A 72089-nucleotide genomic window follows, 5' to 3' on the forward strand; every position below is an offset into this window, starting at 1 on the left:
TAACAATATCAAAAAAATTCATAGGGGTAACTTTGATTCAAAATTAAACTGGATACCACACATAATAACATAAAAACCAGAATTTGTAAAATAGCGAGTTACCTTAGGAATTTGGATGATAAAAACAAGAAGATTCAACAGTAAACATATTAAAACTTTACAGAACATACATAACACCAGTCATAGAATATGTTTGTATAACGTGGATAAATGTATCAAAAACACACATCAACAAACTACAGCAAATACAACATTGTATTTTAACGAAAGCATACACAGTCCCACGATCAACAAACTCGGTGTTGCTACACAACTATTCAAACATGCCAATTCTTTTAAACAGACTCTTGGATAACTCGCTTCAATATTATAAGACAAATATTAATACAAATGAACTGGTGAGCAAACTAGAGAGTTACATAATACATGATGGACCTAGCCCTAAGTACCTCTCCCCTCCGAACGCCATATATAAAAAAGTTAAAAGTCCAAACAGTGCTAGGCTAACTGAGTCATAGATACAAACGTAGCTCTATTTTAAAAGTTTTGCATGTAAAATTTGGATTATGCATTTGTGTGTATTAGATTGCTTAGTGGAACTGTATTGTGAACACAGACTAATAGTGCGATTATAAATAAGAGAAGATGCTGCCTCAAATCATGAATCACCAACATGGGCTTGAATATTTGGGACAACACATGGATAGTATATGCGCGCGTAGGTTCTTATTTTCGGACATGCGTGAGCATGTGCATAAATTGATAGATGCGCGAGCTGGTACTTATTTTGGAACATGTTTGCGCAGGTGTTTATTTTGGTACTGCACGAGGATGTGCTTATTTTTGTACATGCGCGCTCATGTGTTGTTGAGAAGAAACGAGTGTGGAGACAGATCGGTACCAGTAGTGGCAAATCCCCTGATTTACTGAGTATGAACGAGCCTCTCAACATATCTCTACATGTAGTGCTAAGTTTGATGTTTTGTTCAGTTGGAAAGATGCTGCAGTGGAAAGTGAAACATTTTGTTCAATAGGGACAAACGTGGAGAAATATCACTAACATTCTTAAGATAAATTTGGTGAAAAGAAACGAGTCTGGAGACAAGTAACTATCTTCTATGGTAAGTTATCTATTTTGTCCAGTAGTAACAAGTATCGAAACAGATCATTACATGTAATGAACAGTAAACTAATTTGTTCTGAATGAAGTATTCTAACAAATCACTACCTTCAGTGGTAAGCCAACTGGACAGGGGTCAGTATTTGAAGCAGTAACTTAAATATTTTTTTCAGTATGAATGAGAATGAAAACGATTACTGCTTGCTGTGGTATATGAAATATTTTGTTCATACAAGAAGAATTTCGAGACAGATCATTATTTTCAGTTGTAAGTCAACTATCTTGTTCAGTAGCAAAACTGGAGAGAAATCACTTCCTGCTATGGTAATTGAACTGTTTTGTTATGTTGGAACAATATTTAAGACAGATCATTATTTGCACTGGTAAGTGAAATATTTTTTTTTTTTCAGTTGTAAGGAAACCAGAGAAAGATCAATACTTGCAATGGTAAGTAAAATATTTTCTTCGAGATAAAGTTCAATAATTTTGTGCAGAAGAAATGAGTCTCGAGACACATCATTAGCTTCATTGATAAATTAACTATTTTGTTCAGTGAGAACGACAGTGGAGATAGATTACTATCTGCAGCAGTAAGTCAGCTATTTTATTCAAAAGGAACACATCTGAAGTCAATTTACTATCTGCAGAGGTAAATCAACAATGTTGTTCAGAAGTAACAAGTCTGTTGAAAGATCACTATTTCCAGTGGAAAATCTTCTGTTTTGTTCAGTAGGAATAAACCTAGAGACAGATCACAACTTGCAATGGTAAGTAAACTTTGTCATTCATTGCCAAAGATACTGCAGACAGATCACTTATTCAATGGGAAATGAAATATTTTCTTCTTTAGGAAGGAATGCAGAGAGAGATCACTACCCGTTGTGATAAGTTAACAATTTTGTTTACTAAGATTGAACCTAGATACTGATCATTACTTTAAGTGGCAAGTCAATTATTTTGTTCAGTAGCAACGAGTCACATTAATTCCAGTGGAAAGTCAGTCATTTTGTGCATTACCAAGAATGCTGGAAATAGATTATTACTTACAGTAGAGTATCAATAGTTTTGTTGAGAAGAAACGAGCCTAGAGACAGATGTCTATCTAGAGCGGTAAGTAAACTATTTGTGAAGAAGCAACGAGGTTGGAGATAGATCATTACTTGAAGTGGAAATTCAACTACTTTGTTCAAAAGTAACAGTGGTGGAGATAGATAACTTCCTGCAGCAATAGGTCAGTTATTTTGGTTTAGAAGTAACGAGTCTAAAGAAAGATCATTACCTGCAGTGTTAGGTCAACTAGTTTTTTTTTCAGAAGGAACAAGCCTGGAGATAAATCCCTACCTGCAGTACTAAGTCAACTATTTTGTTCAGAAGTAATGGAACTGGAAAAAGATAAATAACAAGTCTGGAGGTAGATCATCACTTCAAGTGGAAATACAACTATTATGTTTAGAAAGAACACTTTTGAGAATGATCAGTAGTTCCAATGGAAAATAAACTATTTTGTTCAGAAGAAATAAGTCTGGAGAGAAATCACTACCTCCTACAGTAAATCAACTGATTTGCTAAGATAGAATAATTTTAAAGACAGGTTACTATTTGCAATGGCAAATACATAATTTCTTCAGCAGAAACAAATCCAAAGAAAGCTCAGTACTGGAAATGGTAAGCCAACTATTTATATCATTGAAACAAGACTGGAGACAGATCACTACCTTCAGTGGAAAATCAAGTATGTGGTTGAGTGTGTGTGATGTATTTTTCGTATAGCAAAGCTATCTGCTGAGCCCACCGAGGGGAATCGAACCCCTGATTTTAGTGTTGTAAATCCATAGACTTATTGCTGTACTAGCGAGGCGAGCATATGGTTGAGAATGAGAAGCCTTGAAATAAATCACTACCTGCAGTGTCAAATGAACAATTTTCTAGAGACAAATCACTACTTGCATTAGTAAGTGAACTATTTTGTTGTGTAAAAAAAGTCATTAGACTGTTTACTACAAGAAGTGGTAGGTGAACGTTTTTGTTCTCTATGAATCTTAGAGTGAAAAAGATAATGACCTGTTGTGGTATATGAAATATTTTGTTCAGAATGGAAGAGTCCAGGGAGAAATCAATATTTTAAGAGGTAAGCCAACTATTTTGTTCAGTAGCAACAACTCTGGAGAGATCACTTCCTGCTAAACTAAGTCAGCTGTTTTGCTTAGTTGGAATAATTCTAGGGACTGATTGCTATTTCTCGTGGTATATGAAATGTTTTCTTCAGTGAAATGAATCTAAAGAAAGCTCAGTACTTGCAGTAGTAAGAGAAATAGTTTGTTGAGCAGCAACATATCTGAGATATTTCACTATCTACAGTTGTAAATCAACTGTTCTGTTCAAAAGTAATGAAACTGGAGAAGAATAAATAACTAGTCTGGATATAGATCACCATTTTGAGTGGAAATTTAACTATTTTATTCAGAAGGGAGGAATCTTGAGAGAGATCATTAGTTACAATGGTTAATTAACCATTTTGTTCAGTATCATTTTCAGTGGGTATAATCATAACCTGCAGCAATAAGTCAACTACTTTGTTCAAAAGGAACACATAATTTTGTGTTTTTTGAAATTCCCCCAAAATATTTTTTCAGGTTCTTCATTTTCTTTGTACTTGTATATTATAGCTTTCATAATTTAAAGAACTTAACATAAGCATGAAAATTCACGACCAAATAGAACAAATTTTCACTCTTTCATACACATGTTATTATTACCATCGCTAGATGACGTGAGTTTTGAATTTTTGTGCAAAGCTAAATGAGTGCTATCTGTGTTAGTCGTCCCTAATTTAGCAATGTCAGACTAGAGAGAAGGCAGCTATCCATCTCCACCCACTGCTAACTCTTGGGCTACTCTTTTACCAACGAATAGTGGGATTGTCTGTCACCGTATAACTTCCCCCACTGCTGTAAGGGTGAATATGTTTAGTAGGATCCTCAGATTACGAGTTGAGTGTCTTAATTACCTGGCTGTGCCAGACCTAGATGGCATGTAATTAATAAAAAGAAAGTTTTTCTTGTCAGAGTTTACTTTGCACACTATAAATATATAGGTTTGACACCACAGAATTTTCCTATTACAAGTATGTGTGTCTTGAAAAGATATAATTTACCTAAGTATTATTTTAGAAAAAAGGTATAAAAAGAAATAGTTTTTCAATAATTAAACTGAAGACCGTTGACAAAACACAAATATTTTGTTTACAAAGCTTAATAAACAACTTCATAACAATTTTTTTTTTGTACATCTATTATCAAAATTTAAAAGTATGAAAAACTCTCAAAAGCTCTCAAGATAGTTAGCTTTCAAGACCGATGATGGCAGTAAATGCTATCGTTCTTTTTGTTATTTAAGTAAATAGAAGAAGGTAGTGCTTCTCTGATTTCTTAAATAATTTTTCATACAATAGGTAGAAATAAAATATATATTTTCTCTCAACTGTATGGAATCTAAATAACAGGAACTATGCATATTATTTGCAATGATATTTAAATATTATTTAAAATACTTTATAAATAACTTTTCAGACCTCATTTTAACACCATTATTTTGTATTTATTTTAAATAGACTTAAATACTAACTTAACATGTATATGATAAAGTGTAATATTAAGATCTTATAACTCCCTGGTATTATTTGGCATTTATTTCAAACAGACTTAAGCTGGCATGGCTAGGTGGGTTAAGGCCTTTGACTCATAATGTGAGGGTGAAACCCACTATTCGTTGGTAAGAGTAGTGCAAGAGTTGGCAGTGGGTGGTGATGACTAGCTGCCTTCCTCCTAATCTTATACTGCTAAATTAAAGACAGCTAGCGCAGATAACCCTTCGAGTAGCTTTGCGCAAAATTCAAAAACAAACAAATGATCAAACAGACTTGTATATTCAATATACTTTTTAAAAAATACAACTACTTATCCCTGATCCTGACTTATACATTTTTCGTTATAATATGTGAACAAAATTATAATTTTTTTGTAATAACCTGTTAATAAAGCAAGTTTCATTCATAATTAGTTTTAAGTTGCAATGTACAGTAATTTAGTTTGCAATGTCATATGTTTGTGAAGAAGTTAAATTTAAAGCTGTATTACATTCCAAGGAATTAGTAAACCAACTAATTATCTGTGAAGATAATTGTCTTGATTTAAAAATTTGTATTTTATTTAGCATGGATTTGTAACTTGTATTAAAAGCTTATACCTTTTGTGAAATTTCATATTCAACAGTTTGTAGCCCAATTTCTAGCATTGTCTTCATAAGCCATATCTCTCAAACTTTTCAGCACTAGCATTAGAAGTTTGTGCCTTCATATTTTTTACTGAAGTGTAATTAGAAGTTAACAACAGTAACAGAACTGTTTCTGCTTATATTTGGTACACATGATGTACTTGATACTTATCTAATGAAAGTAAAGTTAAATAAAAGTTTAATCACAGCTCCATCAGTATACCTAAAAGTAATTGAGTACAAACTTTGAGAACTACTGTAGGTAATAACTCATGCATCATTTTTAAATTCACTTGTGCATATATTTTCCTCATGACTTCATTATGTACCTATTCTGTTCTTCCTAACTTTTTTCTTGTTCTTTTTAATTTTGGTATGGTGAAATTTATCTATATATTGAATCATTAACAGAAAACTTTCTAGGCACAAAAAAAAACACTTCAAGAAACAAATACAACAATTCTGTAGACCTTTTTTTCAGAGATGCAGTTGGACACTAGTTTTTTTACATAAAACATCTTTTCATTTTTAACACTAATTTGTTATCCCATTTTTTCATATCACTATGGCTGATTTTATCTAGAATCAAATTAAACTTATGAACAGAGACTGTATGAGCAATATTAAGACATATTTATGTTTAAAAAATGATAGCTTTCTAAAGAGTTAGGACAATTGCAATAATTATTTTTATTATTAAGTTCTTTATTATTTGATTTAAACTGTAGTGACAGATATTTTTATATACATGTTAAACATTTCTTTTTCACCATAAGTGAAATTGAAAGAAAAATTGTTACATGCAGGCCTAATGCATTCTTTAATTGGCCATATCCTCTATTATAATGAGCAGTTTTGCTAGTTACACAAAATATGTATTTTATTGGTTGATTCAAAAGGTTCTTAAAGCCATTGTATACAGTATAGAATTTGCTACCATATAATATTCATACATAGCTTTATTTTAAATATTAACAGTTTTCTCCTTTCTTTTCTCTTCTACATTTTCCATTTGTATATTGATAACAACATCTAAGTAAAATGCAAAACAAATGAAGTTTGGTATGAATAAAACAGATAAAGCAGTGTTTCTAAACTGAAAATAATGTTAAAGATAAATTTATGGTAATCTTGTCATTGTATTTTTTATCTTAATAATAAGGGTTCATTTCTTTGATAATTTTATCAGTTTTATTACCTTTTAACATTAAGGAATAACTTCTTTTACATTTTATTTTGATATTCTGTGTTTATTCTCTTGTTAGTTTTACTTTTGGACACTTCATGACCATAAACTCCAGGATAATTTAGATGATCAAACAAAGTTAACAACACAAATTAAGTGGATGATGAATAAGAGAGAAAGAGATAATTTTCTGGATTAAACTTAATATTCAGGTGTTAAATTTTATCATTTATAAATATAATATAGTAAATATAACAATTATTTTTTATTATGTATTAAGAGGTTAATTCTTCATAACTTTACTGTAATATCCTAAATTTCTTACCGTAACTTTTGGACACAGTATGGCAGCATATTCTACCTAAAATTTAATAACAAATAAAAAATATGTAATAAATACAAAGTAAATGAAGTTCAAAATGAATACAGTAGGAAAAAAAATTTATGAAAATCATAAAAAATTAAATTGTCTTATGCTTATCCAAATTTGTTTCACTTCTTCTTTGCTTTTACACTTTGAATTATAATTAGGATAAGAGAATGGTAGAAAACCTTGAATATCATGTTAAGTTTTTCATTTTATGAATATCTTTTGATAGTTTACTTATTTATTAATTTCAACTAAAAAAGTACATAGTAAAAGATAATCAATTGTAATAATGACTTAGTAAATCAAAATATTACTTTTTAAATTCACTTTCATAAAGAAGATTGATATGATTAAATATGAAAGTCACATAAAAACTAAAGTATGATAACTGGCAATGAAAAAACATTTAATGTCATTATTACAGCATTGGTTATGGTCAGAAATGATGATCTTACTTTGACTCTGCTAAAGAAATTACAACATTTAAACATTAAAGAAATTAAAATATTATTTAAAAGTAAATCACAGATTCCAATCTCAAACTCTTCAAAAATGGCAGTCTTTATTATTGTCAATGGAAGCTTATTCCATTAGTTAAATTACCATTAAAATTAATGTTTTATCAGGGCCTAGCCTGTCTTTTCTAAACCTTAGACTTGTGACCTGTTGTAGAATTACATTTAGAATATATCACAATGGAATTAGAGGACTTTGATTAATCACTCAGATAATCGTATATGCTTCAATAAAATCACTCCTTACTCTTCTCACAATAAAACATATTTTAACCTATTTCTATAAAATCATCTGCGTAACCTTTCTCTGAACTGTTTTCAACAGGTCAGTGTAATTTTAAATAAGGCCACCAATCTGTACAAAGCATTCCAAGTGTGACTTCAAATCACACACACACGCGCGCGCACGCACACACACACACACACACACACACACACACACACACACACACACTGGTTAGAGTTTTATCCTGTCTCCTGATTTTCAGTCTAAAAGTTATTCACAATTAAGCTATTTGATTATTTTCCCACTTAAGTTAAATCTTATTTTGCTTCAAGTTATGGTTAAAAAATGTTTATTCCACATGAGCAATTATTATACATTTTTCTTAATTCCCTGGAGCACTTTACTAAAAGTAAAAATACCATCTACTATCCTTGATAATTGGATTCATTTTACCTTTAATAAAAAAAGAGAAGACAGTGTTAGATGCCTGCCAACATTCATGTCAAGTCATCCAGATCCATTGTCATCTCTTCTCCAGTTCCTCTAGTGTCATGTAAAAGTCAAGAAAACATGTTACTTGTTTATTTGTGCACAAGAAGGTAGAACAAATTTCATCATAGTTAGATATTTGTAAACATACATCTTTTTACAAATGGAACCAAAATATTGAAGTTAATTTAATGCCAACCAAATATGTCGGAAAGCAGCTGTTGTTAGATAGTGTACCAATCAGCAAAATCTACCTGTCGTGGCTTCTCATACTGTCAGTACATAAGTATAATAATCAGTGACAAACATTATAATATCTATTACAACACTTTAATTAGAGAATTTCTGTTCTATAAATTCATTCCTGTTGTAGTTTATCACTTTTAAGTAACTGGTTTGTTTCAATGTAATAGTAGTTCTGATTAGTTACACAATCAACATTCTTTTCTTTCTTGCAGCTGACTCTTGGCAACGTGGAAGTTGTTTTGCAACACGTTTTGTTTTACTTGATATAAATCTGATTATCTTTTATCTTCTACATTTAACAAACAATCTGTTATCACATATGAACATGTTTTTATGGTCTCATAAGCCTATCTCATCCATTATGCTCTGCTCTCCAGTTCCTCAGGTATTCTGTAAAAATCATGACAGCAACCTGTCAGTTGTCTGTTACCTTACAAAAAGGTATAGCAAATTTTATCACAGTGAGTTGTTTTTAAACACAAACGTCTTTCTACATGTGGAAACAAAATATTGAGGTTAATTTAATTCCAACAAATATGTAAGAAAGCAACTGTTGTTAGCTGGTGTGTGAATCAGCAAAATGTACCAATTAGTGACTTCTTTTGTACTGTCAGTGCATAAGTATGGTAATAAATGACAAATGTTATAATATATATTACAACACCTTAATTAGAGAATTTTTGTTTCCTAACATTCTTTTCATGTGGTTTTGCTTTCTTAAGTGTGATGAATTTATCATCACATATCTACTTAATATTGATGTTTAAGTTAAATTTATATTTAGAAATGCACATAATTTGTACTGTTAAATCAGTATTGCAAAATTCCTGCATATTCACCAACACCGTAGAAAGTTTTTGAACTTAAAATAAACAACATGTGTGTGAATGTCAACATTGGTGTATCATCTGTGTTGATGCATAAGCTAAACTTGAGAATCCCCTCACAGCTATAATTATATACAAGGAATACAATGTGCCATGAGACAGTATATATTGTGGGTTTGTTAAAGTTGGTATGCTGAAAACCCTGAAAGCTATAACCAATTGTTATAACAATTAATGCTTATTAACTTCAGATAACTGACTAGGAACATTTACAGATTTGGAAAATTACAACCCATTTGACTTCAGTGGATTCGTGTTGGACAATTGTATTTTTACAAAATCATTATATAACTTCCGAGGTGGATAATTTGATGTGTGGTTGATGAAGAAAAAAGAACAGAATTAAGTGAATTGTTTCTATGTCAACTCAAAATTAATTCACTTGTCATGAATCCTCAGTGAGATATCAGGGAAGTTCCAGTCTAGATAGAAAACTCAATATTGTTTGTAAGTTCCTAATACACTTGTACATAGATCGTTATATGTAATATCCATTATTGTAAATTGTATCATTGTTTGTATCTTCAAATGTATTTGATTTAAAAAGAAACACTGTATCATTCTTGGAAAGTATCATAGATTTGATACACATTGATATTTATTTATCTTCTAACTTATCATTTTACTCAGTTTCAGGCTATTGAAAGTTGTAACATGTAATAGAAGTTTATTTCAATGTAACAGTAGTTCTGATTAGCTAGATGATTAACATAATTTATTTTCCAAGGTTGACTCTTGGCAATATGGAAGTTGTTTTGCAAAATACAGGTTTTTGTTTTATTTTACATGACATAAATCTGATTATATTTTATCCCCAACAATTAACAAACAAACCATCATCACACATAGACCTGTTTTTAAACTATGATCTCATGGGTATATCTTGTAATCAACATCAATACCCTTTCATTTGGAGCTTACTGGTTATTTGTAAGAAATTATGGATTTGAACTTTACAGATAAAAACTCGTTCCATACAGAGAATACTGAAGTGAAACTTTCAGCCTGAAATTATCTTATCAGTAGAGCTGGGTAATTACATTGTTTAATCAAAAGTATAATGTCATTAATCAACAAATCAGACTTAGTGTTTCCATTCATTACTGTTTTTAGTTGTTTCTAGTATTTTAAATATTGTCATTATGATTTCCCATCATGTTAAATTAATTAAGGTTGTATGGATTCATGTATGTGTATCACAACTCGTAATGGTAATTAACTAATCAAAATTACTGTTTTCCTTTTTTTTTTCGGTTATTGAAACATAAGTACTTAGTGTGTAAAAATTAATTGGTTAGCAACTTGAATATAGAGATCAGAAATGGTTACAAATTGCAAAAAACCCAATTTGGAAGGTATGAGAAAAGAATTGACAGTTGTGCATTTAGCATCTGAGTTATTTGGAAACACTGATTATAAGTGGAAAATGTTTAAGTGTTAAAGATAAATATATTCCTTATAGAAAGACAAAAAAGTGGCTGCAGGCAAAAAAACAAAGTTGTGTCAAAAAAGGTATAAGGGATAAAATTCAAGAAAAATATAACAAATTTAAGAAATTTAAATTGGATGTTATATAAGAAAATTATAAGATGATAAAACACAATTTTATCATAACAAGGCTTCATTGGGCTAATTGCTGTGTCTTCTGAGGGGAATTAAACTATTGGTTTTAGCAATATAGATCCAAGGACTTACAGCTGTTCCAGTAGGGAAAAAATTGTAAAAGATGAAGATAATTGATCAAACAGAAGAGGAAGATATCAAAGAGTGGTTCATTTTATTTGAAATTTCACTTAACACTCCTACAAAAAGACGTTTCTAGTCCTGATTTCTCCAAGCCTGTTCCCCTGGCTGTGGTTTCGCTAGATAGTAGATAGGGACAGTGGGAATCTCGTTAATCCATTCATTAATGGATTTAAATGGCAATCATTTAAATACAAAATTATTAGCCTAATATTAATAACCTTTCAAGTTGCTCTGGGGCCTATTAGGCCCCACTTTTCGTAGGAGTGTTAAAGCTACAAGAGGTCTAGTTGCACTAGTTGTCATATCCACCCACTGCCAACTCTTGGGCTACTCTTTTGTCATTGAATTGTGAGTTTGACTTTCACATTATAATGCCTTCACTGCTGCAAGGATAAGTATATTTGGTTGAACAGAGATTAAAACCAGTGACCTTAAGATTGCAAATCAAGCTCCCTGATCAACTGGCCAAAGCAGGCCCAAGTATAAAAGAGGATGTATGAAAGAAAATGGGTTAGCTGAATATGCAAAAATTAACAATGAGGATTTATTTCAATACATTAAGGGTAAACAAATGTAGGGATAGAAGTAGGACCTATTAGGAGATATCTGCCACACTCTAGTGGTGCAGTGATATGTATGCAGATTTACAACTCTGCAATTTTGGTTTTGATACCACTGGTTAGCAGAGCACAGATAGCCCACTGTGTTGCTTTGTGCTTAACTTTAAAAAAACATAGTTGCATTATTGAATTATGCTTTGTAGAAAGTCTGGTAACAGATATTATGTTCCATCATATGACAAAGTTTATAATTTTATTTCATGTAACAAAAATTGGTTGATGATGATATTGTCATTGCAGTCTTTTATGCAATGCATTATTTTAGATTATGGCCATGAATTTTGCTCCATCTGTAACATTTGAAATGTCAAAAGCAAAAGTTCCTAATATTTTAATGTAAATACATTAGTTTTGATTAAAAACATTGATAAAAAATTTTCAACAATTAACTGGCAAGTTCTGATGTCAATTTTTATTCCCAAGAAACCATTATCAAAAAAGTTGTTCTGTCCACAGTGCACCTTTGAATAACTTTTTTTTTCCAGCTAGCTTTGGTATTGGTTTTGTAATTGGTACATTTCATCCAGTTATATTACTGCATCATAATGTTTTCTGGAATTATTGTGTTACTGAATGTCCATTCCAAATCAACAGTATAATTATTCTTTTCGATTTTCTCTTCATAACACTAAAGTAGATACTTATACCTCTTGATTGGGTCTGTGGTAATAATTTTAAATTAAATATTTGATAAATTCATACTGGAAAAAATACAGGATAACATTTGGTGTTGACAGAGAAAATAAACATGGCATAAACATGTTGCTTATTTTTTATCAAGTACTTTTACTAACCTCTAAAAGTCATTTTCTCATAATAAGTGTTTCTGTATCAAATGCCAACTTGAGTTAATTTCATCTTCATCATCAACATGGTGCAAATGTTTTAAATTTTCTTGGTTCATGGTCAAATTCCTTTATTCTTTTGCTTCTGGAAAGAGCATGAGATTTTACTATTCAGAAACTAACATTTTGACTATTTAATTTATATATTTTAATAAATGTTTATCAGTAATAACTACTGTGCTAAGTAATGTAGTAGAATAAATATTATACAATGGAAGATAGCAGAATGTAACTTGTAAAAATCATATTGAATAAATTCTGTTTTTCAAGCTGATATTTTCCTTGTATTTATCTAGTGTTCTACTTTCAAAACAAGGATGTCATTATTAAAAATTCATAAATGGGTAAATGTAAAAATTCAATTACATTCCATTAGAGCCACAAACTAGTTTAAAACTTCCCATAATAATATTTGCTTGAGAAGTCAGAAAATTTATCCTTATGCTTGATTAAATCTTTAGTCTACACAATATCCATACTATTTTTATTGTTTATTTTTTATTTTAATAAAGTAAAATAAGACTGTTATGTAGCCACAAATTTCTTACTTTTCCTTAATATTTTAAATGTGATGATAAAAAGTGTTAATAGCCAAACTTACAACACCAACAAGAAATATTGTTATTATCAATTGTCTGTAGACACATTTACACATTCCACATGGTTACTTAACATAAACCTCAATTATAACAAATTTGTTAAATTGTAATAAACACATAGCATCAGGCCACCTGCTGGGCCTTCCCATCTCTTTTGAGATCCACAAGTATGGGAGCCATAGAGAAGATCTAGATAATGAAGTTTATCCATCTTTCTCTTCTTGATGTAACATGAGCTGTAAGTTTAATGCTCTTTGTAGCAGCAATAGTACAGCCCAGTAAAATGTGAACAGCCCATTTATGTGACAGCCTTTAAATAGTGTACTTATACATTTTTGTATAGGTGTATTATTTATTATAGGTGTTATAAGTTTCACTATTCAACTTACCTATTTTAAAAATATTTTTATCACCACTTTTAAAATATTAGGTAAAATTAAGAAATTTGTGGCTAAATAACTGACTTTTTTTTTTCTTTCTCAAAACAATAATGTTCAGAATTGGGAAGGTGTGTGTTGTATAAACAATGTTTAATCAAGCATAGGAATAAAAGTTTCTGGTTTCTCAAACAAACATTACTATGGAATGTGTTTTAATCAAGTTCGTGGCTCCAATGGAAAGTAATTGAATTTTTACTTTTACCTGTTTATGAATATTTAATAATGACTTTCCTCTTTTGAAAGCAGAACACCAGACTGATGAAAGGAAAATATCAGTTTGAAAAACATGTATTATTTCACATGATTTGTGCAAGTTATACCTAGCTCTGTATTTCATATGATGAAATTTGTTTTACTGCATCATACTTTGATGAGTCTTTTTATAGGCATAGCAAATTTATTACTTGCTCAGCCATAATTTGCATAAACTATATATTTGACTACTGTATTGAAATATCAAAATGCAAAAAACATGTTTGATAGTTTTTGTGATATAATAATTGTTCTGTTATAAACATTGGCACAGCATTTATGACTTACAAAGAAACATTTATAAAATTTAAACTACATAGAACAAAAGGTGCATTGTGGACAGAACAAATTTTTTATAATAGTTTTTGGGATAATAATTGATATATAATAGTTTTTGGGAATAACAATTGACATAAGGCCTTGTAATTGAATTGCTGAAAAGTGTTTTTACGGGGTGTCCTTGTCTAAAGATAATGTATTTATATCAAAATACTGAGAATGTTCACCTTAGACATTTTAAATGTCACAGATGGAGCACATTTTGTTGCCATAATATAGAAGATAAAAAAAAAAGTTCTTACATGGAAAATTTGTAACTTCATGGTCAATTTTTGCTATATTCAAGAAAATTTCAAACTTTGTTTGTTATAAATCATCTTTTATCAAACTGTCCATAAAGAAGAATTTAATAATTTGGCCATATCATAATAATCAGATATAAGTCTTTCTTTAATGAATATGTTTATCTTGAATACTTAAACATTTTCCACATTTGATCAGTGTCTTCAAACAACTCAGATGCTCAGCTCAGAACTGATAGTTTTTGTCCCATCCTTTCCAAATTAGATTTTTTGCAATTTGTAACCAAAATATCATTTCTAATATTCATATATAAGTTGATAATAAATTAGTCATTACACTTTTAAGTGATTATGCAGCAAATATGTCTAAATAATTAAAAGATGGTAAGATAATTTCTGGCTGAAAGTTTTACTTGAGTATTCTTTGCATTAAACTAGTTTTTGGCTACAACGTTCATATCAGTATTTACTTACAAACAACCAGTAGACTCCAAATGAAAGGTCAGTGATGTTGACTGCAAGATAGACTTGAGTAATCATAAATTAAAAAGACGTCCACATGTGATAATGGTTTGTTTATTAAATGTTGAAGATAAAATATAACCAGGTTTATGTCACGTAAAGTAAAACAAAAGGTATATTGCAAAACTACTTTTATGATACTAAGAGTCAACCACAGGAAACAAAATAATGTTGATTACTTAAGTATTTGAAAGGAATACAACATGTTTCATTTCAATGTTGTTGGGTAAAGAAATAAATGAAAGTAAATGACAATCATTTTTTAAAATAAAACTATTTTCATTGTTGACTTTTGACATGTATATTTGTAATATGCCTTTTGAGTACTTTGGGCATCCTTATATGTAGAGTCTAGAAACTGATATTGAATATTGTCATGAAAAATTAAATTCAGTTCATTCAGGCATACACTTCTTTTTAAAAATGTTATAACCATACTTTTTTTTTTCCAGTGTTTTAGTTATATGTAGTCATATGGCAAGTTATAAACAACACTATTGTAAACCAAAAGGTGTCCACCTGTATATACATTTCCCCATGATAAATTGAAGTACTCCAAAAATATTGCTGTTTTGCAAAAATTAAAACTGAACAGTAATAAATAGGGCAAATAACTGCAGAGGAATTAAGCAGTGATTGTTATATAAAAATTCCACAGTGTTCCTTAATAACAAGTCAGAAATAGGGTGTTTAAAATGGAATAACATTGAAACAAATTAAAATCCAATGAACAAACATTAAAATGAACATAGCAAAGAGAAAGGTCAAGTAGAAGCTTATAACAAATTGACTATTTATTTCATTCCTTTTCTTGTAATTATGCTTATGTTGGTAAAACAAAACAATCCCTTTCAGTTAAAGGAACAAGAACAGGAGCATATCCAGGATGAGAGGGTGGAGTGTTTATTTGTGGTTAAGCACAAATCTCTCCAACAGATTATTCATTTTATGTTCACCACAGGCATTAAAACTAAAATTTTAGTGTTATAAGCCTTCATACTTACTGCTGAGCCACTGGAGTTAAGAAGAGGTCAAATGATCAAGCCAATATTCTGAAAGTTCTTAAAGGTCCTCTGTCTCTCTCTCTCTCTCTCTTTTTTTTTTTTTTTTTTATAAACACATGATTTTATTAAGTTTTGATTACTTGCATTTAACATATTTCAATCTAGGCTTAAGCTAGATTATTTGTGTAGAAGAGAAAGTCCACATTTTGGTTTAAATATTCCATGTACACTACATACACAAGGATACATTCTATTGTGCTAGCCAAACTCTTGGAGAAGGCTGCTGCCATTCAAATGTGTTTGAAAAATTGGCCTTAGCATTACATGTTTTCACACAAAATTAAATTTGAACAAAATTGAAAATCCAAAGAAATATTTAAAAATATACAAAAAAAACAAAAAAAAGTGAGATCATTGAAATTGGTTTGCAATGGACCTTTATTTTAGTTTTTTTCTTCTTCTTCTAATCAGCTTTTAATTTTATATTTCATAACTGTTAGAGAATGTTGACCCTATTGGACCAACTTGAACTTGAAGGTAAAAGACACCAGAAACATTTTATTACCTCTGTTGAAAATGAACATCTTGGTTGTGAAAAGGAATTGTTTTGTTATGTTTTGTGAATTAATTAGTCATATTTGCATTATTAATCTCATGGGTTATTACTGACTGATACAATGTCAATGTAATTGCATTAGTTTTTGACTTTTAATTACTGCACAAAGTTACACAGCATGCATTCTTTTCCAATTGTAGATATCAAAACATGTTTTTTTATTTTCATTTTATGAGCCATCAACATACCACTGAATTATCAGGGGCTTGTCATTACTTGAACAGTAAACATTTCTGTAGTAAATCAAAGTAACAACTTTGTTCTGAAAGTGGTAAGTTTTGTTTGTTTTAAACTGAGAGTACTTTAAACAATTCACAGATTGAAAGCAGGTTTGAAAGATTCAGGATTGGATATAAATAGTCTTCATACCATCTTCCTCGGCACTCCAGTGAGAAGAAATAGTTTCACCATGGTTACAGGAAGTGAACTATATCCAAAAGTCCTTTTGCTGTCATCAGTGGCTTGACAGTGTTGCTGTTGTTGAAAGTGCAACAGACATGCTTGCAGCAGTTAACTTTTACATATCTGTAACTGAATCTAGGAGAAACAGGTAAGTTGGCCTGTTGAGATAAACTGCTTGATGCTAAGCTTGCTTGTTTGATTTCTGTTGCCAAGCCTTTAGAACACTTAATTATATATTAAACAGAGTTATACTTTTAATTTTAGCACAAGATACAGAGAAGCTTATAATAACAATCTTAAGGAGATTTTATACACAAAACAGTTTAAAAGATGCAAACAAACACTGATTAATTTGCTTGGTGCAGAGATAGAAAAGAATTGCAATAATTTTGAAGCAAGGAAAATTGACACTGGTTTTGTTGGAGAAACATTGGTGAGGGTACTTCATTCTACCAGTACAGTGTATAGTATTAGTGACCATGCAGCTCCAGAATTTTTGGCCACAGTGCAAACAGTTTCTGCTATCAGTGGTCAAACACTTGTTAGGTAAAGCTCTTTTAAACACTGGTTCATAACTTGTTTTGCCTTGATCTTAACTTATAAGGTTTAAAGTAGAATTGTGTGCAACAAAATTTAAGTTTATACTACAATCCTTTAAAGGAGCCAACAGAGTGACTATTGAAGATGGTGATGAAATCACGCAGTACCTAAAATCCTATTTTGTCTTGCCACTAGGAATGGCACATTACTAAAACGACTTCATACTGATCAACCAGAATACCTAGATCTGTTTCTTCCGTAACACAATTAAGAGTAATCCTGTCACAATTGTAATTATAATTCGAGTTGTGATATCTTGCAGGAATTACTGTACATTTGTTAAAATTAAAAGTCATTTGCCATTTAATTTCTCAACTCATCAAATTCTCCAAATACTTTTATAAGGCAGTAGTACTCTACTCACATCCAGCAACATGGAAAACTGAAGTATCATCAGTTAATTTAATTAATCTGTTAACTTCCTTCGTCTTTGTCATTTATAAAATCCAAAAGAGTAAGTGCCATAATCTTAAGCCTTTATGTATCCCACTCATTACATTATTCCAATTTGACTGAACTCCATTTGTAACAACCCTCTGCTTTCTTCCATCTAGCCAGTTTTCTTTCCAAAGAACCAACCTATCCTGCAGAGATACCTTTTTAACAAACCATTTGTGAACTTTTTGTTTTTAACAACATACATAAAAAGTTTTCTTCATTACATCTTGTTACATTTAGTAAAAACAAAGCAACCTGTCATTTCAATCAGTAGGTCTTGTTACATTTACGAGATGTGGTAGTTTTAATTTTACAGAAATTTCATGTATGTGTAATACAGAAGTCTGCATAAATGTAACTACTGTTTTATAAGTAAGCAAATGGAAATGAATTCATTTATAATGAGTTTTATTTCACCATAAAAAGTAAAACAGTTTTACCATTATTTAAACAAAAAATTTTATGCATCCTTTTTTTATTGGCTTTTTATTGCAACATTTATAAGTGAAGATTACTTCCCTTACCCTGGTCTCTCACTTTGGATGGATCACTCCAAATGATGAAAACACTAATGCACCAGAGAGGTTATGGTCATAAGCTGTACCTGCAAAACTGCAAATAGAAATATATAAGATCTGGTTCAGGGACTTCCATTGTACAAAGTGATTAAACTGCAGTGGTGATTTATGAAACTTGTTTCAGAAAGGGTGAAAATTTTACCTTATATTTTAAAATTGTTGCAAGAACATTTGGAAATTTTTCACTTGTTATTTTCTTCTCTTTGAAGCTCAGTTGTTTCCCTTGTAAGTTAGTTGCAAGATATTGACTAGGTAATGAATATAAGAGCTCCATTTACATTTTTCAATTTTTTTCTTTGCATAACTGTCAAGCATCTTACTGTCCATACTTTCCATACTTCTGTGGCTTCACCAATATTGTATTCATCATTCTGAACCTTATTTAATGTAACAGCAATGTGCTTTGATATTTTGAACATATCTTTAATGTAGCATTGTATAATGTTGTTGTCTATTTCTTGCCATATCTCATAATACAATTAATAAAGCTAATGAGCTCAAATATGGTTTCAAGTAATCTGCTACTGTAATTCAGTGGACATCTGTGACATTGCAAATATAGAACTACCACCTTCTTTATATGCAGCAGTAGCTGTGTGGTTATTTATAAATTATTTCATTATTTCAGTGTATGTTCTTTAATATTCTGTATTTATAGATCTTTAGCCAGGAGATTTAGTGTATTAATTGAACAATTATAGCTAATTTATAAATTGTCTTTATTTCTCAGTAGTCTTTATTTTATGTACCAAAACTATAAATGAGTAGTTTTAAATTAATTTCATTACTACAGTAAAACTTTACAACTGTACAGTATTTGCTCGTAGGTAACTAATTCAATTACATATACTAGCTATGTAACGTTTTTGTTTGTAAACTATGTAGTGCTGTATGGAAACAAGTGTAGATGTTAAAATAGGTATATTTATTTATATAAAAATAGTACTATATCAACTGTATTTTGGTCATAAACAGTGAGAAGAATATACTATTTTGATAAGATATCTTACCTTTACTCACAGAATAGCTTTTCTTGACTAGTATTGCTCTCTATCAGCACAAATGTTTAACATATGCCATTATCCTTTAATATCCTGCTTCTGCATATTCATATTCAAATAATCATGGAGCAGCTTTTCACTAATGGAAGCTTGACAGAACTCCTATTGTAACCAACACTTTTTCAACATGTGCACCAAATCACTTCTTAGTTGGAAGTAGTACTGCACATACATGCTATTTTTTGCTCATAGATTTGTCTATATTTTCAGTTATACTAGCGACTTCATTTTTCTTTACTCTTTGTTCAAGTTTTGCATTTTGGTATTTTACCAGTTTTACAAAAATGTGTGACTTTTCAGGGATAATTTTTGTTTTTATATTATGGATTTCACTCTGTGGCAAGTGGAGTCTGACCTGTATGCTTTATTTTTGGAAAGCACTCTCCATCCTGTGACAATACTGGTTGTCAGTTACATTGTAGTCTTTCCTACTGCAGACCTGATTTAGAATTCCAGATGCCTCCAAGTTTTTGTTGATATACCCTATCAATGTGGTAGCTCTGCTTTTCAATATAGAATTTTAAGGCTGCTTGTTACACTGTTTCCAGTTACTTGGCTCTCTTGAGTTTCCAATGCTCATTTTTTCAAGCTTTATTATAGTGGAGTATGAGAGCTCTTACCAGTTCCTAAGTGTTGTATCATGGAGGCCTGTCCTCCTGCGATGAATCACACCATTTATTTGAGAGGAGAGGGTTGGCATTATGCATGTTTTGATGGCATGTGGAACTTCCTAGTACTGACCTGATGTACAATTGCACCTGCTTTTTAGTGTTGCACTGTGCTATATTTTTTCCTATATATCTATTTTTTTTCTGTATCTTGATGTCTTTCCTACTTTGGAACTGATGATCAATCCCAGATGCCACCAAGTTTTAATTGAAGCATTCCACCATGTCATGTATATATCAAACATCTATAATTACAGTTTGCCTCTCAGACTGAGATGTTTCTCCTAACTATTGCTGGATCTATGGTTGGAAATGGTACAGCTAAGTAAGTTCTCGTGTGCTGGCTTGTCTTTTTCCTCTTACTGTAGAGTGAATGATGAATGCCAGTAGCCAACAGGTTTTGGATTGGAGATGCACCTCACCTTTGTGGTTCCTTTTCCTACCATTGGCTGGATGTCAGTTCCTGGCAGATCTTGTTGTTTGTAGCTGGATACTGCATATTTTCTCACTTGTTTACAACCAGTTATCTTCCTTGTACTGCAGACCAAAAGTGCTATGCTTGTTTCTATCAGGTTTATGCCATCTTGCCTGAGCTTTCCACCTTCATGCAATCTGCTGGGTGCCAGTTTTAAATATACCTGGTGTTGGTTGGGTTGGATATCATGCAAGTGATGATGGATTTTCATGTGGAAGCTCAACTTCTTTACCAATTCCCATTTCAAGGAGGAAAGGTAGGCATTCCTCTACCTACTTCAAATCTGATGTAACATTCCAGATACTGTCTGGTGTTGCTTGAGATTGAACTACCACTATGGTTTGTTGCATCCTAGCCACTCAACACCCAGGAATTCCATTCATTGATTATACATGTTCTGGGATTCCTTCATGTTTCAAACTTTTAAGTTCACAGTAGTGTCACTAAAGAGTGAAGAGTATACCTGAATCAGGTGTGGTGTGATTTCCCACTGAGGTGCATTGTTTTTGCTTTTCATTTCATGCCTTCTGGTCTTTTTGAGCACTTTTTTTAGGGGCATCCTGTTTCTGTATTAGACTTTCACCAGTTCAGTGTGGGATTTTAGCTATTTTGTGGCAGGAGGTGAGATATCATATGGGAAGCTAGGATTTCCTACCCTGCCTCCTCACTTCCAGTGATATATGGTGTAGGTCTTCTGATCGATCTTGAAGTGATTAATGAGAGCAGATTCAGAGAGCTGCTGCATGATCATGTGCATTAAGTATGCATAAGCAGGAGATACAGGGCTAGTGATATGTCTTGAAAATTTGAGCCAGTAGAGAGCAGTACTAGTCAGGGAAAGCCAGTTTGTGTAAGGAATACATATTCAGTGTAGGAAAATACTAACATAAATTTTCACTTTAACAAGATAAAATACATTATGAAAATAACTGAAGAGATGAATATCCATAATCCTGTTAGCTTGGTTCTATAAAAAATTAATCACAACAAACATTTATACATCTTTATTTGTATAGTTGATAAAATTGTCTTTTCATAAAATGTGCTTCCAGTATATTAAAATCTTGATTTTGCTTGGCTTTATTTATATGTATATTGTAATCTCTTTTACACAGCATGGTCTTATGATCTTTCTGAAGACCATGTTGTGAGTGATACTTTTCACATAAACCATTGAGGTTGATCATAAATGATGCTGATCATGTCACTACAGCTTAATAGACTAATATAGAGAAATTCAATCTTTTAAGAATTTAATATTAGCTCTTGTGCAAATATTATTTTGTGTATTGATATATGTACTCTTATGTATTTTGTATTTAAATTATTAAAATTTATTGCCTTTACAACTAATCTGGAGCTTATTTTTATTTGATGTGTACTTTTGTGAGAAACTATCTAGTACATATTTTTCACTCAATTACTTCAGCAGTAATGTTATCATGCATTGTGTTTTGATGACTAGAAACGTAGCAGTTCAAATATATATAACAAGTCATAAGAAAAATAGAGAATTTTTTCATTTTGTTTATCTTGACATTACTCAAATTTTTTTATAAGTATGTCAAAAGATCCAGTAGTATGTAGTAAACAACCATAATTAGCTGCATATATATTATAGAAGTGTAGTTTCTTTATAGACTTGCAGAATATGCTAAACTTTATAACTAGGAAGATTGTTTATCATCGAGACTTTTCAAATTTTACTTATAGTTTATTTTAATCAAGTTCTGAAGTTTCAAAGGTTAGTTTATAGGGTAGGTTGAATTATTTTCTCCACAACTAACTTTCATAGATATTGTTAGGGTGCAAACAGACTGCATAACATTTAAATTACAGTTATAGAAGGGTTGAAGTTGTATATTAAACATTTACACTGTACATGGTTGTTGTTGGTGATGTTCTATATTTAATTATATTGACTGAATACATACTTCAGTTCATTACATTTTCATTCAGATTGTTGCAGCATGAAGTGCAATGTTATGTACTTACAGTATTTCTATATTACCATTAACTTGTTTATGCTAGTTATAAGACAAAAATTACATCCCTCTTATGCTGATCAAATCAGAAACTTGTTAAAGATGCAATGTGTTTATGCAGTTTTAACAGTTCTTACAGCTGCCAACTTTATGCTGGAACATTTGGTATAGAAGGACTTCATGATATGCACTGGAGACTGCTGCTGCCCTCACTTAGATACAGGTCGAAGATTGTTAGCCTGAGGATTGAAAAGGAACATGTAAGTGATCTGGGAATGAGGGATTTTGTAACAATTATCAGGGAATATGCAAATTTATTGTTTATATTTTATGTTAAAAGAAGGTGGCTTTGAGTTGTAATAGCAATATAAAAATATAAATACTTATAAATAAGGACTTGAAACTAATTTTATTGTTATTAATTTTTATAATTTTTGTTTTCTAAGAGTTACATTAAGAAAAGTTGCAATCTCTGATCTGTGTTAATGTGAACTTACCTCAGAGTTTTAAGTTTGGCTGGAAAACTCTATAGTAAAATAACTGATATTGGATGATACAATAGAATATTGAACATTATGCTAGAAGTTATTAGAAATTTCAAGACACTGAAAATCACTACATTAATTGTTAAGTAATTTATACAATGTTAATATTTCTCTTTTATTATTTTGCATACTTAGTGTTTATTATTTTAGAAATATGCTGTAGAAAATTTCAGTTAAATAAAATGTCTTGTAAAATGACTGCAAAGTTTATTATAGGTATGTTTGTTATGCCACATATGTAATAGGCTTAAGAAGTTAAAAAATTAAATTAGATATTTAGAATTGTAATACAGTTCATAAAAACAGATTAACAGTTATGATAGCATTATCAGTTGACCAAGGTTACAAAATGAAATTGAACTAGGAAATCTCTCAAGATGGATTCTTCTATGTGGTTTGGAGACTTCTAGTGAAGGTTATTTATTTTTAGTTTACCTCCTTTGGGATCTGAACATCAGCTCGTGCGTGTGCAGAGTATGGAGACCTGTGAAGAGGGGAAAGAATCCTGATTGATGAATAGTATCTGGAGCACTGCAACACACCACTTTGGCCTTGAATTCTTTTAGATGTGTGGCCCTTCTAGGGTCAGTTGCCTAGTTCTTTTGATCCAGAGTCAACTGAGTACCAGAGTTGGGGATTCTGAGCAGATGTTGTAGACATTGTCTGATGCTAATGTTTGGGTACAGTGCTCATGAATCCCTGGCATTGTTATAGTGTCCTTGTTGGTATTGTAATATGTCCCTTCATGAGACCCCAGGGTTGATAGTGTCAGAGGGCACAAAATATTTTTCCTTTCCTTATTTGGTGACTACTTACAGAAACCTTTGTTCTACAGTCACCATCAAAGTCAATTCCTGTACCTATGTTTCTAAGTTTACATTCCTATAATGTCAAATCCTTAAGGTAAATGTCACATGTTTTTGTCCAGAAGAGATTAGAGGGATTTGCTGTCCCTCTCAAGTCAGACAAGAAGTTAAGTTCTGGAGACCTATTTGACAATATTCCTGTCATTTTGAGAGAGACTGGGTGTGGTCAGTGTCATCCAACCTGAGTGCAACTATGTAAAATGGCCCAAAACTGGTCCTGCTGTTTTTAATCTTCCAGCTATTAATGATTAGGTGGAGACAACAGCTAATTGTATCATTTTAGCAGCTGCTTGTTATACACTCAGAACCTCAACTTGTTTTCCATGGTGGTTTCCTGCCTGCTAGCAGACATGAAAGACTCTGAAACAGGCCTGGAATATCTTTTGTGGGTATTCCACTCTTTCTAATTGTATTTAGTGGGTCCATGCTCATGCTTTGCAGGTCCAAAGTCAAAGCCAAAAGGAATCTTGGACTGAGGGCTGTATCTCGAGTGTCATGCTTTTCAATGTGAAAATCAGTGCTATTACAATCAGTTGTGGCTGTTATTAGATGACGGTGCTGTCAGTTTGTCCCTCTGAGTCTAATTACTATCCTGACCTGTGACTTTTCTTTGTGCCATTTGAAGAAGGTGGATACTCTTTATTAGAAGTAACACACTTTCTTTGCTGAGCATTTTTTGAAGCATTTTTCTACTCCTGTTTGTACAGATGGTTTGAACTGTAGTTACTCTGTGTGCTCTCTTATACTTTGTTGTGGTCTCGTGGTTGTGCATAAAATTTAGTTTTTTTTCTCCTTATTTTCTAGCATATGTACTTTGAATTTTGCTAAGGAATGCTTTAAACTTGATATTAATGGTTCTATTTTTCATTCAACATTTGTTTTTAATAATTAAAACATAAACAGAAATGTTTAATGAACATGTATAAGACTACTATGTCCAATTTGGATAATTGTACTGAATTTGTCTGAAAGAGGAATACACCTTAAAACTTTATTGAAAGAAAACTGAAAGTCATTTCTTGACCACTGATCATTCATTGCCTTAAACCTTATTACTATTTGTATATTTATTTCTTTTTATTTCTCTGTTTATTTTGGAAGTTGTACAGTTTACTTAATTGGATGCTTAGTATACACATGTGTTAACATGTATATTTTCTCAAATTTTTCTTGAACAAAGATCAATAGTTGTTTCATTGTGGTTCATTATGTGGTAGATGATGCTTTATTGCATTAACTACCTGATTTACAGATAAAATAAAATCAGTGTGTCAATGATTTATTTCTGAATTACTATGTGTTTTATTAGTTGTCAGCAATTTATAAAGGCTTTTATTTTTTCCACCAATCTACAGTTCCATTTTAAATAACAGTGACACTAAATAATTACACTTTATTATACTACAAACTGTTAAATTACTGTCATACATTAGATAGGTCAGTAGGTTCAGTGTTTAGTAACTCAAATGGTATAAAGGTATCACATGTATTGAATTTAATAGTTATAATGACATCAGTTGCTGGAACAGCTGGTTGTAAAAGACAGGAGTTATTTTCTGTTAATATTGTTATTCAGTATTTGTATTTCTTGTAAAAAACAACAAACAAAAAAACATGACCTGAATTACCAAAAAGGTATATCAAAATTTAGTCAGACTATTAACTGTAAAGAATAGGTGATATTCTGTTCTACTTAAGAGAACACTTCATTAGTTTTAGGAATTCTTTATCTGAAATAAGCTTGTGAAGTATGCTTAAATTTGTATGTAGTACATATTTAAAATATATATTCATCAGAGGTTAGTAAAGTTTGGTCTTATTAAAGAAAGTAAATATTATATATTTATTTTATGTATGTGTTTTTGTAAGCTTTCTATCCATCAAACTGCAAACAAGAATGGAAATTTTATGAAGCTAAATTACAATTTTGAATCTTTTTCTTTTTGATAATGTCTAATATGAACTGTTTCTTTCTTTCTGTAATGTGAGCAGATTTGATGCTACCTATTTGACTTCAAAAGGTATGAAACCAAACCTGATATAGATCCCTTACAAGGTTTAACAGAGGCTGAGGAAATAGTAGAAGAACGATGTGAGGAAAAAAGATGTATGTAGAACTGTAGAAAGATGTTTAGGATGATGAAATGTGTGAAGGTAGGTTGTGTTGATGTGTGCTTCAGGATCACGTTCTGCGAGAGCAGTGAAATAGGACCAGTCTGCCTGATTTAGCTTCCACCAGGGCATGCGGGTAGGGTGGCATCGACCACAGCCAGTCTCTCTTAAAAGTATAGGAAAATGATCACTGCCTAGTGGATTATTGTCAACCCTCCATGAAAAATGGGAGAATAATGAAGGGGAGCAAACTGAGAGATCAATAGCGATAAAGGACTGATTAGGTGCATGAAAATAAGTGGAAGAACCAGTATTGAAAAGAGAAAATTGTGATCAGAGAGCATACGCTCTACAGAGTGACCCTCCCATCAATAACAGCACTTCCCCAGAGAGCATGATGTCCATTAAAATCCTCCAGGAGTAGAAAGGGAGATGGCAACTGTTCAACGAGAGCATCAAGGTCTGATTGATCATATGTTTCTCCAGGGGACAGGTAGAGAGAACAAACAGTGATGGTATGACCCAAGGAAACACGGATGGCTATGTCCTCCAAGGGTGTGTTGAGTGACAAAGACATGGTGGGCACATGCTGATCAACCAACAGTGCCACCCCTCCATGTACTCATCCATCACACAGCCTGTTATTTCTGTACAGAGAAACTGCCGAATGGTGACTGTATCAGCAAGTTTTAGAAATGTTTCTTGTAAGGAAAGACATACAGGATGGTAGGAAGCAATCAGTGTTTTGATATCATCCAGATTAGAACGTAAATTTCGACAGTTCCATTGTATCAAGGTGGCCATTTTAAAGACGGGTAGGTGAATTGGGTGGAGAACCCTTCGGTTTACGACCACGTCTTTTTTCCTTACTGTCCTTAGTTGGAGGAGGTCTATCAACCTCCATGGATCCTGCCCTGGGGCAATTGGGCAGGTCTTTGTTATTGGAAGGGGATTCCAGTGATTGAGGACGCAAATGAATGATTGTTTTACCTCTTGGGGTGGGAGAAAAAGATGTATCAGAAGAAATGCCTGTATTTGAAACTGAAGGATGTGGATCTTGAGGTTTGTTGGAATGTATGGGAGAAACAGAGGTGGGTGTGGAAGTCGATTCATCAACCTTTTTAACCATGGAGGTCAAAAGGCTTTTCATTTGTTTTGAAAACGATTCTCTTGGAGGCACAGAGAGATCTGTCTGCACTCCCACTGTAGTTGTGGAATGAAGTGCAGCAGCATATGTCCGAGATGGAGTGGTGGGCAGCAATTTCCGAGCCTCAGGAAAACTAATGTTATGAGTCGTTTTCAAACGCTGCACCTCTTTTTCCTTCAACCATTTTGGGCAAGAACGAAAGTAGGAAGGGTGAGAACCATTGCAGTTGATGCAGTGTGGGTCCATGTCACATTCATAGGCATCATGATCCTTGCCACCACAACAAGCACATGTCAGGGAACCACGACATGATGTCTTTGAGTGGCCGAACCTCTGACACTGGAAACATCTGAGAGAGTTTGGAATGTATAGCCGTACCCTGCAAATTAGATAACCTGCCTTGATGATGGCAGGTGCATGTGATGATGTAAATGTCAAAACGAGGGTATTTGTTGGCAGTGTAACTCCATCTTTGCGAGTGGAAATGCGCCTCACTGCAGAAACTCCTTGAGTGGAGAGACCAGTGAGAATTTCTGACTCGGGGACGTTCTTCAAATCCCTCTCAATAATAACTCCTCGTGATGAATTCAAGGTAGAATGAGGGGTAACCTCAATAGGTATATCCCCAATTGCTGTTGAATTCAAGAGGAGTTCACTGTGGTGGGTTGTGGATGTTTCAACTAATATGTCTCCAGATCAAAGCTTCTTTACTGACTTTGGAGAGCCAGCAAGACCCTCTAGTCCCTTCTGAATAAAAAAGAGGGACAATTGCCTTAAAGGTTTTTCTGAAAGAGAATGTAATATAAGAAAATGAGGTACGTGTGTCACAGATGTTGAAGATTGCTGCTCAGAGTCTTCAAGACGTGGTCGCTTACCTATTGACTCTTTTTTCACTATTTTATTTAACTTTTTTGAAGGAAGATCCATAGGAAAAAAAGAAAAATTTCGGTACCCACTGACCCCACCCACCATGGAGCCCTACGAGGGGATGCACTACAATGTCATGCAAGGACAATGCAGCAACGCCAGGGTTTCGTGAGCACTATACCCAAACACCAGCATCAGGCACAATGACCACAACACCTGTTGAGAACTTCCAACACTGGTACTTGGTTGACTCTAGCCCAAGTGGACCAGCCGATTGACCCAAGAGGGGCTACCCAAAGGTCGCCTGTCTACAGGAATTCAAGGCCAATATAGTGTGTTAGGGTTGGACCCCTTAACCACCAGGATCCTCTCCTCCCCTTCATGGGTGTCGCCACGCACGGCAAACACGTGAGTGGATGTTTAGATCCCAGAGAAGGTAACTAGACAGAACAGAACCTTCCTGGGAGGTCCCCTCACCACGTATAGGAATCCACACCGAGGTGTCCTGGAAGATAGAAGTTGGAAAATAAATGTCAGGGGAACCTTGTATATGTAAAAAACGGCTCGTTTGGGTTGAGAAAATATTTTACGTGGAGGAGCGAACAACGTTTCGACCTTCTTCGGTCATCCTTTGTGAACCTGATGATGCCGTTTTTACATATATTTCTCTACAAGTGAGTTTTCTCAACATCACTGATTATCATTTCATCAGGGGAACCTTCTCCTTTATTCCAGAGGTTGGTGTCCCCCAAGGAGGGGTAATTAGTCCTATTCTGTTCATCAATATGCCCTTAAAACACCCAAACTTGGAGTATGCATCACAATTCGCAGACAATGTTGTGGTCTGGAAAAGTGCTCCCACCTCATCCGTAACAGCGACAAATCTACAACTGTTGTTAGATAATATAGAAGAATACTGTCAGAAATATTGTATTAAACCAAACTTACCAAAAATCAATTAGTAACATTCACAAACAAAACATAAAAGAGATTCTTCCAAATTTTACACGAGCAAAACACTTCTCCAGACCACAACAAACCTGTTAGATTTAACCTTCAATACAAAACTAACATGGGTGAAACATGCAAATAATATATTTAAAAAAAATTGGAAACGCACAAATTATGCAAATAGTCTAACTGGCAGAAACCAAGGAACCTCACCAGACAACATAATAAAAATCTACAAAACATATATACGACCTACTATCGAATATGCATTTCCAGTATGGTTAAACATAAGACTGAAACACATAAATAAAATACAATCAATACAAAACTTAATAATTACTGCAGCATACAAAGTCTTTTGTAGTACATTGTGAAAATTCATGCACAAATATACAAACCACAGCCAACAGACTCTTGCATAGTTCTCTAAATTACTTTTTAAAAAATTGACAAAAAAAACGATCTACTGTGTGAACTTGATCACTGCTAGAAAATGATGAAAGTAGACCAAAGTATTAAAATTAAAAATACATTTTATAATATAAAAATTGTCAAATTTCCTTTGTGTAACCTGCAAAACCTCCTAATTGAACACCACTCGTTTTTAAACATTCCAAACCAAAATTGTGAAACAATCACAGCTATATGTATAATACACTTTTTGTTCTGCTACTACAATAAGGAAATGTGAGATTGTGTTATTACACATTTAGTTAATAAACTATAAAAATTCAGAATGGCTATTTCAGTCACATGTAATCTAAAATGATACACGAATGGTTTACGATTTTTTTTTTTTTTTTCAAATTCAAGTGCTTCACTCACATCCTGCTTCCTTCCAACAAACACTTAATTTAAGAACTTTATGTACATATATGCTTTTTATGTTTGATTTCCTTTATTATTCCATGGATATAGTTATATGTACACACACACACACTGTTGTTCAGCTTTTTTAACGCGCCTTGCAAGTTTGTAAGTCTTTAATCATTTATGAGTTAACGTTCGTTGTTTTTCAGGTGTAAATATAAATCAGCTTTTCTACTTTTAAAATTATTATTTTTCACTGCCTTTTTTTTCTTCAATATCTATGCATATGTACATAATACACATGGTTAAATTCTTGTATTTTAAAATAAGTTCCTTTTTTTGTTAAATGTTTTATGTATTTACAATATTAGTATTGTTGTCTAAGTTGAATCACTGAGTTTAATTCCATTATACAATATATATTGCTGTATTATTAACTTTAGGTTTAAGTTTTAATTTGTTGATTGCTTCTATTTTACTCTTGGTAAATGCACAATCAACAGTGCGGTGTTATTTCATATATTGATGTTTACAGTCATTTTCACGTTTCTTTTCAAATTTGTTGTTTCTATTGCGATTTCAACACGTTACATTTAATCGAAACTTCTTGTATTAGAAGGAATTTCCACTTTTATAGCATTGTAAATATTTGTTTTTCCTTGTATGTCACTTAATGCAAGTTTTAACGTCTTTTATTGTATTTAGGTTGAACAAGGATTTTTATTTTCTATTACAATTATTTTTAGTTTCAGGAGAACATCATATGCGAGTCTTGTTTCATGGGCTGCATTGTAACATGTTAATTGGGGATAAATGTAAATTAAAGTTGTCTTGAAAACAAGCCTAAAATAAGGGGACAAGAGTGTTGAAGTATGCAAATATTATATACCTAACTTTCCTGTAATTTACATTTCACTACCTTATATTTAAAAACATTCTAAATTGTAGCACGTTGAGTCACATGATAAACTAAGCTTAAAGCATCACTTCTTGTAGAGTTTCTATTTAAGGAACTCATCTACTGTTTCATGGAATAATTGCATTGCATTTTATTTTACCTTGTGCACAGAGAACCACCAAGCAAACATAACACTAAGCACAGACATCTCTGCATTCTTGTTTCCATTTTCTGCTTGGTAGGCTACACACAGATTGTTTTGTAATAGTCAAAACGTGTTATGAAAGTTTCCTGTAGCTTTGTAATGCTCTCAAAGTTGTTGATTCTGTCAGTCTTATTTTTCTTTTATTTACACATTTTATTTAAGCACCGCTTCCATTAATCACAGATGGCCAATGCTTTTAATTTTGCTTTATAATGCAATTGTTTGTAGTTATGCACAAAACTGCACAATCTTTGTGCTTTTGCCACCATGGGTATTACAGCTCAGTTTTGAGCTTTGTAAATCTGAAGACATACCACTATGCCACTTCACAAAGTAATAATAGTTACAAATATTTGCTTTTCATCATTTCTTGTGTGTATGTTTTTCCAACTGTAAATTAATTTTGAAAAATAGCTACACACGTCTTTCAGAAAACTAAATCCAGCACCAATAGTTTTGCACAGATCAGAGTCTGTATGTTATAATTAAATTTCAGATTATCACAGTTGCTTCCACTGCATTTGTGGTGCATTGTTTATAACTGTACTTAATATTAACAAGAAAAGCATATGCTCTGTGAATTTGTACCAAATTTATTTAACAAGGAGCTATTTTTACATATGTAGTACATACAAAACAAGTAAGATTATTATACAGAAATATACAACTGTTCATTTAAACGTAACTTCATAAATTAAAGACTTGGAAAATTCATGATTTAACAAATAATCAATTCTCCCTTTATTCTATTCAAATCAGTTTCCAAATCTTTTGAATAATATAGTTAAAAAAACCTGAATTTCCTGTTATTATTCAAGAACTGAAATAAAGATGAAGTTATAATACATATATAAACATTAAAAACGAAATCCTTTGATTTTATTATCATTTTCATCCTAACACAAAAATGACATTTAGTTAGAATAATATAGATTTCTCTATTAAATAACATTTCAATCCAGTGATATATGAAGACATTGCAAAGTTGGGGAACTTGGGTAGACATGCATATTTTATAATGAGAGACTGAAAGTATAAAGAGTTGCTAAAACCAGCTCAATCTATGGAGTCCTGGGATTAAAAGCAAAACACAGTCAACCTTGAGTCATCACCAATATCTTGTTAAAAAAAATTAAAATGATTATAACTACAACTTTCTTTCAAAACTGCATATTCAACAACAACCAAAAAAACAAGGTTCTTCAACATTGGATTACAAACCTATATCGGTGAAAAGGTTGGTTTTTTTTGTAATATACAAATACATTGGTTAGCTTGTATAGACCAAGTCAGTAACTGTGGTGCAACATAATTACAAACAAAAAATGTAAGGTGGTTTACTAAGGACATCATGTATCATCTACAGCAAACATCTCAGAGCTAAAGACCAGTATAACAAATGTCAGAGCTGCTGATATTGAGATGTTGCAGCAAACATTGACTGAAATTAAACATCAGTTAAACCTGCTGAGAGCCACTAATGGTGCACATGTAGAAGTTTATCAACATGTCAATAAAATCTGATGAGTTGTGCTGCAAGAAAGAAAACTACATGATTGTATTTCCTTAAGTAGTTAATTATTAAATTTTAAAATAGGAATGATAATTTTTGAATACTTTGAATTTTAGTTGTAAGCTTCAGCCATTTCTTGTGGACTTACGATAACAAGCATTTCAAAGTAACAAACACTACTGTTGAAATATGAACATAACATTTAAAGATTCTTCCATTTTTGCATACAAAATGAAAAGGAGTCAAAGCAGAATGAAAACACTCAATAAATCCCAGAAAATACACATACTGCTCAACTTGTTATAACTGTTGGGATTGATATATTTGACAACAGAAAAACATGACAATGCAAATAAAGTTCACAAAAAATTTGCAAACAATATGTATGTTAAATATAGTAAATTAGCAATTTCTAATAAAGAGAAAACTAACTGAAAATATTAGAAAAGTAAATAGAATGATACTAGATAACAGTACTACAGGTCTAGGATGAGAAGTTAATTTTTTATTAGTGGAAGCTCCTTGAAAAAAGGCATACAAACGGGGTGATGAGTTAATAGTGTGAAACTGTCCTCATTTTCTTGTAAGCAAGTTTTTAATTGGAAGTAAAAAAATGATATATAAAATATTTTTACAGACTCATCTTGTGTTATCCCTATTACTAACAGTAAACCTTCTTGAATTTACAATTGAAGGCAAAAAGAGCTTTGAGAACATGGCTGTATCATACTAAAAATATCCCTGGAAAAATGTTAATTTACTTTATTCAGTGAACTTCCTTCAAAGATAATAACAGCTAGTGTAAAATCCTGCTATTTGCCAATCAGCTATTTAAGGAGGAAGATATACATACAAACGTGATCACCAAGGAAGGGAATGACTAGGATTGTAAAATTTGTACAAGGATTATAACATAGGATGGGAAATCAAAAGATGGAATCTCTAACACAAAAATGTAAAAATTTCTTAACTAAAGATAAATAGCAATGTATAAATAAACTTCTGTTTAATCCCTCTTTCATCATAATGAATAATATTATGAAATGATTCAAGCAAATAATTCAAAATATTCAAATATCCTGTATCATTTTAGCTTATGTGAATGTTCCAATTTTTTCAAAATTTAACTTTTATTTTAGTATTTAAATGATAAGTAAGTAAGTAATCTCTGGAAAAGCTCCAACAGAAAAACATTTCTGAACCTCTGGGAAGGGTTTTATTAGCATGAAAAAGATAATCTTTTAAGCAAGAAGGAACATACATATAAATATAGATGTCAGGTTCATGACACTCTCTTGATACATACAGAAATGTTACAAATTGCATAAATAACAGTTAAAAAAAAACAACAACCCAATACTACAAAAATACCAAACTAACAACTGTTATCCTAATAAAAAGAGTGCCACCATCATGCAAGTGCTGTTCAGAAAAGCAGTACAAAATAAAAAAAAATGTAAACAATAAGATGCTTTAATAGATGGATGTAATCTACCATTGGGATTTGAAAGTTTGTTCTGAGTGAATGTTAATTCCCACTCTGAAGTTGATATTTCATTTTCATTTCTTTGGATGGAAACTTTACTAAACATTAGTTGAAAAACACACTTTAAAACATACGTTATTGTCTCTTGGAAAATGTTAAAAATTAAATTAATTTTCTTTTTCCTTCACAATAACTGTATTTAATAACACATGATTGCATGAACAAAAGAAAGAGGAACACTAAAAAATTTATCAGACAAGGATACATTGCTACAGCTGTACCAAACTATCCTTAAAACATCTCAAACTGAATGTTATGAAATAAAATAAAATATAATGCCACAATAATAATGTATGTTGAATAAAGTTGCAATGTTTACTTCCATAAAAAAAATTTTACGTCATTATAAGCAGAAGTATTAAATGAGAGGAACATCTTAATAGTGTGTCATAAAAATTGTCTTCTTATTTCAGTTGTTAAAACTAACAGTAACAAAGGCTGTAGATTATATTCATCACGTTTTTATGACCTACAAATGAAATGATGTCTGACAAAAGTACTTGAGGGAGAAGTATATGTATCTAGAGTTGCATAGTAAATGTTACTACAAAGAACTGTGACTATACAGCAATATCTGTAAGTCAAACACAGCCTATAATAAAAAGAATCTACAAAAAATATTTTGGAAACTGTGTACTAGTCATTCTGTTAACAACTGTATTATTATTTCTTAACTTAAAAAACAACAACCAACATCTTATTGAAGAATGCTTGTTTGTTATTGGATAAAACAATATAGTTTCATATAATATAGTACTGGTAAATACAAACAAATTACTGTTTAAAACATTGAAAATAAACATCAGCTAACAAAACAACACTAAGTATACAATTAACTTTTAATGTATTCTATCCATTCATCCATCCAATATTTTCAGAAACCAAAACAAATAATAAATATACTGTGTACATAAACATATAAAAATAGCTCTATATACAACTCAAGCAAAAAAATGGTATTATTAAATAGGATCAATTTACCAAAAATTTATAAACTGATTTTATGGAAATTGTTTGGTTTGCACACAAAAGGCACTTGAAAACTATCTCCCAAAAACTCAGCAACAAAGGTATGGACAGATAGTTACAATAAACTATTTTGTGGGAAAAAAAATGTACAACATACAATATGCAGATAAATATCTTTCTTAGTTACTAAACAAAAAACATTCCACAATACTTGATTTCTTCAAACTGAAAAAATCATCTAACACAACCAGAAAAATAAGTATGTTATACAGTTTCTTTGCAGCAGTTATAAGTTTATAATGATTAATAAAATATTTTCCAAACACACATAAAAAAAAAATAGTTCTGACTTGTTTCATTTGAAATCTACTTATAAATATTATGTTTTAAAGTTAGTTTCTCTGATAAATTTTTATTTACATAAAAGCAAAAGCATGACAGTATTATCAAATTTTATAACCTTTTAACAAGTGTTAAAGTCCCAATTCAGTTAAATTGTAAAACTAAACATAAAGAAGCACTTCATAGTTCAAAATGTCAAAGCAATATACACATATTTACACTAATTATTCATGTCCACAGTAACATACTATTCTGAAAAAAAAAATTGCCTGTGGTCAAAACAAAGTAATACAAAAGGCTGGGACAAGAAACAACTAAATGTTGAACATTCAAGAGTAAGCAGTTTGAATCATGATGCAACCACTGAAGTTCAACCTGACAAAATGGATTGTAAACAACTATGGGTTTTTGTGAAAACATTTAAGAAACACAGGGGCCGATACCTTACAGAAATTTCCACCCTTCATGATGGTTATTAGCTTACAAATATTTTGAACCCTTAAGACAACTGATGGTCACAGAAAATTTTAACCCTTATCACTAATCTTTGTAACTGTTGAAGGCCTGTGCAAGGGAACTTGCATTATCATTAACAAATTGTTTTATATTAGTTAAAAGGCCACTCTGACTTTTTTCACAACAAAAAAAAAAGTTTTTACTCACTATCTAAACATGGCTATCTTTTGTTAGAATTTTATATTGTTCTGTACCCTTTTCATGTTTCTGAATCTCTTGAGTATCTGATATGATACATGATAGGTATTCCATGAATTAAAAAAAACAACATGATGTAGTACTATATTTGTACTAACATAAAATAATATGTAAATCACGAGTACTAAGCCTTCTGTTTACAATCAGTAACAGGAGTAATGTTACAAAAATTCTTCTTCATTAACAAATGTTTACTAGTAGTTCTAGTGCTGTAAACATCTACACGTTTGGGACCTTCAAAATTGGTATTTCTATTTCATGTAACAAACAAATTAAACAAACAGAAGCAGAAACAGTATTGTGTTAGAGAGAAAAAAAAGAACCCCTTAATGTTTAATTACATCTCTCCCATGAGCAATCAAATTTATAAATGAAAAAGCATGAATGATATTAAAAGAAAAAGCAACACTTAATGACTGTAATTATGAAAAAAATTGGATCTTAACATATTTTTCATGAAGTATGTATTATTCACACAAACAAAGTAAATTATATTATCTTATTATTAACTGCAATGGACTATTCCACTAAAACCTCTTTGCAAAGGAAAAGTATTTAACTACACCATCTACCAGATAGTGGGGTTTATTTAATGTGAAGTACAAAAACTGTTGAAAATTATACCCCATAATAACCTGATGACGTGCCATTCATTATGAGCCTAAGATGTACAGTACAACATAGCTAATAATTATGTTATCTAATTAGTCAATTACAATTCAACCAGTAGCTTACTTATATGACAAGTAAAAGGCACAATTTTAAATGTTTCATAAAAGTTAAGCACAACTAACTTTTTTCAGTGTCAAATTATTAGAGAAACATGTCAAATATAATTCCCATTTTTAAGATACTTCAAAAGTTCTTTTCCCATTTGTAGAGTATCCTACCAAACATTTCTTAAAAGCATGAGATGTGTGAGATTTATTTCAAAATAAACTGAACACTGGCTTTCAGATATGCAGCATGTAAATATGTTTAATATTGAGTAAAAACCAGCTGCCAGCTCTAAGTGTCTGATGTAAGTAGAGGATGAAAAGTCTGTTTATACAATGACAAACAAATTATACTACTGTGTAATATTACTACAGACATATTTGTTTTGTATATGTTACAAACAAACTGAATTATTCTATAGTAGTAACATCATATGCTCTTCTGCATTAGTTTGGTAAACAACTTTGTCAAATTATTTAGCACCACAAAACAGTCACCTTAGAGCAACATCAAGGTACAGCACAGTGACAATCATTTAGCCACTTTTTCATGGTTGTAGTACTGTTTGTTTGCTTTTAGCATCTCCCACTATATTAGAGTATACCATATTAGCAGGGTAACAATCACATTACCATTTTTTTTTCATTGTCATAGTACTGTGTTTTTCTAGTGTCTGCCATTAAGTTGCAGCAGTTGTGGTATAGTAACAATCATTTAGCCATTTTTAGATTATTATAACACAATGTATTATTAGCACCTTCATTATGTTACAGCATACCAGTCAACTATACCTAAATTATTGTACATAATACTAACTGTTCTCTCCTGTATTGTATGCTTACCATTTTACTTCACCACATACCAGGTTGGCAATTTTACTTTGTATCCACATGAAGATGTTTATTCCAGTAATAACTGGGACCACACTTGAAAAACTGTATTAAGTACCATTCTAAAAATCTCATAAAGGCCCTTGGTGTTTGTTTTGAAAACACATCTTTACAGATATTGTTTATACAGATGACTCTCTTAACACAACTATATCAGTGTGTTGAATCATAAAGAAGACAATTTAGATCTATCATAGCTGCTATTTATTAGACTACAAGGTTTCTTTATATTCTAATATCTGTATGTAACTTTACAATTAGTTGTTAAGTTATATTCAGAAAACACAAGGAATTCAGTTGTGTCACAACAACAGTTTATTAGATGATTCAAGTTCATTTTCTGCTATCTATATATTACCTTGAGACCAAATAGTTATGAGCTAGCTATTAAATCAAATGGAAAATTAGAACAGAACTATTACATGTACCACAATAGCAACATGTTAATTTACTCAGTGATTTCTTTAAATGTCTATATTCATACTATAATGAAGTTTTTATCCCTAAATTTCTAAATCAGTTAGAAACCTTATGAATTTTATTACTTTTATATTATAAAATATTTCAGTATTTGTCTTATATTGTAATATTTTACTTGTAATTTCAATCAAGGTATAATTATTAATAGACTAATACACTAAAATCTGCCAGACAACACTGAGCCGTGTTTAATGTCTTTTTTTATTATTTGTGTTATGATCACAATTTAATTATAATATCAAACTTTCCTCAGAATCACACTATTTACCTATTCTATAACACAATAAATGGGCTAAACAAAAAGTGATTTAAAACTGAGAAATAAAGCAACATATGGGTCAAATATTTTAATAATTTAGTGTTAAAAACGTTTTTGTCTCAAACAAAATTTTAAAACTATATAGCCAAACAATCAAAAACTGGTCAATACATTTTGTTAAAAATAAGAAATAGAAAGTGCACTTCTTGGCCTAATTTCCCTTTATGGCAGACATTAATATGGTAAGCTCTGCTGCTAGAACTATCCATTTTTAACAAAACTGTGGTAAAGAATGATAAGAATCTTTATATTTTATTAATGTTAACTGAAAGCCTGGTTCAGTCACTTCTCAGAATAATTGATATCACTGTTCTTGACATTGAAGAGTCACATTTTACTAATTCTTTAAACACACAAAAAACTGCATGGATACTTTCCATCAAGCCAGTAATTATAGGAAACCAAAATATGTAACAAAGGGAAGAAATAAGTACAATTATACTAATCACTGTTTGATGTTAACTGTCTGAGCAGTTTTAGGGCAGTTTCTACCAACTTCTTGTCTCGTTGATTTGTTTTTAATGCTGAAAATATATCTTTCTTCTTGTCTGCTTCTCTCACCCTTAAGGGAGTAAAGAACATTAATTCACACTAAAAGTATGGATAGGTCAAATTAATAATATTTTAAAAAATTAGTAAATTATATTATTAAAATTGTACAAATCCTTTTCATTCACAAGCCTGAACAAGACCTATCTAAAAAAAATTAAGACCCTTTAAAAAATGTTGCATTATTTGAAACTTGTATTTTTTAGCAATAATTTTATTTCTAAAACAACTTGAAAGGTACTTATACACTTTTCATAAATAAATAAACATTGCAATTGGTTCAAAGGCATGCATTATAAAATATAAAGTGTAAACACACCATTGTAAAGTAAAAAAACAAAAAAAATTATCTTTATAACACAAATTCATCAATCAATCAATTCTTTTATAAGTCTGCACATACACAAATTTGCCCTAAACAATATTTTACGTAACACTGCATAACAAATCATTTGCTACTAGAGAAAACTCAAGTGATTCTTGATAATTAAATAGTTTTGGTTTCAGATATGTAGTCAGAATTTGTCCATCACCTCTAGATTTTAACATACTGTAGTATCTCACTACTTTATCAACAATATGTGTAATACCATACAATCAGCTCAGTTCAATAGGTTTATACTGTGAAATTAAGTTTACATAGAAAGTTTAATGGACAAAAGGAATAAATTTTTGATAACTTCAAACAGCAACTGTATTGTATTGGTGTAAAACTCCATATATATTGTTCATATATGCTACTTGTTCTTGATAAAATTATAATGACTTGCACCAATTTTTCTTCATTCCCATATTCACCTTTTCTGCCCAGGAACATTTGAGGAGTCCCTCAACTGAGCTTAAAATGGGCAGAGTGATACACCTCTCTCTCAACTGCTTCTCACTCACTCACTCAGTTGGTTACTTTGTCTGGCTCTGCCCACACTCAAAACAAAGTCCATCTTCCTCACATCATACCTGTGATATAATCAAATAAAATCAAAATTTTGTTTTTAAAATATTTTAAACTAGTTCTGTAAACATAATTCTTTTATACTTTTTAGAAAATTATTTGATGTACTGGCTGCTTTCACTTCAAGTAAAGTCCAAAAACCACCTAAACAGTTTATGCTACATTTGTGTTGTACAGTTTCCAAATCTGGCTTCACACAGTGGCTAAATAAAAGAAGAGCAATTGTGTCATTGACAATTTCAATGATACAGTGTGAGCCCAAAGATCATCTAACTAACTGTTATTTTTGCATTAATATTTCTGGATATTCAGACAAAACTAAACAATACACTAAATATCCAGAGATTGCATCTGTGATGAAACCAGTATCTCATGGGGATGATTTTCTTGTGTCACATCCAGCAGCAAAGTGGGAAATAGAAGTTATACTGCAAAAAAAGACAATGAATCATCTTTACTTCTTTCATTTAGTAATTTTACCCCTGTGGCATCTCAGCATAAACTGCCTCATCTGATCACACAAGATGAGCTAAATGATCAGATTCATAAAAGGCCTATTGGTATCAGTTAACATATCAGAATAAATAGAGACAAAGAATTTAAGGAAAATTAAAAATAAACTGTAAATGAAAAGATAAAGATGTTAAATTACGAATATGTGAAAAAAGATGTAAAAGGTATTACACATTTTTGTTAATTTTAAAAACATTTCCCTGCACTCTCTGTTGATGATGATAAATAGAGTCAGTAATACAGTGCATAAAAGAGAAAATAAAGTACAAACATTTACCTTAAAAAACAACAATTGATGTTCATTTATGAGGTTCTAGAGGTTATGCAAATGAAATGTAAAAACTGCAAGGTAAAAAGTATTATTTTTAGACTTTATGTAAACATTACTTTGCATGTGAACTACTCAGAGTCCAAGTGTAAGTAACTACATTAAATAATGAATTTTTATTAGAAAAATCAAAAAAATATTTACAAAATAAAACTTTTGCTGAAACTACTTACTTTAATGAAAGTTTGTTATCAAGTTTTAAGGAAATAATTTCATTAACTAGTTTCATTTTTGAAAGGCATTTCATGAGAGTTGCATACTTTTCTTCCTATGAGCATATATCATTCTTCAAGGTTTAATGTCTTCCATAATGTAACTGTTAATTACATATCTATATACATAATGCATGCCTATGTTACATATGTATACAGTATTAATGACTATTCTACAGCAATCACATAAAATGTATTTAGTCCAAAAGCAATGTTTACATTACTTGTAATATCTTTTAATATGAACTTAAATAGTAGAGTTTTGTAAAGGCTTACTAACCTGCCTAAGATCAGCAAAGCACATCTGAAGTGCACCTTCTTCAAACCCTCTAACAGGTTCTGAATTAGCAAACACTATTGAAGACAAAAAAGAACTCAGTTTAGTTTATATCCATTAGTGAATAATTATTATCTGTATTTGTTTTGAAGGCCTTAACATAAAATATTTGGATTGCCAACACAATTCAGTTTTATTGAAGCATAAAATGCTGTTTCGTTTTTGTCTTTGATCTGCTTAAACATAGTCCAGAAAGCCAACATCCAAATGCAGTGGAGATCGTGTGCAAAGTTTATCAAAATGTGTGGAATAACATTGACCTCATCAACTTTTGTAGAAACTTACTACATTGAAAGAAGTATTTTCAGGCAATAATGCATTATTATGGCCATCAAAATTGAACATGATTTACAATGAAATAGTTCCAAGGGCAGCAGGAAACATGAAAATTGTTCTTAAAAGATAAATTAACCCTTAAACAAATAATACTCTGTAAGACTATTAAGTATTCTGATTATTTACAAAACACAACTGAAAAATAAATAAGAACAAAACTACAATAAGAATTTCATTAATTAATCAACAACAAAAATAAATCTCTTCACAGAAAACTAAATCTCATTAAAGAAATACAATTTCTAATTGACCTGAAACTTTAAGAAGTTAATTATTCTTAGGTATCTTTGAAATTAGATTTTGATAAAAATGGTTTTATGTTTCAGATGTGGTTTAAATAAACAGTTTCAATTTTAAGGTAATAACATTAAAGTGTGATGGTCCATAAGGTACAAATTTTCCAAACTCTTAAAATTTCTTGATTTGCATACATTGTGTTAACTTTATTTCCTCAGATGTTAAAAGCTTTAAAAAATAACAACAAAAGCACTTTCAATTTTGTCCATAAATCACCCATAAAAAGATCATAGCATAATGTGTATGCTAAATGACCAATTTCCACCTTCAGTCATTGTCTAATTTAGCAGAAATACCTTTGTTGCAATATATGGAAAATAGTCAAGTAAGGAAACTGTTATTGTATTAAAGTCTATCTTTATACTGTGCTGTTTGTGTCCCAGGAACCACAGTATTTACATTATACATACATTGCACCTTACTACTATAACAACTGAATAACACAAGCAAAACCAGGTTAATATATGTGATTCATCCTCACTGTCAAGCTGAATTCAGAGAAAGTACACCTTACTTAAAAAGATGGGACTAAATATTTGTCAACAGAAGACCATCCTTTCCTTTTCACTACTGGCTTACATAATACACGATATCTTATTAGTATGATAAAGCTGACTTAAAACTGTAAAATGTTCAAAGTTGCATGACCTACTTCAATCTTTTTTCACATCATCTACCTTTGTACTAAACTCACTAACTCTTTAATCTTTTGGGATCTTCTAGAAATTTTTCCCTCCATCTAGGATGTTTTTTTGGCCTCCAAATTAACAAGATAGGACTGAGAGAGGCCTTGGGTCTCTTTTACAACTGGACGATATATTCATATCGAGGCTTACAATATAAAATTGGATACAAGGCACCTTGTTAATTTGGAGGCCAAGAAAACATACTGGAGAGGGAGAAAAATTTTTAGATGATCCAAATTTTCATGAAAATATAGGTGATTTTCAACAAAATAAGATATTAAGCAGGGCAACAGTGAAAGTTATGTTTCCTATACTGAAAATGTATTTCATATAACTAGTCTCATTTAGTGCTGCCCTTTATGTGAAAAAAAAAGAAAGAAAAACATGCCACAAGCCCTTTTCCTCCCTTCCTTTGGAAATGACTCATTTTAATGTCTCTCATGCAAATTATCATGGATAATCCTCCACAAAGGAAAGTGCTATACACTCATTACACATGCAACTTCCTCTATTCAGTTATATCAAATTACTGTTTTGAGTTTTGGTAGAGAATTGAAGCACTCATTTTGAGTGGAGAGGAAGTACATTTTATGTATAGAAAAACTAACTTCTAAAATGGTACATCAGCTGTGCTTATATAATCAGATAGAATCACACACTGAATTGGTGCAAGGGAAGAAAAGAAGCACCCTTTGAAAGAGTACAAAGGACACACTTTGAGTCTAAAGAATTAGATATGAAGACATGATGTGGGAGACTACACTACTTCTAAACCAGCCATACTCTTCACCAATCTGGGAAATGTGTTGTATATTCTGGTAGACAAAAACTGAGAAGTAAATCCAATTAATATTGGGGAAAAATGCAAGTGTCCCCAGACACAAAGTGGCTAGGGTATGATGGACTGTACTTGACAACTACATCCAAAATCTATGCTGCTGGAAACTGACACAGATAGAGAGGGTGGGTGTAGAATGAGGATCATAACATCTTCACCTAAAATTAATGAGACCAGAAGGGATATCAAACCTCTGACTCCAGAAGAGAGCATATATTAAGAATAGAAAATGGTATATCAACTTAGAAAACCTGATGTCCTAGATTGAAAAAATGTGTGAGAGAGAGAAATTGACCAGAACCAACCTGAGACAAATAACATCCTCAGAATAAGCTACACAAAAGACAGTTGAAGAGAAAGAACCAGAACAATTCCAAGTTCCTCCACCATGCTGTATCAAGATGATTGTAGGACATAGGCACCTACTGTTTGTAGGCCCTACCAGCCATATAAGTTAAACCAAAAATTAACTTTTAAAGAAAATTTTCATGGACCTATAGTTTTCATAGGCTCTAGGCACTGTGCCTAATAAATAATTCAGCCCTGCCTCTACAACACAGATAAAGTATAATTGAAGGAGGATACGTGGTGGAAAGTTTGGAAATATGTCAACACCTAAGATAGTGAAATAGGTGGCCATGAAACTATTTTTTAAAGTAGCCCAAGCTGATTTATTCAATATAAGGCATGGCAGGATAAACAGCTATCACATTCTGTTTTACTCCTGTAGTCCATGATTGGTACAGTCTGGATGGATGTATTTGTGAAGCAATTTTGTTGCAAAGTTAATCCTTAAGCAACCTTGTTGAATATCCCATCTCAACAGTGTGCACTGAATGGCCATGGAATATATTTCGGTGTGTATACATGGCAGAAAAGTGTGGATTTTAAGGTTAAAGAATACTTGATCAGGCAACACTTGCCATGGAGTGTGATCAAAACAGAGAATTACAATAAGGCCTTTGAAAATATAGAAAAAGATGAAATATAACTTATCCAGGCTTGTTGTCACATGGAAGTCTAAAGAATAGTCACAGGTGGAAGACAACATCCTGAAGAGGAAGTAGAAAGCCTATGCAAATCATGAGAGAGAAACATATTACATGTAGTCCATATACCTAAGAATTTCCTCCAACAGACGATGAAGATGAGATGCCAGAGAAAAGGTAAGATTCCTAATTTGATGAGAAGATACCTGGAGCAATGCATGGGAGGATAAAGAAACATAGGAATAAAGCAATCAAATGAAAAGTTGAACCCATATGGTGGAAGGAGAAAAATCACAAACAGAAGATGGTTTCCAAGAAATAAATTTGGTGGAAATGGAAATCATGAATGGAAGCTTTGCAATATAACAATGAAGAGCACATACAGGACACAGAAGGCCAGGAAATGAAAGGAAGGGAAATTGGAGTAACCATATCTAGCAGCCAAGATTGTATGGAGGAAAGAATAATCTGGACAAATAAAATATGTTAAATGATAAAGAGTATATGAAACATTAATGGCAAATAAATCAGACTGCCAACATCCATGAGCTAATAGGAGAAAGAACACCCACCAAGGGGAGAAACAATTTCATTATAAAACAAAAAAAGGAGACTGAGAAATTGATTGAAAGACTATGACAGATAGCCAGTCTTCAGTTTTAATGACAACAACAAACAGCTGGAATAGAAACTGTGAGAGAGATGATTTCCAGATTCAATGTTCTGTTGGACAAAAGATCTTGAACTACCTCCAACAGAAGTTGGCTGTTAATGGGATCCTGAGGAAGAAGGAAAGAAATGGATATCTGTGATAAAAAGAGGAAGGTAAAGGAAGCATAGAATATGCCCAAATAATCCACCAATCTGTGGTGAAACATTGCCAAAGGGGAAGAAAGTCACACAACTGAGCTCCCATTCAGTTATCAACTGGTACTGTTGATATTATGATGATCTACACTGAAAAAAACACCTGGAAAGAGGAACAAGTAAAAGCTGGGAAGTGCTAGGATGGGAAACAGGAATAGGGGCTTGTCTTGATCCCAACTGTGGCAAATGAACTACCAAAAACGAAATGGTAGAGTGTTGATAAAGGTGTTTCCAGCATGCAATTCCAAAGTGTCTGGAATACGTTTGAAAATATACTAAGAAACAGAGCTACACATGATTCCCTAAGTGGGCAGCAACTAAATCTGACAGAAGGCTGCATTTTGACCCAGTATGTTTCAACAACAGAAAAATTATGTATGCAAGGTGAGAGTAGAGAATGAAAAATGAGTCATCTTAAAAGTAACAAAGGAGAGGCTGTTCCTCAAAAACCTCAGGATTTTGGCAGAGAGTATCTGAAAGTAAATGTATGGTCGATAAATACCACAAAAGTAAGGATAAGACAGAGGCATGGGTTAAAAGCACTGGAAATCAGGGAGTACTCCCAAATTGGCAAAATAGATTCCAACATCTGTAAGTCTAAAAACGGATAGGCCACTTGATGGTTCGTTAAACAAACTATCCACAGCCCATAGGAAGCAAGACATGCTGGAACGCTCAACCAATTATGATGTAAAATGCTTTGTATGAACCCTAATATCCAAAGAAAGTGGGAAAACTAAATAAGGTAAAGAAGAACTAAGAACTATCACACAACAAAAAAGGATGAGGATTGTAGGAAATCATAAAAAGGGATAAAAACATCACATACCTGAGAAATCATACCTAAATACGCAATATCAGACCGAGCTGACTCTGCAGGAGGTGTATAGGGAAACGAGAGTAAATCCTGTGGTGGAAAAAGGCTATAAAAATCTTTCTCGGAATGAGCAGGTTCAGATTGTTCATGAGGTGAATAACTTCAAGAGAAAGTAGCTGACTCACAGAACGATCAGTCTCTCATTGAATAATTGCAGATAATTCCATTAACAGGGTTGCTTGCACCTCCAGCCATAGTTACAAAATCGGCACTCTGTGCTCTATCTACCTCATGTGCTTCATAAGCACTCACGAATTTTTCAAAAACAAACATGTATAATATTATATCAACTATACTTTGCCCTATCCATTGCCGATGACCAGACACAATATTTATATCAACAGTTTGTCACAGCAACGAATCTTACGGTGAAGACGTTTGCTAAACTGATAGAGTGTGATCACAATCAACTATACTTGTGAGAAGACATTGGAAGTGAGCCTGTGATGTTATTAACTCTACGATTTTTATATTCAGCCCCCTAGGTATCTTCATGGGAGAAAATAAATAAATTTCTTTTTCTTGTAATTCTGTTCTAACCAGAATGTAAACAGTTTGTTTATGATGCTTTTATTTTTTAATATTTTAACTTAAATTGGGGAAACTTAAGGGAAGAATAGAAACTTTTTAAATTCCGTATAAAATCCGAGATCTTGAAACATGCATGGAAATACGCGTAAACCACATTCGAGAGGTAAAAATCATGTAATCTCATAACTTTGATGTTTTATAACTGTCATAACAATATCACTTTAGTAATAAGCGAAAAGTACGCGTTGAATGATTTTATTCACTATAATTTATGCCAATGTTTTGCTGTTGAACTGAAAGACTATTGTATATGGGACCTTGTATGATACACTTGTATCAGACGAAGGACTTTGATTGTTGATGAGTGTTTTTGATACATTTATCCATGTTACACAAACATATTCTATGACTGGTCATGTATATTCTGTAAAGTTTTAATATGTTTGTTGTTGAATCTTCTTGTTTTTATCATCCAAATTCCTAAGGTAACTCGCTATTTTACAAATTCTGGTTTTTATGTTATTAATGTGTGGTATCCAGTTTAATTTTGAATCAAAGTTACCCCTATGAATTTTTTTGATATTGTTACCTGTAAGAGAGTCACGTTTAGATATTACTGTAATATTAATATATTAATTTGTTTTCTTTTTCTACGATTTTGTAAATAATAGGACTTGTATTTTGTGCGCATTTATTTTAATTTTCCACTTACTGCAGTTAAAATTCTATATTGTTTAGTAGTGGCTATTTATTGCTGTTATTGGTTTTCGGCACTCTTCCAGACTGCAACATCACCTGTGAATTGAAAGAGAAAAGTGTGGTTTGGGTCTTTTAGAGGCTTGTTTTTAAGTTATGTAATTTACCTGCCAGGCGAGTTGTTTGAACTATTTTCACAACAATAATTGTGATTATTTAGCAAGTTTTATTGTGAAACAACAATACCATATTTTGTAATAAAAATAACGTAAATATTAGATGTTTTTTCACACATTTTTGAATTTGTATATTTTAAATTCAAATCAAAGCTGTTTAAAAATGGAATTGTGGTTTCTGTAGCCTCATCATAAATTTTACACCTTTAAGTTTCTGTACTTTGTCAGCTTTTAGCGTTTAATCCGTAACTCCGTAACTTTTATCAGCTTTTAGTGTTTAATCTGTAACTTCGTAACTTTCATGACATATTGTTTGTGGTGCTTACGTGCTTACAATATTTATAATATTAACAATGAAACAGTATCTTAGCAACACAGATAATTAGGAGACATTTTATAAAACGTTCAAGTTACTACTGCAAGCAAACTTTAAGATATAGAGATGGTGAAGTTTTTTTTGAAAACATTGGTTTTTATAGCATTATATGCTGTAATAATCGCAATGCCTGGACACATAAAACTTAATCCTGACAAGTATTATACTTGGCGCCCCACAGGTGATTCCGTGTGTCCTTGACAGCTATAAGATCAAAAGTTATACCTTTGATGTTTTCAAGTATTCTTGGTTTGGCCCATACGGTGGAATAACAACAGATGATAATAAAATTCGGGTAAACAAAGCCACGGGTGAGTTAATGATTTATAAATTTGATTTTTCTGATACCGGTGTTTATAAGTGCGTTATTGAATACTCAAGAACCTGGGAGATAAAAGCACACAAACCAATTTTCATCACTCATTTCTTGGAAGGTAAATGCTTATAAGAATCGATTTTGGTAGTGTTTAGAAATTAAAAAAAAACAACCTTAAATTCAGACTCGTACTCCATCCATTTTTACTACAATTTATGTAAAGTGTTATAAGTTCGATATATATTTAATGATTGTACATTAATTTTCCAAAATCCATGAAATCACCTTTCCAACAACCAACATACAGCTCACCGCCATTGTTTCCGCGTTAAGTCTGAGGTGTTAAAATGTTGAAAATCAAACTTGTATGCAGATATAAATTTATCATTACGAAATAATTTTTGATTTATTATTATTATATACAATAACTAAATACATACATAGATATGAATAAATTTAATCAATAGCATTACACAATTAATGAAATTAGACATTCCGTGAAGTCAGAAAACGAGATAACCTTATGTTAGAAATTAGAAAGGTATTGTTGTTTTCTTTACAAGTCATAGAAAAAATAATTTTAAAAAATCAATAGTGTTGAATGATTTTTCTAATCATCTGTGAAAATATTGAAATTACAAAATGCTACAGTGTTATAGCAGAAAAATGTTTTTTTGTTACAAACACACAGCCAAGTTCAAGTATTAAGAGACATTGTTTAGCCACTTTTCACATCCAAGCGATGAAACAATACATTCTTATCATTTGAAATAAGAAAGTTTGAAGGGCTTAATTTATTAACTATATCTGTTACTAAGCATATCTTTAATTCTAATCTGGATAGGCATTTTCATTTGTTGGAAGTTAATATTAAACACGTCACATATTAATGAAAAAGACAAACTTAACACACAAGGCCATGCCGGGCCTTTAATTATCAAAATTTGCGTTTTTCATATAGCAAAGCTACAAAGGGATATCCGCTGTACCTACCGAGGGGAAATCGAACCCTTAACTTTAGCATTGTAAATTTTTATTTATCATTAATTATGGAAATACATTGAGTTGAAACCTCCTGTGACTTACGATACAATAGATAAAGAGCAAGATAAGCCATCAGCTATATTTGTTAGATTTTGTTTATACCTTACAGGATTTCCAATGTATGAGCTTTCACGAAGAAAAGTAGTTAATAATTTGTTGTGAGCCTAAAGTGTCATATCAGGTCAAAAAATTCCCCTAGTGGCCCAGCAAAATGTCTGCGTGCTTCCAATGCTAGAAACCGGGTTTCGATATCCGTGATGGGCAGAGCATAGATAGCCCATGATGTAGTGTTATGCTAAATTCCAAACAAACAGTGCAAAATATTGTTTCTTATGTCAACAATACTTGAACTACGAACCATCTTTTTTATACTTTATTTTAGCATGCGTACAACCTAGCGAAAACTACCAATGTCCTGAAGGATTCATACTGAGAAATAACCTGTGTTGTAAGTTGTGCTTTCCTTTAAAGCGTTTATATGTGTGATCAGTATTTGTGAATTCTAATTTTTAAATAAATCGAAAAAGGAAAAACTGTTTTGAACAAACTAAGCAGTAAATTAGTTGTTATATACTTCATCCATGATTTTATTTTTAATTGCCAAAGTTAACATTGTTTACATATCAAGCTTTTTTCTTAGATCCAAGTCAACCAGGAACTGAGGAAGAAACATACGTTCCTTCTCCAAGGAAAAGTAAGTTATGCTACATATAAGATTACGTAAAACGTACCTTCAACGTGAGACAATATGTGTGGAAAGGTTGGTGACAAAATGTCGTGATGGAAAAATATTACTGTGACGATGTTTGTGTTGACGCGTGTTGTTCTTTCTTCCCATTAAATTTCTTCAATCCCTTATTCATGAAGGTAAAAAGTGTAGTAATGTGTGAAAGCCCGATCTCTTATAATATTCCAGTACATTGTGGACATTATTTTCTATTATAAATAACAAATCTCTTACCATTTCACCACTCATAGCAACTTAGGTAAAACATGATTCACCAAACCACGTCTATCATTCCCACTAATTCACCGTTCACAGTTTGAGCTTTTCTTAGTCTGAAGTAAAATTGCTGGACCAGCAATTGTATGCCATAAGTATTTTCCTCCTCCTAGTATTGTTGTATTATTTAAACCTTGACTATTTTAGAAAAACTGGTTGACTAGAGCAGAGTTTTAGATTTGTTTACAACAAAAAGACCGTCCATGCACTTTCCCTTTGAATGGTTACCGATAGTTTTCCAATATATTCTCTTTCGTTTGTAGTTCATTTAGACACTAATTACATATTTCTTTGAATAGTGAAACATATAAACAGTATTCAGTTTACAAATTGCTGGTAAGTTAGTGTCGACAATCATACATCCTTGGAAGTCTGAGAACTCGTTACTTTTGCCTTTTGTCTTGTTACGAATATATATATCTGCTGTAATGGTGGTCAGTCACGTGACGCATCAAATGATCATCCTGATTTGATATGAAAACACAGTCAATGTATTTGGTTGTCATGAGATATGATAAGTAAACATCTTTACTTGGATTATCAAGGAAGAAAGTAAATCTAAAGTGATACTTTACACTTCTTTACCTGTACTGTTTTATCCATATGCATTAAACTTATACGTGTTTGAATAAAGAGTGGAACTTCTTCGATTCCAGTAACTCAGAACGCTGTGGTTATCTTGTTATTTTCACTGTAAATATACCAAATGAAACGTAGCCTCCTCCAATACTATCATGTAACAAAAACAAATTGCACTTAACTAAATTTCTTTTTAACTTGTATTTTTCCATTTCAGCACCATCCTTGTTAGAACATCCGATTCCATTGGTAACTGCTGCAGTAGGAATACCACTTTTGTTAATTTCTTTAAGGCAAGAACAAAACAGTATTTTTTTTGTTTTGTTGAATAGATCTTAATATAATTTCTATGTTATTAATAGTTGAACCATATGTGTATATACTTAATAATGAATTTAAAGGTGCTGAGAAATAAAAAAAATATTAGTTACTTTCTTTTAATTAGAATGATAAATAATGAAAAGGTTACAAACGCTTGCATTAATAAGAAATATATAAGGGGAAATTAGCGTCATTAGTTTACAAGAAAGTGTATTTTAAGTGTGGAGATTCACTTAAAGCTTAAATTATGGATCACTTTTTACAATATTACAAGTTCTTCTGATGAAAAACATTCCTTGTAAGTATGTTATTGTTCAACCTGTTTTTTATATGTAAATACAATAAGATACTGTGCGTGTCAGTAGAAATACTTGAAATTGAAACGTGTAAAATATGGGTAACCTAAACTATTACAATTCGAGTACTTGAGATAAATATAAAAGGCATTTTCATTCAAAAACGTTCTTTAACTAATTAATGATTTCCACTTTATTTCAATATGGTCTAAAAATTGAAATTTATCAGCGAGTATAATAATTATTAAATTATTCCTCTTAAGCTATAACATTTTATTCCTGATTACATTTGTTAACTTTGTTTTAAAGAGATGCAACAGGGGTCTACTTGCCATGTCCACTGTGGGAAACTGAACCCGCCTATTTTAGTGTTATATGTTCATATACTTACTGACGTTCCACTGGGAGAGAACGTCTCTGTGGCTGTCGTTGTTAAATATTATTATTTCTAGATTATAATTATATTCCATTTTTAATTGACATAACACTGATGTACAAATAAGAGTCAAATTAAATCATCTATGTTATTTATAAGCGCTTTTCCTTTGCAGTGTCATTATTTGGAAGTGCAATTGTTGTGGATGTAAAACAGTAAAATCAGTGAACACAGAAGACCATGCAAATAAAGATGACAGAAAAAAAAATTAAATATTCACTTGTACCACAAAAAGATGAAGATCAGTCTGTTAATAGAGACGAGAAGAGAAAATGTAAAAGTGTAAAAGAGAAGAGGGCCAAAACAGTTCGGAATTTTCATCTTCCTGAAGTAAGTATTGTGATAACGGGAAATGTCATCATATTTCACTCTTTCATACCGAGTGTCTGGGACTTACAACGCTAGAAACCGGCTATCGATAGTCGTGGTGGGTAGAGCACAAATAGACGAACATAACAAGAATGTAATATACCTTCAGTCACATATATTTACTTACTTTCTATACATTTTTATGCTGGTGTTCTGCGTGAACTTTAGACACCGTTATAAATATAATGTATTATGGCTATAAACTTTACACTCTAATCTTCCACCTTATAAGAAACGTTTCAATTTAATGATGCGGTATCGATTTTTAGAAGGAAATTGCAGTCGGTGTAAATGGATACTTGATAACTAGCTTCTAGAGAAGTTGTGTGTAGATATATACATATAATACAGGTTTCTTCTTTATCATTGCAGCCATCTCAAAACATTTTAAAAATTGTTGTACTCTATTGACTGTTTATGAGTCATGTGTTTTCACAGTTCTTACGCTATTGACACAGTTACGGATGAATCTTAACTTGGTATAGGTATACAACAACAACTTTATGCCATGTCGCTTAGCAACAAAAGTATAACCTGATATTCTTGTTAATCTATGTACTCAAAGTATAAAGTAAAATGTATGAACAACAAAATTGTAAAAATTACATATTTTCTACTGTATTAACGTTTGGAAAGACATGTGAAAGATGCTTCTAATATGGCCGTTTTAAAACGGTTCCACTTGGATAGAAGCTGTTTCAAATTATGGTTCTAAGCCCGCTACGGGGAAAGGAAGGCGTTTTATCAGTATTTTATCTCATGGTTTTCATTGATCTGGTCACATATAAGGGAGACAATTCTTCATGTCGTTAGATAACTTTTCATTAATTATGAATTTACGTAAATTCCGTCCAGGAGACTAGTACTTTCGCTAGTATATAATAATATTTTCTTCATTACCATTCAAGCCGTTTCTAAACCTTTAATAAATGTTTATTCTATAGATTGGTACTGCATGACTCTGTTTATGAGTCATTACCTCGTAAGGTTGACTCTCACTCATTCCATTTAGTAGTAGAGAGACATATATATGTATGATGTATAATGTGAGGACTTCCATCCTTCATATACTACAATTGCTAATTTAGTAGTGTAAGACTAGAGGGAAGGCAGCTAGTCATCACCACCCACCGCCAACTCTTGAGCTATTCTTTTGCCAACGAATAGTGGGATTGACCGTCACATTATAATGTTCCCACGGCTGAAAGGGCGAGCATGTTCGGTGTGACGGGGATTCGAACTCACGACCTTCGGATTACGAGCCGAGCGCCTTAACCACCTGGCCATGCCGGGACATTTATATTTGCTTATTTTCTTTTGCTGTTTAACAAACCGGCATTAGCCAAATTTTCTTTGCTTGGATAACTGTAGAACTTTGATGTATCTTATCTGATGTTCAAACACCCCTTTCGTCATGCCAAAACTTTAAACAGCAGAAATTCTCTAACAAGTTTACATTTATGCTAGCTAGAAACTTTCTAATTAAAAACACTGGACTCGTTGTTTGCACCACATAGAGTTAAAAATGTATTTTATTTTACTTTTTATGAAGCATGATTATTATCGTGTTTGTATTCTTCTTGCGCTTTAGTTCAAATCGATATTGATGAATTTCGCAGTGTCATCTCGATATTAAACTGCTTCCAAACAAATATTAAAATATTCGAATTTTAAATACAAAGGCACTCATAGATTAAGGACATCTGGTGGAGCCCAGTAATAAGACCGAATACTTATAACTCCAAAAGTCTGGTATTAATGCCCTTGGTGAGCAGACACAGATAGCCGGTTTTGAAGTTTTCTGATAAAAAAACCCCAACAAAAACAACGTAGAGTGAAATTCTCGATAATTGCAGCAACTAAATTAAAATATACATCACGCAATTTATCATTCTCAAAAGTATAGTTGTTAGTACCAACGTTTTTTTATTTCAATTTCTTTTTTAGTTTGATTATTTTTGAAATTCTCAAATTTCTAATAACGCTTGTTAGTAATTGTTTACATTTTGTTCTGTTTAGTACTAGAGAAATATAATACTTTCTACAGAGATTTTCCACGAAGTAAAGTTGTAAATATTTCGATATGCATAAGATAAACATTCCCTTCCCTTTTTACTTATTAGAAATAAATTTATAGAGTCAATAAGTTTGCTCAAAATTTAGATATTTCAATAAAAGTGTTGTTTGAAAACGTATTTGAATTGATATCCACTAAATTAATATAGCCCAGTTATCGGTACTTTCATTGTATTAATTTCCAAGAGGTAATTTCCATATAATGATAACTCACATCAAACTATCCTGATTCTTGTTATTTTTAGAAAGAAACAAAGGCGAATGTTTTTACCAATAGGAAGGACATCCGAAATAGTCATGCCTCAAATAAAATAACAAACGTGATGACGAGTCTTGAAGAATCACATACAAAATATTTTATACCAACACAGACTCATAAATATCAACCAATAATCTCATATATATCAGAAACTCTGTTAACTGAAAGGAAGAAGGTACCTTCACATTGTAGACGTTACAACAAATTTAAGAAATATAAATCAAAGAGACCACCATACTTCAAAGAACTGCGGGATTTGTTTCACGAAAGGAAATCATCAGATTCAGAGTGTTCAGAAGACTAGAGTAGATAGAAAAATTGAGAAAAGTAAGCTCCTGAAACATATTTAGATCCGCAAGAATATTTTGACTTGTGTTTAACTGAATTAGAAAGCCAGATGCAAGACAACAATAGAAGAACTATGATCGGACGATTTTCTTCACCAATAAGAGACAGTGGAACTCGATTTATGTTTTCTTGTCCCGAATTTTCACAAACTTCACAACGATAAAAAAATTAAAATAAAATCTGTGTAAATAGAAAATAAAAAGTTATAGAGTATTTAAAAACCGCCTGTTTTATCGCGTTAAAAATCCATGTTTGTTTCAAAGAAAATGATTATTTATTACAGAAGCTTTATAAATTATAACTTCACTGCAGACACACAAGTTGGGGAAAGAATGATTTCAAATTGGTAATTAATATTTTTTGGATATACAAAACTGTTTAGTTTAAGAGTTATTATTCAATTTATTTGGTGAGTTAATATTTAATGATTTAAAAAGAAATCATAGAAAGAGTGTTGAAAGTGATTATTTAAGTTTTGTTGTATAACGTGGCCAACAAACAAACTTACCACTTGAAACAACAAAGCTTAAATAATCACTTTCAACACTCTTGCTATGATTTTTTGATAGCCCTCGAGTAGCTTTGTGCTAGCCTTCCCTAATTTAGCAGTGTAAGACCAAAGGGAAGTCAGCTAGTTATCACCACCCATCGACAACTCTTGGACTACTCTTTTACCAACGAATAGTGGGATTGACCGTACGTTATAACGCCTCCACGGCTGAAAAGACGAACAAGTTTGGTGCAACCGGGATTCGAACCCGCGATCCTCAGATCACGAGTCGCACGCCTTAACACGCTTGGCCATGCCGGATCCAACTTGATATTACATTGTGTGAGTCAATTATTGACGCCAAGTTACTGTATTTTTGATGTTTCCTCAAGTTTGTATTGTTACACTCAAACGTCACTGCGTAGTTTACAGAAAGTTTGAGGCCTCAATGAACAATTTATAAATATATGGGCTACCAACCAACTGTGAGCTGGGTTGAGAAAAATTGTTCTTTTCTCAGAAAATTAGTCAATGAGAGAAAACGTGAAGTTAGCTGGTGTGAGAATAATTAACCATAACGCGCGATACGATAAAGTTAGTTTCAAAGTTTAATAAAGATAATAATTTGTATTGTAAAAGGGGGATCTATATTAATTGAACCATTCTCTGTGGATTTTGATGAGAAGTAGACAATTTTTTAATGTTATGATACATGGAGTACTTACTGAGTGAATAATTTACTAATAGTACTGTGAGAAAAATAGTTTATATTGTCAATGATATTCTAAAGTAATTGAATCAGCCTAAATGGATATTTTAAAATAAAGATTAATTATTTAGAGTTTTGGATACAACTGTGATATTTCGTGGTGTAAATAATTTTTGTACATACGTTTGTCTTATTTTGAAGAGATTATTATTTAAAACAAAAACTGGTAGTTGACTAGAAACAGGAGTCTACCAAAGGTTACATGGGGTTAACAGACAAATGGGTAAAGAAATGTTATATTTGTTATAAAATATGTAACGTTGCGAAGGAATGGAAATCCATTACTAACAAGCGACGGCAGAAATCTCAGTATAAAGCTGCTATAGCAACTTCTATAGATGGTGTTGTTAAGAAACTAGAAAGTTTGACTGTCAGCATAGATGCTGCTGCCAAAAGAAACAGAATCAATAAAAGACGCCAGATTTACTATGAAAAGGAAGTTCCATTTCCATGGTTAATCAGTACACGACTAACAATCGACTTAAGTTAACAAATGGATCAACAGTGCCAATAGTGATTAGAGCATGTTACAGATATTCAGAAGTTCCAACAAATCACAACATGCCAGTGAGTGAAGAATATGTTGGGGACAAAAGAGTGAAGTGCCTACAAGAAATTGTTTGCAGTAGTGAGAACCAGTCTAATATATTATGACCAAATGAGAGGCAAACTACACATGTGAGTGTGTGTGTGTACTTATTGATGGGACAATGAGCAAGTGTCCCATAAGAAAATAAAGATAAATGCACTATATTATGTGGGTGACCTGGAGACAATAGTATAAACCATCCATATTTGACCAAATTGTTTAAAACATACCAGCTAGTAGAAACTCAGATACCAGACCGAAAGAAGATTGATGAACCATTGGTGGTCACCACTAGTGGTCAGGAAAAGAAGAGCAAGCAAGACATCAAGACCTTACAAGTTTCAAAAAGGCGACATCCCGAATGTAGGTTTGTAGGAACTGAAGGAATCATGAAAGAAAGTCCCTCCATTGCAGAAACTTTGGGACAATGCCTGGGAGAAAAGTTAACAGAAGACAAAGGACAGTACCAACAGAATAGAGAAACAAAAGGGAGTGCTTATCAGACCTATCAAAGACTATATGTATGAAAAACATATATATATAAACGAAAAAGCATTGGCAGTCACCAATAGAACTCAAGAAAATAAGAGCAAACATAACACGAAGATCTTACAAAGGTCAAAAGGTGATATCACGAATGTAGGTTTGCAGGAATTGAAGGAAGCGTAAAAGAAACACTTTTCTCTGTACAATCTTTGTGACAATATATGGGAAAAAATCGAGCAGAAGACAAAGGGGTAAAGCACTTATAGAGCAGAGTATTAGAAGGAATTGCTGTAACAAACCAAACATAGAAATTATACTGGGGAAGTGTAGCAAATCACAATAACAGAAGACAGGGCTCAACTGATGAAACAAGTTCACGAGTTGACTGTGCAAAGACACCTAAAAGCAAAAAGATAGCAGATAGATCCACTTGTAATGTCCATTGCCCAGGAATCATTAGAGATGTGAGCAGATCTTGCTGGCCATGTACAATCTGCCAAAGGACAATACCAGGAGGGAGGGTGGTTGAGGTGTTACTGGGGGAGATTTATCAATTAAAGATTAATTATTAATGTGATTAATATATGGTGAAGTGCAAATTCTTAATTAATATCTAAGTAATACTTTATCTAATTAAATATTAGTAAATTAATTAGGTGATGGATATGTATGTGATATGAAAAATTACATTAATTAATATACAAGTTGGAGTAATAACCAAATTTAATATGAAAACCCATGTTTTTCCAAAAACGAGGATGTTATCAGGCAGCATAATATGATCATGTTACTTATGTCAGAGGACGAGTTGCTGAAGTGATGCCATCACCACAAGACGAAGTGTCAACATTGATCTTTTCATATTATAACACTAAAGTTATAGTTTTCGCTTTTAGAGTCACTTTAAAAGTATCTTCTGATTGAAAACAACAACACTCTATGATTTTAGTAAATGTAGTTTTACTCTATTGTAAAATAAGACTTCAGATATATGGCATATTTTACATTTTTAAATACGTTATTTTTTTACTAATATAAAACTCCACTATGTTTTATGCAGGTATATGTCAATATGTGTTACTTAAACAATGACTCAATGGCTTTCACTTCTATATTTCTGTGGACTTATAATGCTAGAAAATAAGTTTAGGTAAGCGTGATGGGCAGCCACAGATAGCCTATTGTGTATTTGTGTAGCTAACTTTAAACAAAAATAAACAAACAGTTCTACATTTAATTTGCATGGAATAGTTTTGCATTTATAACGTTTCATAGGTATAGCACTTATCGATAACAAATTAGTTTACATTTCTGTAATTAATATATTGTATAACATATATATGTAATAAACAAAAATAAATCCGAACAAAATTCAAAGACGCTGCACCAATTAAAAGAATCCCCATGATACAGGCTATAATGTGATATATAAACTGCACTCTAGATTTTGAAGGTGACTGATGACGTAGAACCTACATTGTGGTTGGAAACACTGACTGATGACATAGAACCTACATTGTGGTTGGAAACACTGACTGATGACGTAGAAACCACATTGTGGTTGGAAACACTGACTGTCAGTTTTAACCTCTACTCGCCAGTCTCACATGAAGAAATTCAAGAGCAATAAAATAATCAAAATCAATTGAAATTAGGAGAGCGAGATGTAGGTGTTCGAGCCCATAACGTTCCACATCTATATCACCCTTTACTACCAGCAAACAATTGTGGGAAAGTGCCTGCTCTCCAAAGTAAAGAAGAAGAAATCAAAATAATAACATATCACCACTTGGGGGTAAGTAAGATAAACTTACCTCCTGAAATTGACATTCCAGCCCCAAATGTGAAGGTAAGGAACTAATTAGTAGCCTAGCAGACAAGTAATACTAGAGTGGAGGGACCCAACCAGTTATTCAAAATAACTAATACAACTCTGAACCACCATCCACTGTATTGTTTGTTTGTTTTGAATTTCGCACAAAGCTACTCGAGGGCTATCTGTGCTAGCCGTCCCTGATTTAGCAGTGTAAGAGTAGAGGGAAGGCAGCTAGTCATCACCACCCACAGCCAACTATTGGGCTACTCTTTTACCAAAGAATAGTGGAATTGATCGTCGCATTATAACGCTTCCACGGCTGAAAAAGCGAGCATGTTTGGCGCGACGGAAAAATACTTATGAGAAAGTTTCAGTAAAATTTTCCTAAACTTTACTTCTTTATATTTATATAACACATTCTTATATTCATCAAATAATATTTTAATAATTTTATTTAGAGTTTCTTTATTTAATTAATTAAATATTAATTTTTGCATCAATAATTGAACATTAATAATAAAATGGAATTTTTACAAAATCATTCTAATTGTGAAGTTAAAATGCTTATGACAGAAAAAATAGGGTACACGACGATTAAAAAAGGTAAACCATATATTTCAAAAGCAAAATATTTTTTCATTAAAATATTTTAGATTGATGTAATTATCAATTATTTTGATTTCTAAATCTAAATAATGTGCCTCGTAATACACTGAGGTATTTTCAATTTCTAATTCTACTGTACAAATAGTGTTAATAACATAATTTATCTCAGTGTTTTTTACACTAATTAAATCATATCTGTAAGTTAAACAAAAATGCCTGGATTCAGGTAATAATGTTCAATAAACATTTTCTCATAAAAATAACTGTATAAATTTGCAATACAAGTAGAATAGTTAGCGTCCAATGAAACTCCTATTACTTGTTTGAATTCCTGGTTATTGAAAAACATATAATTATTATAAATACCAAAACTTAATATATCTTTTATGCTTTTGGAGTAAAAGTTTCTTTCTTCCGATACTATGAAAGAATAACACAATTGTTCAATTAATGAATTTATAATGAAAATTGAAGCTTTTAACAGAATTGTGGAGAACAATGTAGTAAAGTCAATTGTTGGACCATTCTTTACTTGTACAACGTAACTTGACCATTCTAACCACTCACTGTTGTATATACTTACAAAAAAAAAACAAAAAAACTTGACTCTTCCAACTCTTTCCGTTGTTTCAATTAACAATAACGCTTTCTATCTAGAAAATGAGAACCAAACGACAGAAAGATTAAAGGTAAACAAAACCAGAACGTTATCTTCAAACCTATTTCTAATAATAGAACAATGCATTACATAAATAATTTAAGTGAACAAAGTCAAATCCCCTAGTGACCCAGTGTTATGTCTGCGGAATTAAAACGATGGAATCCAGGTTTCAACAGTCAAACGAAACAAAGTAAAATAAAACTTAAATGAACGTCGTAGTTGTAATTGGCATAAAATAATGATACATTAAATATATTTTTATTCATAAATACTTTGAGTTAGTAATTGACTATTGTCGAGAAACTTTGCAGTTAAGCACAAAACTACACAACGTGCTCGGACCATTACATGTATCGAAAGCTGCTTTATAGCGTTGTAAATTCTGCAGACATACCACTGTGCTGCTAGGGAATGTGTGTCAAAAACATGTAACTTTTTTCTAGATGTACACAGTGAAACTATTAATCATTTTTCCCCATATTTGTTGATGTTTAAAGTATACGATTACTTTTCGATGCTAAATGTATACAATTATTATAGTTTCAATGTTGATGATACAATAGAACTACAGTTCTTTTCAAATCAGACCGTTGATTCCTTGCACCATTCGTAACATTAATTAAACGAGTAAAACTGTATTAAGTTTGGGAACTCGCAACAATCAAACCAATTAAGGAATCGGCGCATTGAGGTAGCAAGGTAGCTATAGAAGTAATTAAGATAAAGGAGACACTTGATTGGTGCGTTAAGGTCTTTGTGAATCATGACAGGATCTTAGAGTTCCACGGCGAGAGTGAATATTTTATACTAGTTATAAAAACACACAAAAATGAAATATTTAGTTTTGCTAGTAAAGGTCTTCGTATTATTTGCACCAATAGCAACACATTAATGACACTTAGTTAAAGGTTTAAATTGCTTATATTCGGTGATTAAGTGAGTAATTATCTAGTCTCGTGGAAACCAGTCTCTTAGAACTTAGAACTGCTTAGAACTGAATCATGTAATAATGCCAACTGGTTTTGTTGCACTTGGTTGAACAAGGTACAAGAATGACCTTTTAGAATAACGTGGCAGCTGCATGTAACACAATCATATTCCTGTTACACCCTTGTGCAAATTAATTGAAACAAATGGTCATTTTACGGTATTTTCAGCATGGCGACCGGTGTAATCTCGCTGGACCCGCTTATTTCCTTTAATACTCATTTTTTTCACAAAGATGGCGTAATTAGCTGTGTTTTGCAGTACGGTCGATCTATTTTTGGGAAAAATGTGAAGAAAGTTTGAGGAATATTACGCTATTCGAAATTGCGTTAGACTTTTTTCAAAAATGAGGCTATTTGTTTTACTGCTAATCAGTCGTCTTTCAACGTCATACACAATGGACGTGACTCCTAGAAAGCGTACAAAGATTGTGACACTGCACGACCACACCGGCATGACTTACAGGGAAATCGCGGACGTTGTTGGTGTTAGCCTATCGACCGTCAGCGGTGTAATCAAGGCCAAGGTGAGTACCGGATCTATCAGTCCGAAACGTAAAGGAAGATGTGGCTGATAAAGCAAAACAACGCCAAGAGACGACGCGTACGTGGTTAGGGAGTGTGTGAAAGATCAACGGAAAAGAAGTGACTCCATAAAAAGAGATTTGGAGGTCAAAGGAATAAAAATCAGATCTTCAACGGTTCGTCGTAGGCTTCTTGATGTCTGTCAAAGGTCAAGGAAACCAGTCAAAAAACAACTTCTTATCAACTCAATGACGAAACAACGGTATCAATGGGGTCTGAAATACAAGAACTGGACGCAAGAACAGTGGAAGAAGGTGTTATTCAGTGACGAGACTCATTTCTACGTACAAGGTGAAAGAAGTCTGCATGTTCGCAGATCTCCAGGTGAGAAACTTCGAGAATCTCACATCAATCAGTTCGTAAAACATCCCTTGAAGAAGATGTTTTGGGGCTGATGAAACAGTTCATTTAAATCCTCAATCAAGGCAGTGAACAAAATGTTTTCCTGCACACAAAAAAGTTACAGAATTCCATTTGCTCCAAAAATAGAAAGTAACTTCCTGGGGCTTAAACCAATCATTGTATCTGCCACTGAAGATGATGAAGGTTATGTTTTCATCCCAGTGTGTTTGTTTCTGTGTGTGTTTCTCAGCACGATTTATCATAAACAGCTGAATGGATATGGACGAAATTTGATATACTTTGGGTCAAGGTTACAGCCATATCCGTTAACATGGGGATAGATTTTGTATACTATTTTTGCTTTATAACTCAGTCCAAGGTGATCGAATTCTGATGAAACATGAAGGACATATGTAGAATATTATTCCTCATTGTTTTGCCACACTAGTTTGAGTCTATTGATAACCACGGGCATACAAAGATATTTTCTTATTTTATGAGGGTCGAATTTGATCAATGTGGCAAAACATCTTTCCTAAACTCTCTGCAGACGTCGCCACTTGTAACCGACAAAATTCAAGAGCTATGAAGCTTTTAAAATACGAAAATCTGCTAAATCGACTGCTGTTGGCTACTAGGGTTGAAAGGTGTACCCTAGTCATCCAGAACTATGTGAAACTCCAAAAGAGTTGACGCTGTTTTCGTTACTCCACTTACAAGTCAAATTAAAAAGTTTGGATAACGAAGTGGAGAGGTTGGTGAGTAAGCACCTTACGACTGATCACACACCCCCTGAAAAAAATTCAAACACAATGACATTTAGAAAACCCTTGAAAAAACACGGCTATTCATTAAAACTTCGTAAAATTATCAAGCCATATGTAAGATAGAGACCTGATTATATAATTTTATATCGCTATCAATTTACCTGTGTAACATTTGAGTTCATTTAACGACTTTAAAAGTAGTTATTTAAGGCTGGTAATTTTAGCATGAGTAAACCATTATTAGTACGCATGCGTAAGCTATTATGCATTTTACCACTACTAAAATATATGGTGCTTTACGTATTTACTTTATAATTAACTCACATAACTCTTCTTAGCCTCCGTCATATACCAGTATTGTTCATAATAATATGGAATGTTTACTTTCCGGTATTCTTTCTTCAAATTTATAAAGAATGGCTAACTAACTTCATTTTAACTTTGTGTGTATTATAAAATCGTATATGTTATGTAAAAATGCAAAATTCTTTTCGATATGGGGCTTACACTGGCCTACTGTTTGTTCGGAATCGAATTGTAAACATGCAGCAAAGAACACACGACAACCTCGTTACAGAAAGACAAACAAGAAGTCACAACGGCAACTTCGTATTTACAAAATGATTCAATTGGCTGATCGGTCGGTTGTTTAGGGTGCAACTGCACAAGCGATATTGAAATTCGAGTTTTAGCATTGTTAGTCTGCTAACTTCTTGTTGAGCCACTGGGGTAGAGGGGGGGACAAAATGGTTCGAACACCACTTGTAATGATGGCCCGTTTGATGCTGATTTTAGATATTTTGTGGTAACAAACACGCTAAGTTAGCATTGGATCAAAGAACTCTATCCTATCAAAGGTCTAAATCCACAATTAACCATCAATCAAATAGTTGGACAGTCCGCTTTCTCTACGAATCCAAGTTATAGGCTAGGAATATGTTTATAAATTTAAAACTTAGTAATAGTATATCTAAACTGGTTGTTGTTTTGAATTAAGGACAAAGATACACCATGAGATATCTGTGCTCTGCCAACCACGGGTATCGAAACCCGGTTTTTAGCGTTGTAAGTCTGTAGACATACCGCTGAGCCACTGTGGGACGTTAAGATTGGAAGAATATAATAATGTTTGTTCTGTAAATTGGTTTTGATGTAAAACTGAAAAATAAAATTCGTATCGAGACTGGAAAAAATATAAGATTGTTAGAACTGTGATATAGAACTGAGAGAAAATATTGCTACTGAGGCCGTAAAGGGATAATAATGTTGGAATTGTAGTGTAGAACTGCTACACAGAAGAATTTTACTGAAAATGGAAAAAACATAATATTGTTAAAGCTGAAATGTAAAACTGTTTGGTTTGTTGTGAAATTCTTGCAAAGTAACAAGTAGGCTATCTTTGCTAGCTGTCCCTAATTTAGCAGTGGAAGACTAGAGAGAAGGAAGCTAGTTATCACCCTCCACCGTTAACTCTTGGGCTACTCTTTTAACAGTGAATCGTGGAATTGATCATCACACTATATCACCTCAATGACTGTTCGGTAAACGGGAATTTGAACCCGCAACCTTCAAATTGCGAGTCAAACGCCCTAACATGCCGAGCCATGTGTTGAACTAAAATACAAGAATGGTACTGAGATTAGAAGCATTGTAGTGAAGCACATGAGATGAAAAATAATATATATATAAATATTATTTGTAATATAAGAATTCTTACGTACAACCAAAGTAAAAAGACACTTCATAAATAGATCTTAAAGTGACAACAGCTTTAGAGATAGAATCCAAACACATGTCATTACCCAGGCTGCAGAGGAGCCATTAAATCAGACAAGTAAATGTTCAACAATTATTTTTAGGATATGCAGGAAGGACTTGAGGGTGTGTGAAGAAACTAACAATAGTTGCTTGACAGAAATATATAATATAATTAAAGCAAGAATATTTGGGTTCATTGAGTTCAACTGCTTTCTATAAGTAACCAGACCTGCTAATTCAGTGCTGGAAAACAATATTGTTATTGTGACTAAATTAGGTTAATTATGTGAGGACTACTAGAAGGTCACGAAGTGTTGCAAAAGCCGTGCAAGATCGTCATGTTTGTTAACTCGTGCCACTAGAGCTGTTAGAAATGTGCACCGTTGAAATCAGACAATCTTTGGCCCATGTTGCGTTGTTACGGTTGCGCGGCCTTTTATAATTAAATGTTTTAAATATTTCAGATTATGAAAGAACTACGTACTTGATGAAGAAACCTTCTTATTTTGTACCAGAATTCTCCTACCGCGTTTACGATCTGCCATATAACCAGTTTGAAACGCAAAACAAATCTAAGCAATCAAAGATCTTGTAGCATACCCACATCACGCTATCTGCTGTGTCCACTGATTTTAGCATTATCAATATAAAGACTTATCCTGTTTCACTGGGAGGCAGTCAATCCGAGAAAAATATATGTTATTAAAAATGTTTCGTTTTATGAGTAAATTTTATGAAAGAAAGAAAGAAAGAAATAACAATAGAAAAAGAAAACTTATTTTGTCGATCGAATGAAAGTAACAGTTTAAAGATGTTATTTTTTTCATGTTAGTATTCTATTTATGCATTATTTTATTGTATCATGTCGAGTAAATTGCCTTGAATAAAATATCTTTGTAACTTCTTATAGAAACGACCACTGTCAAACAATTCTCACCTCGGTAGAGGTCTCTTCTGGCGCTCAGTAAATTACCAAGAAACAGTAGAATCCAGCTGGAAAATCTACACAACTACTTAGCGAACTTGGGCGCTCTATATTGTGCTGCATGTACCCATTGCTTAAAAAACAAAACATTTTTGCCAACTGCGCAACAGTTGAATTGTTTCAACAAGCACCTGCTAGTTATTATACAAACATCTGTTAGTTAAACATAAACATAATTTTAAAATAATCGTAGTAAAGATGGTACTTGACCAACATTTAGTATCTTATCGTAGACTGAGGTAGAGGATGACTTGGGCCTGGCATGGCCAAAAGCGTAAGGCGTGCGATTCGTAATCCGAGGGTCGCGGGTTCGCGCCCGCGTCGCGCTAAACATGCTCGCCCTCCCAGCCGTGGGGGTGTATACTGTGACGGTCAATCCCACTATTCGTTGTTAAAAGAGTAGCCCAAGAGTTGGCGGTGGGTGGTGATGACTAGCTGCCTTCCCTCTAGTCTTACACTGCTAAATTAGGGACGGCTAGCACAGATAGCCCTCGAGTAGCTTTGTGCGAAAATCCAAAAACTAGAGGATGACTTGTAGTGATGAGGAAGAATTGGAACAAAATAACTCTAAAACCAACTAATTCAAAATCTCAGCAATAATTTAAAATATATACAGCAGTTATAACAAAGTTGAAAATTTCGGACATTAAACTTGTTGACAGTATCATCTCATCTATGTTACGTTCAGTAATGTAAGTTATATCTATAGTAAGTCGTGGCAACTTCTCTTGTCTCCTGTTAAAACAACAAAAAGTATTTATTTATGACAATTTATATAGAAAACATACCTAATTTTTACTAAAAGTCTGCTGCGAAAAGTTACATAAGGGATTGAAAATGCTAAATAATAATTATTTGTACACCATGTAACAAATGGTAGAAAATTACAACAAATTCTTATATTTGTAAAACTCGATGAAATATGTTAAATAATTGAAAATGTGTATACGGTCCTGATTAATGAGCGTTTTTCATAATGAATCTTTTCGCCTGTGAAACATAAGATTGATCTTTTGTTTAAGTAGATTTAACTTTGGTCATAAATTTAATAGTCTAATGTCGAATGTTTTTTACAGCAATCATTACAAGTAATATTTGTTGACAAACGCATATTTGCATGGCATGCTAATTGTTATATTATGATATTTTGTCAAAGAAAAAGAAAATAACAGATGAAAAAATTATGAAAAAGTTAAAAAAGTATTGTTTCAATGGGCGATTCCTATAAAAAATATACTATGATAAAACAGATTGGCCAAGGGTAAGTTTTAATGTAATATGTACACCAGGAGCTTTTTCTACATTTAAAACTTAAAGAAAAGTTTGTTAAATTCTATATGGTAGACACTCTTTGGTTTGAGATTCTGTATGTGAGTTGTTCAAAAGACTGAATCCAAAGAATAAGCACTTAACATTTTATGAAAAGTTGCAAAAGAATGATATAGTGATTTAAATATAAATTTGTACTAAGTAGTAAAATATTAGAGATAAAAAGATCATTTCTGAAACAAAACACTAATTAATAAGCAGATATTACTTTAAGTATATTACTTCAATAATCAGTTAACTGTTTTTTTGTATGCTGGTATTTTGTTTACTTTTTGTTTTACGTTCATTAGTTTTTAAAAACTTTCCAACTATAAAAGTATGACATTAAGCTGATCACTTTTTAAATTTTACATCCCAATTTCTTTCCTTCGCCCCCCGCTAGTACAGCGGTATGTCTACGGACATACAACGCTAGAATCAAGGGTTCGATTTCCCTCGGTGTGCTCAGCAAGTACCCCGATGTGTCTTTGCTATAAGAAAATACACACACACACACAATTCTTTCCTTTTCTTTCAAATAATTTCATACAGAGGAAACCAAGTTATGAGTTATTATCCTGCTGAATTTTCAAACAAGGGTTAAGTAAATCTCATACACTGGCTACTGAAATGTGGAGAAAGATGTCTTTACACTTTCTGCATAATAACTTCAACTTTGATAGTATTTCACTTCCTTCTTGGGTAGAAGAAAAAAATAGCAGAGTTGTAAACATGTTAGTAGAAATGAGAAATTTAGCAGCTCAAACTGAAAACTACCAGTTTGTTTATTTTATTGGCATGATGCATCATTAGTAGATATTGCAAATGTACACATATTTTATTCATAGCAATGAATTTTTTTCCGTATATTACCTCCTTTCACTTAAATAGCTTTTGTTTGTTTTTGAACTTCGCGCAAAGCTACTCGAGGGCTATCTGCACTAGCCGTCCCTAATTTTGTAGTGTAAGACTAGAGGGAAGGCAGCTAGTCATCACCACCCACCGTCAATTCTTGAGCTACTCTTTTACCAACGAATAGTGTGATTGACCGTCACTTATAACGCCCCCACGGCTGAAATGGCGAGCACGTTTGGTGCGACCGGGATTCGATCCCGCGACCTTCGGATTACGAATCGAGCGCCTCAACATATATGGCCATGCCGGGCCCCTTATATAGCTATACTCATTCAGTGCTACCCTCCACAAGCAAAAAGGTGTTTTTACGCATACCGCAAGTGTCCTCCCGCCCCTCCATTGGAAATAATTAATTGCAATGAGTCTTTCATGCAAATTACCAGACGAAAATCCTCCACCAATAATAGTGACAAATATTCTTGTCACACATACGACTCCCTCCATTCAATTCTACAAGACTATCATTTTGTTTTTGGCAGAGTTCTTGTTTAGATGGTTGATTTTTTTTTTGGTGTGCTTTCTATTTATAACTTAAATCGTTATACTATTGAAATGGTATTGTTTATTAATTGCTTTTATTATTGTTAATCCATTGTCCAATCTTTATTGTTTTACTGTTTTTTTTTCGCACGTTTGTATTCATCTATAAAACAATTTGTTCGATTCACTATTTACCACGAATGTCGAGGTTAATGTTACCAATTTGAGTATCACATCTCTTACAAAACACTTTTTTCTGTACTGTATGGGCCAACTACCTCCACCTTCTCCTGAACTATACCTTGCTTCCCAAGAACATGTCAAACATGTTCGGTTTAACGAAGATTTTGATTGCATTTTTCTAACTCTCAATTTTGCCGTACATTCTTATGCCCCATCTATGGAATCAGCTAGCCCTTAATGACATATTAAGACATGATTTCTCAAGTTTGTGGTGTTTAATATGTTTCCTCGATTTCTTATGTTCCCTATCATCCTTATCATTATTATTTACTCTTCCAATCTTCTCTGGATATATGATATTTCTAGTAGGGCATTTTACTTCCCAATTGGTTGAGAGTGCCAGCATGTCTTTCCTTTCATGGGTTACCAATCACATTGCTTTTCTCAATTTTGGGCACTCCATGATTTTCTGCAGTGTTTACATCACAGCAGGTTTTCACACACTCGTCTTCACTTTACTATATTCTGACGGTATTTATCTACAATACATCATCTTTCCCAGGCTATGTATGCACCAAAATCTTGAGGGTTCATTAAGTGCCGGCTTCATCTGTCATCCTTGATTCTTGACTTACAAACGTGGTTTCTCTGTTGTTGGGATCTTCTGGGTTTCAGTGTGGCCTTATCCCAGGGTAGTTTGCCATCAATTTATCTCGGAGAATTACATCTTGCCCCTCTCTTTAGTGGTATGTATCAAACATGTTCCTGACACTTTGAAATCACGTGAGGAATTATTTACCATTTATACCTTTGTAAATTGTTTGTTGTAGTAAAACCATAACAAGTCCCTGTTCCCATTTCCTGTTTTAGTCCTCATCAATGCTTACCTGTTCTTTCTTCCAGAGGTTCTGTATTTCATCATTTTATTTCATGTAGATTGGCACAACGTTAAGAGTATCGGTGACTACTCACTGAAATGTGGTTTGGTGGAAGCTTGATTGTGAGAATTTGTTCCCCTGTGATGATCTTTTGTCACAGATGAGTGAGATTTTTGGATTCTATCAGATGGATCTTTACTACAATCTCTTTTCCCACTTCTTCTGTCAAAGGTACCTATTTTTTTCTCTCAGCCTTAGGACCCTGTCACCGACAGGCCATTGAACCTATGACTTATCTTAGGCTTATTCTACGCTGTTTGTTTTCTCCAACAAAAATAAAGACTGGCGGCCTGTCATAGAATTGTTTGACCTCAATCAACTTCTCAGTCTCCCTCGTTTTATCATGAAATTGTTTCTTACTCTCAAGTCGGTTTTTACTCCAGGTGTATGAATGACCAAGATAGATGTCGCGAATACTTTCTTACTTATTCAAGTAGCTTTGCAGTCATGACTATATCTTTCGTATGCCCATCAAGTTATCAATCTTACAAGCTCCCCTTTAGGCTTTGTTTTGGCCCTGTATATTTTCGTTAAACATTTTGATCTTTTTTCTCATCATTGTCATGCTCTAAACAGGAGTCTACCCATCATACACTTCAGTTGCTCCAGGAGACGACAGCTCGAGTGGGCTAGTTAATGAAATGTAACTTCCGATGTGCTATGCTTTTGGGGATGTGGTCTTCCTTGGCTACCATGGTCCCATTTAGTCAGGCTCATTTGTGAGCTTTTCATAATTAGTAGACTCGTGCATGGAATCCTATGCAGGATTTTACTACCCTTCCTCCTGCTGTAGTCAAAGAACTACTTTGGTGGTTGTCCAGGATCAACACATCGGCAGGAGGCTTTAAAGTGTTGTTTTGCAGCTGAAGAGACTTATTGTATCAACACTCTGCAGCTTCAAGCCGTATGTCACACTTCAGATTATTTTCTCCATCTGGCCAGACATTGTCTGGTCATGATTCATTCCAGCAACTCCACAGTGGTTACATTAGTAAGTCACCAACGTGGCACCCATTCCTAATCCCTATGCTTTTATGTTTTGTATCTCATTTTCTGCTTCCACATGCAAGATATTCGTATCATTGTGTATCATGTTCCAGGTGTTTCAATATTGTAATAGATTATCTTTCCCATCCAGACAAAATGTATCCAATCATGTGGTCTCTCAATCCTCTTGTCTTTCAGTGGCTTTGACTTCAGTGGGGTACTCCTTACATCGATGTCTTTACCATATCCTTCTACCGCAAGCTATATCGGTTTTGGTCTCTGGTTCCTCATTCTTTTGCCCTGGCTATCAATGCTTTCAGTCAGGATTGGGTCAACAAATATCTATATGTTAATAATTCCCTCTAACTTATTCATCGAATGATTTCATTTATCCATACCACTCCATATCAAGTCCTTCTGATTGATTCTTAGTGGCTGGCTTAGCTGTGATTTTTTAATTATGCTGTATAGTTTCATATCTGGAATGTTCTTCTTGCCTTTCATCCATTAAAGTTTATCAACGTAAATGGAATGTTTTCGTTCATTGGTCTCTGGATCAGATGTTCCACCTGACTGGTCTACTGTTCCTCATGTTGTTGAGTTTCTTGCTTGGCTTTATGATCAAGGATCTTCTGTCTCTTTGGTTTCCAATTATCAGGTGGCTTTGCCCTACACTTTCTATTTTTCCCAATATATTCATATTGATACGTTCCTTCCAGATTCATTGTCCTCTGTTGCGGGCTGCTCCACTGGACTGAGATGCTAATGTGGTCCTCCATTGCCTCTCTCTGTCTCCATTCAAACCGGTTTCCACCTGTTCCTTGTTTTACCTTTCTTTCCCTTAATATTTATTTCCTTCTCCTCTTAACCTATAGACTTTGACGGCCTAATTTATTTGTCAGCACCGTTTAATGTACTCTTTATCATCTAATATATCTTCTCTTTCAACCAAATCATTATTTCTTTCCACAATACACAGTGGCTTGGTGGAGAGGGATAACACATTGACTGACCATCCTTCCATTTCTCATCTTTATCAACGTCTTATGTAGAAATAGTTCTATTTCCTGTGTGTGTTCTTCAATGTTTTATTGCCCACACAACTTCCATCTGTGGTCCTCGCTCCCCTCTCTCTTTGTCCCTTAAGAACCATCCTTTGTTTGTGATATTTCTCCTTCCATTTTCACCAGATGAGTT

General features: G+C 32.6%; 2 long non-coding RNA genes across 17 annotated transcripts; one reads left to right on the forward strand and one right to left on the reverse strand.

Moving 5' to 3' along the window:
• The first annotated feature begins 730 nt into the window (after positions 1-730).
• On the forward strand, positions 731-35380 carry LOC143229329 (uncharacterized). 12 transcript variants are annotated; one of them, XR_013015808.1, is made up of 6 exons: positions 731-1121; positions 1531-1567; positions 2433-2785; positions 16855-17086; positions 22865-23003; positions 23719-25436. It is a non-coding gene; the product is annotated as an uncharacterized LOC143229329 (long non-coding RNA). The 12 variants fall into 12 exon arrangements; XR_013015806.1 differs by lacking the exon at positions 2433-2785 and adding an exon at positions 9503-9758 and having other exon boundaries at positions 789-1121; XR_013015801.1 differs by lacking the exon at positions 2433-2785 and adding an exon at positions 9527-9758 and having other exon boundaries at positions 802-1121.
• A 3118-nt stretch (positions 35381-38498) lies between these two features.
• On the reverse strand, positions 38499-46879 carry LOC143229330 (uncharacterized). 5 transcript variants are annotated; one of them, XR_013015814.1, is made up of 4 exons: positions 46368-46879; positions 41469-41542; positions 39982-40140; positions 38499-39196 (listed from the first exon to the last, which is right to left on the reverse strand). It is a non-coding gene; the product is annotated as an uncharacterized LOC143229330 (long non-coding RNA). The 5 variants fall into 5 exon arrangements; XR_013015816.1 differs by having other exon boundaries at positions 39982-40563; XR_013015815.1 differs by having other exon boundaries at positions 39982-40990.
• Between the last annotated feature and the right edge of the window lie 25210 nt (positions 46880-72089).

The sequence above is a fragment of the Tachypleus tridentatus genome, chromosome 10 (assembly GCF_004210375.1).
Source record: "Tachypleus tridentatus isolate NWPU-2018 chromosome 10, ASM421037v1, whole genome shotgun sequence".
NCBI lineage: Eukaryota > Metazoa > Arthropoda > Merostomata > Xiphosura > Limulidae > Tachypleus > Tachypleus tridentatus.